At 37.7% G+C, this 72089-nt stretch overlaps 2 protein-coding genes across 2 annotated transcripts in view; one reads left to right on the top strand and one right to left on the bottom strand.

The window, feature by feature from the left end:
* Positions 1–15029: 15029 nt before the first annotated feature.
* Positions 15030–38551, bottom strand: TEX30 (testis expressed 30). The gene is made up of 5 exons (XM_053704910.1): positions 38441–38551; positions 35212–35448; positions 29301–29352; positions 28651–28853; positions 15030–15485 (listed from the first exon to the last, which is right to left on the bottom strand). Exons 1-5 carry the CDS (start codon positions 38456–38458, stop codon positions 15327–15329), a joined length of 669 nt encoding a protein of 222 aa, XP_053560885.1. The 5' UTR covers positions 38459–38551; the 3' UTR covers positions 15030–15326.
* Positions 38552–52997: 14446 nt separating this feature from the next.
* Positions 52998–72089, top strand: part of NEPRO (nucleolus and neural progenitor protein) — a 100472-nt gene continuing 81380 nt past the window's right edge. Inside the window, 1 exon segment of the mRNA XM_053707795.1 lies at positions 52998–53209. Within this exon segment, the coding sequence (XP_053563770.1) occupies positions 53125–53209 (85 nt within the window). The 5' untranslated portion in view covers positions 52998–53124.

The raw sequence follows: 72089 nt of genomic DNA, 5'->3' as shown, positions 1-72089 counted from the left end.
GCATATTCTTTAGGTAGGTGGCGGTGCTAATTATTACTGTATTATTTTTTACATGATAATAAATAAATATTATTTATTATCATGTAAAAAATAATACAGTAATAATTAGCACCGCCACCTACCTACCTAAAGAATATGCGCCATTAACCATAAGCAAGCATTAACAGTCATTCCTGTCTGAAGGCTCAGGCTGCCTGAAACAAGTTAGTTCCACGCAGGCTGAGGCTCAGCAGAGTAGTATATATATATTAGCACCGCCACCTACCTAAGAATGATATGGGCCAAAACTTCACCCGTCACGAACACGACCGACCCCACACTCACTCACTGACTGATCCGATCCTGGTGACGGCTGCACGTGACAGACGCTGACGCGCGCCGCTCGATTCCTTCCTGCACTCAGTCAGCACAACATAGACTCAGACAGTCAGACTTGCTGATTGGCTGAGAGGCGAGCCTCCGGTGGGAGCAGTATGGGCCGCAAGAGAGCACTGCAATGGCACTTATTCTCCTCCTGGTGGCAGTCTCTCAGCGGCCCATACACTTCCACAGTGAATACATTGCATTCATATTGCGCAATAGAAGGATAGCTGGCTGTACTCTAGTTGCGCAATATGAATGTCAATGTTATACTATTACGTTTTTTTTTAACAAGTCAAGTAATAACACATCAAAATAATAAAGTACTGATTTTGGTGGAGGGGTGGGGGGTAGGGGGGGTCACCTTTTTATTAAAAAAAAAAAATGGGAATTTTTTTTTTATTTTTTTATTTTTATATAAAAAAAAGGCTGCAATACCTAGATTGGCCAGGGGAGGCACTGCCTCACCTGCCTCCTATGAGTGCACGTCCCTGCTCAGCACCTAGCACACGCAGCACCTAGCACACATAGTACCTAGCACACGCAGCGCCTAGCACATGCAGCACCTACCACACAGAGTACCTAGCACACGCAGCACCTAGCACACAGAGTACCTAGCACACGCAGCACCTAGCACACATAGTACCTAGCACACGCAGCACCTAGCACACATAGTACCTAGCACACGCAGCACCTAGCACACATAGTACCTAGCACACGCAGCACCTAGCACACATAGTACCTAGCACACATAGTACCTAGCACACGCAGCACCTAGCACACATAGTACCTAGCACACATAGTACCTAGCACACGCAGCACCTAGCACACATAGTACCTAGCACACGCAGCACCTAGCACACATTGTACCTAGCACACGCAGCACCTAGCACACATAGCACCTAGCACACATAGCACCTAGCACACATAGTACCTAGCACACGCAGCACCTAGCACACATAGTACCTAGCACACATAGTACCTAGCACACGCAGCACCTAGCACACATAGTACCTAGCACACGCAGCATCTAGCACACATTGTACCTAGCACACGCAGCACCTAGCACACATAGCACCTAGCACACATAGTACCTAGCACACGCAGCACCTAGCACACATAGCACCTAGCACACATAGTACCTAGCACACGCAGCACCTAGCACACATAGTACCTAGCACACGCAGCACCTAGCACACATAGTACCTAGCACACAGAGTACCTAGCACACGCAGCACCTAGCACACATAGTACCTAGCACACGCAGCACCTAGCACACGCAGCACCTAGCACACGCAGCACCTAGCACACATAGTACCTTGCACACACAGCACCTAGCACCCATAGTACCTAGCACCCATAGTACCTAGCACACGCAGCACCTAGCACACATGGTACCTAGCACACGCAGCACCTAGCACACAGAGTACCTAGCACACGAAGCACCTAGCACACAGAGTACCTAGCACACGCAGCACCTAGCACACATAGTACCTAGCACACGCAGCACCTAGCACACATAGTACCTAGCACACGCAGCACCTAGCCCACATAGAACCTAGCACACGCAGCACCTAGCACATATAGTACCTAGCACACGCAGCACCTAGCACACATAGTACCTAGCACACGCAGCACCTAGCACACATAGTACCTAGCACACGCAGCACCTAGCCCACATAGTACCTAGCACATGCAGCACCTAGCCCCCATAGAACCGAGCACACATAGTACCTAGCACACACAGCACCTAGCACACATAGTACCTAGCACACGCAGCACCTAGCACACATAGTACCTAGCACACGCCGCACCTAGCACACATAGTACCTAGCACACGCGGCACCTAGCACACATAGTACCTAGCACACGCGGCACCTAGCACACATAGTACCTAGCACATGCAGCACCTAGCACACATAGTACCTAGCACACGCATAGTACCTAGCACACACATAGTACCTAGCATACGCAGCACCTAGCACACACATAGTACCTAGCACACGCAGCACCTACCACACATAGTACCTAGCACACGCAGCACCTAGCACACAAAGTACCTAGCACACACAGCACCTAGCACACACATAGTACCTAGCACACACAACACCTAGCACACACAGTACCTAGCACACGCAGCACCTAGTACACGCAGCACCTAGCACAAGCAGCACCTAGCACACGCAGCACCTAGCACACGCAGCACCTACAGTACCCAACACACCCAATACCTAGCACAAACAAAGCCCAGCATATATAGCACCTAGCACACACTGCACCTATCATTTTACTCTATAGACTAGTCTATGTAGGATTCTTTAAAGTATGTTGAATATCTTAACAGACATTCAAACAATAAATATCTTAACAATAGGTTCGAGACTGAAGCCATCAATCCTAACTAGTAAGTGGTGTATCAGACTAAATACATCAGCAAACATATATATAATATAAATGTAGCTAGAAAAACTCAAATTTAAATAGCGTATATCATGTCTAAGCTATGTTGAGTGCGAAAGGCACTGGTGTCGGCAATATATGGGAGCTAGCATTTAAGGGACAGTATACCTAAAAGCCTCACATGTTGTCAGATACAATATCGTCATAGTATGAGACTGTATAGAACTCCCTAAAAATATCATGACATACTAGCACATTGATACATGTGTTGTTGTAAACACAACCTGGGCAGTTAGACAGAAATATTTTACCATGTGAAGTCCTGCACAGCTACGTACCACAGGATATGAGTACAAGAACATGCCCCCAATAAGGATTAAGCTGTGGAGTAGACATCATACACAAGTTTATAGTAGGCAACAACAGTGTATTTTATATATAAGGTCCCCAGTTTTTAAGCCATGGGCGAACATCAGGGTATATTAGTCCTTCTGTGGAAGTCATATTTAAGCAGGTAGCGACATAAACCAAAAATAAAAGTATAAGTCCGCTGTTATCAGGGGTGAGTAGTGAGCCCCCATGAAAGTAGATGTAGGTTGAACAGTTCACGAATGTGGAAAACTAAGTGAGGCTTCTGTACCAGTGAGGGCAAGATAGTAAAAGCAAAAATTCCTTACAGCAGAACTGACTGTGGTTTGCAGTTACCCAAGCTTAAGACAACTATTGTTATTACTAGATAATATAATAAACAACCAGAAATAAGCGAAAGAACAAGCCTAATAGGTATTAAATGCAACAAAAATAAGTTGAAAATGTTCAGCATGACCTCTTGTAAGGACAATGTACGCAAGCATAGTCTTAAGTATGCAGTGCCATATTACCCTATTCCCATCTTGCAGGCAGACATCTGCAAACTCAGTGACCCATGCTGCTGCAAAGATTGAGCAGGCTGAAGAAGCGTCTAAACAGAGGGACAACTCAAAGGTGCTGTGCTAAGTTTTCTACAGTCCCAAAAGTAGATTCTAAGTTCTAGAATTGTAGCAGTAGTCCGTCTCATTACTCGTGGTAGGAGTAAACACAAATTTTACATTGGAGTCAAGATAACCCCTCTCTACTCCGGAACATTCTCCCATCGCCACTACCAGTAGAAGATCCACTAATGGCACCCTCTGCAGTAGATGATGTGGGTTTTATGGTCTCTGTGTTGGTGCAGCGGTGTTGCTTTCCTGTATCCGTAGTGATCTGTCGCTATAAAATCAGTGCAGGTGTTGTTGCACTATGGCGATACGACCTTGTCCCCTCCTATGGCTGTAATATCTTACCCACTCCTGCTGTTATGATGTTGTGGTTAATAACAGCAGATGGTGTATTTGTGTGTGGGGGGGGGGTTTCCCCTGTAAGATTTAGCGCTGTTTTTAAACACCTTTCAAAGATGTTATTCCTTGGGGCGGATACTATGATAATGGCCCTGTGATGTGTACAGTCTGTTTCAATGGGGTGGCCAGAGGTATTGGGCAATGTGGAGTGTTATACGCTTACCCTGTCAGCAGCATTAGATCCTCGTAGTATGTTTATGCGGGCCTTACCGCTACAGTGTCTCCTTCCAGAGGTCTCAAAATGGCCGCCGTTCGCGCCAAGATTGTAAAAGAAGTGCGGTCTCTGTCACTGGTTTCAATCCTTGAATCTCATGTCTCTTCAGTCAGCACCACCACTCACTACTGCAGCACGGCTCCCTACTCAGTCAGTCCTTCAGGTTTCCACTGGGGTGAGGTGGACGTATCGGGAATGGGTAGCCGGTAGTCGGGTTAATTCACTGTGCTCAGCCAGCTGCCTCCGATGTAGGGGTGTCCCTTAAGTCACCTCCTTAAACTCTGTTGCTCCGGAGCGGATCCCCGACCCTCCGGAGCATTGCCGACAACAGCTTTATAGCTAAGAGAGATATGGTTCCTAAAAATGCCTGCAATGAAGCCGCATCTTCACCCTAGTTTCAAAACAGGGCAGGAGTGTAGGCAAAAGATGAAGTGTTCTTCAGGCAGATGAATTTGCCCATAAAATGAATAAGCCTGGGCTCAAAATAGGGCATGAGTGTAGGCAATAGATGGAGTGCTCTTTAGGCTGGTGAATTTGCCCATCAAATTATATAAAATAAGCTTTTATCAAATATTTGGTCGGGAGCTCCATGTCTGCACGTCTGATCTGTGCTGCGTCTCGGGACTTATTATTTTTTTAATGTAAAAGAGCTGTTTAGCTTAGGGCAATGCCCTACAAAAGGCACTTTTAAGGACTATTAGTATCTTAATTTAGATTAGGGGGCGTTTTTATTTTAGGGTATTAGATTAGGTTTAATTTTTTATTTTACATTTTTGGTTTATTTTTTTTCTGTAATTTTAGAATTTTTGTATTTTTTGTAATATTAGATTTATTTATTTTGATTTCATTTTAGGTTTTTTTTTAAGTACTGTTAGGATTTTTTTATTTTAATATTAACATAGCATTTTATTATTTTATGTAATTGGGGTTAATTTAGGGGTTATTAGGTTAGGGGGCTTAGTGAGTAAATTAGTTATTTGCGTTGTAGGGGGTTGGTGGTTCAGGGGTTAATATGTTAATTAGGTTTATTGCGTTGTGGGGGGTTGGCAGTTTAGGGGTTAATTAGGTTTATTGCGTTGTGGGGGTTGGCAGTTTAGGGGTTAATAGGTTAATTAGGTAGATTGCGATGTGGGGGATGGCACATTAGGGGTTAATAAATTTATTAGATTGCAATGTGGGTGAATAGCAGATTAGGGGTTAATAGTTTGGGTATATTGCGTTGTGGGGGGTTGGCAGTTTAGGGGTTAATACTTTTATTATTAGTTGCGATGTGGGGTGATGGCGGATATAGGGGTTTTGATGTGTCAGGTTTATTTTTGGGAGGCGGGTTGGACTTTTATGGGCGATTTAATTTTTTTTTTTTTCTTATGCGCTGTAAATCACTGGCAACTCCAGAAATGTGTTTACTCACATTTCTGGATATCGCCAGTTTATCCAATTTACGGCAGTATATGAATTGCCGGCTCGGTTTATGTGATTCCCCGATGTGCAAGGTGAAATTACGGGCGATGCGGGTTTCAGCAGTTGTGGTGAAGCCTGTGCCGAATATGTAATCTCGCCCCTGGATTGTTGGGGAGGCTTGAGGATAGGTCTGAAAACCAGTGGTTTAAGCAAATTAGGAACAGATATGTAGCAGGGTTATAGCATTTAGAGGTTTTCAATACTTTCCTCCGAATGTAGAAAAAAACGGCCTTTATACATGTGAAACAGCAACACACTAACATCTGTGCAAATCCAGATTTTAGTGTGTTGCTGTTCCACAAGTATAAAAGTGTAACCATGAAATCTGATAACAGTTTAGGCAGCATACACATTCATGTGACTTAACAGCAGAACACTATAACTTTATTACACTGTACAACAGCAACATAGGGTTTGGTTCAACAGATATTGAACAAAGAGTACAGAGTCCAAAGTAAAGCCTACTGGTTATAATTGACATTTTATATGCTGTTCTGTTAATAACTCTGATAAAGTGTGTAAGATTCAAATTAAGAAGCATTACCTTTTCACAGTTGATATAGATTTACAGAATTTACTACACTATGGGCCAGATTACAAGTGGAGCACAAAAGTTGTACAAAGCACTTCAAAAATACATTACAAACTATAGTTACACTCATAATAACACTATATAATAAAAATTATTAAGAAAAAAATATTGCACACAAAAGTCATAAAGGCTCAAATATATGAGATCTCAGGTGTAAGAAGATAAAAAGGCAGGCAAATGGCTTTAACATAGAGATACATACATATACATGTCTAAAGACGAATATATATGTGTGTGTATACATGTATTAATATGTATTTGTGTGTATATATGTATTTACAGACATGTATATATAAATATATATAAAAGTGCATTGGAGCCCTTTGCAGTTTAGTAGACGAAAACATGAAAAAACATGCAATATTCATATTTCATATGTCATGTATTTCTAAATAGCTATTCTTATATATATATATATATATATATATATATATATATATATATATATATATATATATATATATAAAACAGAAAGAGGGGAGAGGAACCAACAAGTTATTTTTAATCAATTGTTTAGTATGGTGAAAAACACATGTATAAACTCAAAAGAAAAAAGGAAGAAAAAAAGGGGTTACACTTACGTAGCCTCTTAATAAAGCCAGGGATTTCAGCACTCAAAATTTCTAATTATTTATGTATAATAAATAATACAGTCGTACAAATTTATTTCAAGCAATCAAATAATTTATTTTGGTTGCTTCCACTCAGGTGCAAAAACTCAACAGCTGGGTCCCCTAAACGAAACCACATCCATAATAGTTACAAAGTGTGTTTATTTTCATATGCAGTTTGCAATCAAGTTTTGTATAGTGTATTAGATTCATACATTTTAAATGTAAAAAAGCTGGCCAGCTCACACTCAGTTTACAAAGGACAGACACCAAATGAACGCTAAATTGCAACACCCCTGTCAGAGAGTAGCCCTGTACTCCCACAGGAATCTGCTACCATGGTATAAAAATGGGGACCCATGCAAAAGCGTTGTAACAATAAATCAATGGCAACACCTCTCTCAGAGGATAACCCAATATAAGTAATTGGAAATCTGTTATCATGAGATAAACCACCTGAGGATCTATGCCAGAGATCAAATTAGCAATATTGCAGAAACAATATAACTTGACGATAATAAATCGACACAATTTACACACTATACTAAATGAACAACACCCCAATCAGACGGTAGCACCACTCAAAAAAGAAGGTACTTGCTACCATGGTAGTCATATAGGATCTATGTTCAGATTGTAAGGTGCGTAATTACAGCCAAACATATGCAGGATTTGTTGTAACAAAATTGCAGTTTACATACTAGAGCCAGAACTTTGTATCAAAAACAAGTTTCCCACAAGACTCCACACAGTGCTGGTAAATATATCAGTTCAGTTTCGAATTCAGCACTTAATTTTAACTTACAGTGCGTATTGGAGTGAAGCACTCGTTTCCAGAAAATAAATCTTGTGGTAAAAAGTTACGAACACGTTAGTCCGTTGATACGTTACTGTAAACTTTTATCATTGAGGGAGTCCTCCACTTCAGGAACCATCCGCAAGAATTATCTGGCAAAAGCATGTCGCTCCTGTTGGCTGCACAAAACAAACGTCCATGTAAACTGGAGAGCCGGTTCTCAGCTTGAGATACTGACGTCACACGTCAACGGCTGTTTCACCCCCCACGTGACCAAACGTCATAGGGGCTTCCTCAGGGCCTACATTACGGATCTCCATGTGTGGTCCTTTTAAACTCTTCCCATATTTCGGATTGGTGAAATACTTATTGTGTGATTACTTAAAAAGCAGTACTAAGAAAACCTGCTAACCAAAAGTAATACATTTATTTACACATTCAAATTAAAAAGTGACAACCTTTATTGCCAATGTTTTAGATTATTATTTTATACATCGATGCTAGCCTAATGAGGATAGGATAAGCAGTGGGATTAATTTATAGGTACGATACCAAACTGAACAGGAAAAAATACAGATACTTTAAACTTTAACAGCATCTTAAAGAAGTAATGCTACAAAAAAGGGGCAAAATCTAGTTTCTCATTTAATCACCTTGGAGAAAGTGTTTTTGGTCTGTATATCCACGCTACCTCCTTTCTAAGTAGCATATTATCGATATCTCCACCTCTACCATATGGGGAGCATTTTTCAATCCCAATTACTTTTAAACCTTCAGTGGAACAATTATGGTACATTTTGAAATGTAGTGCTCTTTGTTTTACATGTGTAAAACAGTGGACATGGACAGTACAAAAGGTAAATAACATTATCAGATTTACAATTAATAAATTGTCTAATTTCATATGTTTTGTAGCCTGTATTAAATTGTTTTGTTTTTACAATAAATTTACAAAATACACAGTTGCCACATTGAAAACAGCCTTGTAGTTTTTGGCGTTTTTCTAACCAATTCTGTTCTTTAGGGTTACGTGTGAAATCACTCTTGACCAATTTATCTTTCAAATTGGGAGCCCTACGTGCAACCAGTGATGGAGACTCACCCACCACACTTTTTACATTATCATCTGAAAGCAGAAATTGTCATTTATTTTTTAGTATATTTCGAACCTGATTCCAATGTCCATTGTATTCAGTAACAAATCTGACTCTGTTATCTATTTTAATCTCTTTTCTATCAAACAATAGAGAGTCCCTATTAGTCTTAAGCGCACGGTTCATAGCATAATTGACATTTCTTTTTGAATAACCTTTTGCTTTAAATCTATTAGACATCTCTTTAGCATGGGCATTAAATTTAATTTTACTGGAACAGTTTCTTTGTAACCTTAGAAACTGTCCAATAGGGATACCTTTGATTAATGAAGGTGGGTGATAGCTTGAAGCAAGCAACAGCATATTAGTAGCTGTGTCTTTTCGGGAAATCTCAGTAGTGATTCTTTTACCCTCTTTCTTGATTTTTATATCCAGAAAGGATAATTCAGTAGCACTATAGTCATATGTAAGGAAAATATTTAAATTATTCTTATTTAAATGATCCACAAATTCTTTTAACAGGTCTGGTGACCCTTTCCAAAGTATGAATATGTCGTCCACATACCGACGCCACAGTAATACTGAGGAAGTTATCCATTGGTTGAATTCCTCGAATACAATCAGGAACTTCCATAGACCTAAATGTAGGCAGGCATAGGAATGGGCACAAGTGGCACCCATTGCCGTGCCTCTTATTTGTTTGTAAAATGTATTATCAAATTTGAACACATTATTTTCCAAAATAAATTTTAACAGTTCCACTAGAAAATCTGTATGCTTCTCAAAATGACTACCCCTAGTTTCAAGAAAATGTCTTACAGCTATAATCCCCAATTTGTGTGGGATAGAGGAATATAGTGCCTCAACATCAAGAGACACTAAAATAGTTTCTTCCTCCACCTCTATACCATCCAATTGTCGTAATAGGTTGGTAGTATCTTGAACAAATGTGGGTAGTGACGATACAAATGGTTTAAAAAAACTATCGACATAGTTACCAATATGTTCAGTAATGCTACCTATCCCCGAAATTATGGGGCGACCCAGAGGATCCTGCATAATTTTTATGTAATTTAGGGATGCAGTAAAACACTGGAATTTTTGGAAATTTTACATAAAAATAGTCAAATTCTTTCTTACTAATTATACCATTTTTTCTAGCTTTATTTAATATATGGAGCAATTCTCCCTGTACTCTGGGAATTGGATTTTGATGAAGGAGCTGATATGTTCTTTATTGGTAAGTTGCCTCCTGACCTCCAAAACATAATTAGACTCATTCATTATAACCAGATTATCGCCTTTATCCGCCTGCTTAAAGGGCCACTAAACCCAAAATCTTTCTTTCATGATTCAGATAGAGAATAGAAATTTAAACAACATTACAATTTACTTCTATTATTTATTTTGCTTCATTTTTTAGATATCCTTAGTTGAAGAAAAAGCAATGCACATGGTGAGCCAATCACACAAGGCTTCTATGTGCAGCAACCAATCAGCAGCTACTGAGCATATCTATATATGCTTTTCAACAAAGAATATCAAGAGAATAAATCAAATTAGATAATATAAGTAAATTAAAAAGATGTTTAAAATTACATTCTCTTTCTAAATCATGAAAGAAAAAATGTGGGTTTCATGGCCCTTTAATGATAATGCCCGGAGTATTCATAAGCTCTTGTAGAGCTGCTCTTTCTTTCCTAGATAAATTGTCATCAATAATTTTATTAATCAGTCTATCAATTTCTGTTTCTACTTCATTCACAAAAAGATTTACTGCCAGTACTAGAGGCGGCATATAGCTTGATTTTGGTCTAAAGTTAGAAATAGAAGTGGAAGTGTTAATATTAGTGTTTTCAATAGGTGTTTGGGGAGTACCAGAAATATCTTCTCTCTCTCCTTCACTAATTAGACTTTCAAGAGCATTTAAGGTATCTTCATCCTCCTCTGTGATTTTGGATTTTCTTTTTAGCCATTACCTGAGATAGGACCACTTTTCTTGCGAAAAGATGAAGGTCCTTCACTATTGTGAACTTGTCCAGGCCTCTAGCAGGACATAATGAAAGGCCCTTTTTAAGTAGACTGATATGTGCTTGATTTAATGGAAATATGAAAGGGTTCACAATTTGTAACTCATCCTCAGGGTGGGATATATCTAATATCCCCCCCCCCCCCCCCCGATAGTCTCTCCTTGTTTTTGATACAAAGTTCTGGCTCTAGTATGTAAACTGCAATTTTGCTACAACAAATCCTGCATATGTTTGGCTGTAATTACGAACCTTACAATCTGAACATAGATCCTATATGACTACCATGGTAGCAAGTACCTTCTTTTTTGAGTGGTGCTACCGTCTGATTGGGGTGTTGTTCATTTAGTATAGTGTGTAAATTGTGTCGATTTATTATCGTCAAGTTATATTGTTTCTGCAATATTGCTAATTTGATCTCTGGCATAGATCCTCAGGTGGTTTATCTCATGATAACAGATTTCCAATTACTTATATTGGGTTATCCTCTGAGAGAGGTGTTGCCATTGATTTATTGTTACAACGCTTTTGCATGGATCCCCATTTTTATACCATGGTAGCAGATTCCTGTGGGAGTACAGGGCTACTCTCTGACAGGGGTGTTGCAATTTAGCGTTCATTTGGTGTCTGTCCTTTGTAAACTGAGTGTGAGCTGGCCAGCTTTTTTATTTTTAAAATGTATGAATCTAATACACTTTACAAAAGTTGATTGCAAACTGTATATGAAAATAAACACACTATTATGGATGTGGTTTCGTTTAGGGGACCCATCTGTTGAGTTTTTGCACCTGAGTGGAAGCAACCAAAATAAATTATTTGATTGCTTGAAATAAATTTGTACGACTGTATTATTTACTATACATAAATAATTAGAATTTTTGAGTGCTGAAATCCCTACGTAAGTGTAACCCCTTTTTTTCTTCCTTTTTTCTTTTGAGTTTATATATATCAGTGCTTTCCAAACTATGTGTCGTGACACATTTGTGTGTCGGCGGCAGTGTGTAAGTGTGTCCCTGCTTCAGCAAAAAAAAAATTTTTATTTAAAATTCTTTCAATTTTTTTTTGGTTTCCAACTTTCCGTCTGTCTGCTACGCATATCACGTATTTGACACCTGATTGATTACCTAGTGGGTCACAGATCATCTTAACCTATTGGCGTAGTTTAGCGGGAACTGAAACTATTCCCATTGGCGGCACATTGGCTCCTGACTGCATGTGTAGTCTCCTCAATCCACTCGTGACTGCATGTGTAGTCAGTGAGTGGGACAGCAGTGTGTTTGCAGCACAGGCAGTAGTCAGATGGTCTCACAAAGCTCTGAGGGCAGCAGCTTAAACGCCAAGCTGAAGTCGAAAGTCAAAGTGTTGGTTTTTTTGCAGCTAGCTCCCAGTAGTGCATTGCTGTTCCCGTTCTTGATATAAGGATAGGAAGTGGAAGCTTTAAAATGCTTGATGATGAAATGTGAGTGTCTTTAGCTAATATTCCACTAAATATTCAGAAACTGTTTTCATACCATCAAATACATACATCCCATTAAAATAGTAAGTCGCTATTGGTGGTATTAAACTTTTTTTTAATTCTTGCACATACATATTGTTACTTGTAAATACATTTCGTTATTATATCATTTATGTATGTGTCCGTAGCTCTTAAAACAAGTTAGTTTAACCTCCTGTTTGCTAGTACAACTGAATTACTGTATCGTGAAATGACGTAGGTCTAAAAAGTGTTTCACCAAAGAGAGGAGGGCACTCACCAGGTTTAACAAAGGGAATTATTCATTCCTTTACCGTAACGCTTCGGGGTGTTACCCCCGTTCTCAATCAGACCTGGTCTAATTGTATCTTGCTTAGGGTTTATTTTTATTTTACAGGCAACTTTGTATTTATTTTAACTAGGTAGAATAGTTATTAAATAGTTATTAACTATTTAATAGCTACCTAGTAAAAATAAATACAAATTTAACTGTAAAATAAAACCTAACCTAAGTTACAATTACACCTAACACTACACTATAATTAAATTAATTACCTAAATTAAACTACAATTAACTGCAATTAAATAAAACTAAATAAAATTAACTAAAGTACAAAAAACCCCACTAAATTACAGAAAATAATAAAATAATTACAAGAAGTTTAAACTAATTACACCTAATCTAATCCCCCTAATAAAATAAAAAAGCCCCCCCAAAATAAAAAAGCCCTACCCTATACTATATTACAAATAGCCCTTAAAAGGGTTTTTTGCGGGGCATTGCCCCAAAGTGATCAGCTCTTTTACCTTGAAAAAAAAAGTACAATACCCCCCCAACATTAAAACCCACCACCCAACCCTATTCTAAAACCCACCAAATTGTTACGTCACTGAATTCTACTTTTGCCGGTCTCTAGGGTTTGATAACTAAGGCGAATCAGGCTCGCCACAAATACGCTGCGGAATTCCAGCGCATTTGCGGTTGACAGCTTGATAAATAGAGGCCAAAATGTTAAATGTTCACTCTTCCATATACAAACTGAAATAGTTTCTCTTGTGAGCGCATTTCAAATTCAAAGGGAAGGCTTTTATATACAATTGCACAGTGAAAAAAACTATACAAAGTTGCATACACACTTCTTAGATTATTGTTCCATCTTCTATTCCTCCAAGAACTAGAGGATGTTTGGGGAAATTCAACAATTCAGTTGCTAGTTGTGCTACTGGACTAGGATTACAGAGGAGCAGATTTATTATTATCTGGACAGACAATATTCACATGCAGGCAACCTGTCCGCCATGCAATGCTACCTTCTGCACATGTGCAATTATCCTCCAATCACCCCAGTCGGATTAGTCGCTCTGAGTTGGCTCTTAAAGGGACAGTGTACCCAAATATCTTCTTCCCTTTAATGTGTTCCCAATGATCCAATTTACCAAGTAGAGTGTATTGAATTGTTTACAAATATTTATTTTACCTTCATTTTCTCATTTGAAATAGGTGATGTTGCCTGTTGTATCCCTGGCTATACTGAAAATGTCTGTACTGAAGTACGATGTACTATGTAAACAAGGTTTAGATTAAATAATGCTCCTTGTGGGGGGCTGTGACAGAGGTACTAAAATGTCAATTTCCAATTATTCTTTGAGTAGACAGTGATAAATTAGACAAATAATACTTTGTGTAAATAATAAGACAGATACGTTAGAAGTCTGTTTCCCTACAAAGTCAATTCATTGTACTGGGTTGTGGTTTAAATGATAAAAAACAGTTATTTCATATATAAAAATAAACAAAAATAAACAATTGCTTATGCATTTTAAACTCTGCAGCTGGTATAACAAGTAATTGGACAACACTTCAAGGTGAAACCAATTTACTGTACACTGTTCCTTTAAACTGCATTGCAAGGCCCATTTAGAGCTACATAAAATTTCCCCCCTAAGAATGAACAAAATCTTTCCGATCCTATCTATTTCATGATTTACACACAATCATAAATGCCAGAAAATGACAAGTTTTCGCTGGAATGTGCTGCTTGCAACTTGTGTAACTTTACTTTTCAGCTTATGGCCATGGGAGCTATTTTTGTGGTCAGATGAATCAGTCTGATTGAGGCAATTAATCCTTATGCAGAGAGATTTGCAGACCAGGAGTTGTTTAATTTTATTTAATATGGAAACACTGGAAAAAAAGCATACATCATTAAATAACTATTGCAGTCAGTTATCAAATTTAATTCATTGTAAAATGATGTGGACATTTTATTAATACATGATGTCATCTTTATTATTCCTGGGTCATTTCATGTTGTAAAAACATAGTTGTCTTTTCCTGTGAATTTCATCACCTACCAAGATGGTTAAAATTAACAGCATACACATTTGTGATGAAAGTGACGAATATTTATTTACAAAATTTTGTACAGAAATTGCAAAATGTTTCTACCAAATATTTTAACAGTGACAACCATGATACCGACTTAAAAATTAGTTACTATTAGTACTATTATAAAACACTATTGCAAATAGTTTTTAACATTTAAAGTGAAAGTAAACTTATCAATTAGTGCCCGGTTTTTAAAAATACTATTAAAAACAGGGGCACTTTCACTGATGAAAGTTTACATTGCACCATATTTTTACAAATACTTACCTTTTCTTCCAATCATAGCTTCCCCCACAAAGCGTCCATCTCATGAGGCCCTGCCGTGATTGGAGGAAGCCGGTTTCGTCATTGGTGACGTATTTACAGAGGACCTGAAGGCGGGGATGCTGATCCGGCTTTGAAGAAGTAAAAGGTAAGTATTTGTAAAATACGGTGCAATGTAAACTTTCATCAATGAAAGTGCCCCTGTTTTTAATAGTATATTTAAAAACCGGGCACTAATTGATGGAAGTTTACATTCACTTTAAGCCCATTAAATGGTTTCCTGAATCCATAAAAAAACTTGCTTATTTATTTCTGTCATTACATCCTCGGTTGTTTTGCCCTTGACAGCCATTCCATGATTTGCATTTTCAACCCAATGCATCTTTACAGGAGCTTTCATTCTTCTAATTAAATCTTCCATAAGACTCTGTAAAGTGTATAAAATAAAAAAAAAGTTATATAACAGGGGTCAATACTTAGCAGCTTTTGCAATCAATCAGGCATTTTTTTAGTTGTATAATGAAACAAGGAAATGCAAAACTTTTTTTGGAATCTCGAAAGAGGGCATTTTAAAATGTATACACCGATATGTTTTTGTAACACAGATGTTCCTGTACTGTTCAAAATAAAAATAGTTTTAACTTCAGTTTTTTTTTCCAAAGCAACTTTTCATTTTACTTTTTTATATATATATATATATATATATATATATATATATATATATATATATATATATATATATATATATATATATATATATAATTATTTTTATTAAGGAAAATAGTAAAAAGTACATTAATAGCAAAATCACAATCATTACATAAATCCTTATTTTTTCTTGAAGTTAACAAAATAGCATTTAATCCAGTAATAACAAAGTAATGTGGAGATAGCTTTACAAAACAGCTATCTCCTCTGGTGAGCAATTCCAGACTTTCAAGTGTATAGATAAGAGAGAAGGGGAGGGTTTTACCCTCACCTTGAGGTATTGTCCGAGTCCATTATTGCGGAGTTCTAATATATGTGCTATTACAGAATGTAAATAAAATGAGGTAGGACAAACTGCCCCACCTCATATGAGTAGAACTTCTAGAACTAAAAGTTAAAGGAAAACAAAAATTTCAAAAAGTTTGCAAAGGAATGTTCATGAGACAATTGAAGATGAGATAACAAGACCCAATTAGGCAACACCACCAGAGTCAAGAATGCAAAAGGAGAATGCCTTTTTGACAATCCAAATGATGTGCCTAGGAAGAGGGGGAGGAGGAAGGGAGAGCAAGAGGGTGGGATGAAAAATAAAAAAGGGGACACTGAGGTTATCAGAATAGTGTAAATTATTGTTATAAGTCTAAGTTTGGTCTCTAAAGTGGTACCATGGTACCCATATAGCCCAGTAGCGATCCATGCAATCTATTGCATTATAGAAGCCCTTTTCCATACTGGCCAGGTAGTCAATCAATTGGATCACTTGGGAAATGGTAGGGGCATCTATCTTTTTCCAGAATTTTGCTACACAGACTTTTACTGATGTTAAAATGACAGACACACGGGTCTGTTTGGGTTTTGTGATGTTTTTAAGTCCTATATGTAGTAGAGCTAGGGCTGGAGTTGAGGTTACTGTCAATCCCTTTTCTGGAAACAAGCAGAAGATCTGCTTCCATAGGTGGGAAATATTTGGGCAACATTACCATATATGTACATCAGTACCAAGCTGCCCACACTGTCTCCAACATAGTGATGAAGAGATGGGATAGATTTTAGCTAGTTTGTGAGGGGTAAGATACCACTTTAACAGAACTTTGAAGTAAGTTTCAAGATTTGAAACACAATGCTAGAGCGTTTAGTTAGTGTAGATGCCCGTTCTACATCTTAGATTGTGAATTGTTCATTTAGTTCTCTTCCCCAGGCCTTAATTTGCCAAGATATATCCTCACTGTAGACGCTGAGTAAGAGGAGGTGGTGACTGTAAGTGGTTTAATCAGTTTGCTTACCATTTTCCAGCGTTTTTCCCAATTAGTACATTCTCTAAGATTCATCTTTGGGAATTCCCAAGCTTGACAAAAACCTAACATTCTATAGCTTTCGAACAGGACCCATTTAGGAGTCTCAACTGTCTGATCTATAATCTGCTTGGAGGTGAGAATTGTGTTGTGTCTGTAGAAGACTCATAATTCTACAAAATTCCAGGCTGCCCATTCAGAGTTATGTATGTTTGGAAGACAAGTCAATAAGCCTTTCAGGCCATGAATAGGTGAGGCGTGTGGAGCAATACCCTTATGATGTCTAAGCATATGCCAGGTATGACAATTTCCCAAGATTATATAATTTGTTAGCGAAAGATCTGCCAGTCTATGTTTAGGTATCCATATAAGATTGCCCAATTTTATACCTCTAGGAAGAAGAGCAAGATGAAACTAAGCTGGTTTTTCCACTGAATTACTCCAACACGCAATATGAATCAATCTCGTGGCATTGTGATAAAGATAAACGTTAGGGAAAGAAATGCCTCCTTGTAAGGTATGCAACGATTTAGGTTAGAGTACCTAAGGGAGGAGGATCGCAACTGCAGTCTTAAGGTGAAGATGTGGTTAAAGTTAGGAAGCAGGTATCTTGTTCCTGTGATAATTGGTTACAGGAGAGTGAGATGTATCACCTGAATTGGAGGTTGAAGGCAGAATCCTGTATTACTTCAGAGTGTCAATCAATGTTCATTTGTCTGTACTATAACGCAGAAGCCTGTTTTACTTCAAAGAGTCTTTCAATGTTCATCTGTCTGTACAATATCGGCAAATAAATCACTTGCTGAGGAGAGATCCGCTCTGCTGTTATTCTCTAAGGAGTTGGTTACTTTGAGCTACGTATTGTATAGCTGAACGCAGCGTGTGTGAGTATTGCAGAGAGGAGTTGGAAGTGGGTGTGTATATTTCAACCAATTGGGTGCCTGGAAATGCTGATAGGCTAAGTTCTGTGTGTCTGAGCCAGATCGGCAAATATAGCAGACAGAGGAAAGCTTGTAATTAATCCTCGTTTGGTTGTTTTAGTTTACCCACCAAGTCCAGTGTACACCAAGGAGGCGATAAGGTGAGAGTGGTGTAGCTGTGTGCCGGAATGAATTTAGTTGCGAAGGGAATCAGGCAGTCAGGTGGAGAAACTGTCCGTATCTGTTAACAGTGATAGTGTTAGTGTGACAGAGCAGATGAGAAGGATCCGGTTTGGTCAGAAGAAAGATATTGAGGTTTGTAATCCAAATAGCCAAAGCGTAGCGTAGGAGAGAAGTTCAGTTGCACTGCTTACTACACTTAACACTACATTAACTGGCAGTTAGGATAAGAACTATTTAATAGCTACCTAGTTAAAATAATTACAAAATTATCTGTAAAATAAATCCTAACCTAAGTTACAATTAAACCTAACACTACACTATCAATAAATTAATTAAATAAACTACCTACAATTATCTACAATTAAATCAACTAAACTAAATTACAAAAAAAAAAACCCCACTAAATTACAAAAAATAAAAAAAAGATTACAAGAATTCTAAACTAATTACACCTACTCTAAGCCCCCCAAAATAAAAAAATGCCCTACCCTATTCTAAAATAAAAATTTAACAGCTCTTTTACCTTACCAGCCCTTAAAAGGGATTTTTGCGGGGCATGCCCCAAAGAAAACAGCTCTTTCGCATTTAAATAAACATACAATACCCCCCCTCCAACATTACAACTCACCACCCAAACCCCCCTTAAAAAACCTAACACTAAGCCCCTGAAGATCTTCCTACCTTGTCTTCACCACGCCGGGTATCACCGATCCGTCCAGAAGAGGGTCCGAAGTCTTCCTCCTATCCGGCAAGAAGAGGTTCAGAAGAGGCTCCGAAGTCTTCATCCTATCCGGCAAGAAGAGGAGATCCGGACCGGCAAACATCTTCATCCAAGCGGCATCTTCTATCTTCTTCCATCCGGCACGGAGCGGAACCATCTTGAAGCAGCCGACGCAGATCCATCCTCTTCTTCCGACGTCCTAAGTCCGAATGAAGGTTCCTTTAAATGACGTCATCCAAGATGGCGTCCCTCGAATTCCAATTGGCTGATAGGATTCTATCAGCCAATCGGAATTAAGGTAGGAAAAATCTGATTGGCTGATTGAATCAGCTAATCAGATTCAAGTTCAATCCGATTGGCTGATCCAATCAGCCAATCAGATTGAGCTCGCATTCTATTGGCTGTTCGGAACAGGAGTATCCTTGAAAAAGGGCGGAGTCCCAAAACGTGCGTTGGAGTGTGAGGGCTGTGCATCAAACTGTTTCCAGATACAAGGACTCTGACACCAAAAGACAAGTAACACAAGAAAGAGCTGCTGCTATATCAGGATACACTGACGAAGTAGATGATGACTCATCTCCCTTCCGCATGAGTGGATAAAAGTTGGGAGCATTACATCTGATCGAGAGAGCACGGAACCGCAAGTATCGAATGAACTAACTAACATGCATGTTATAAACTGGCCAGTTTTTACATTAACACTGGAAACAAGACGATACTAGAGATAATATATGACGGGACAGTGCCGGTATGAGTCATACAACTTGTGCATATGTTTAGCCTGATATGAACTGTGAAACTCTGTGTGTAGCTGAACTCAGGCTTATCTCTGCCCTACCGCAAGTGTGGTTTGAAAGTGGGTAATTCAATAAGTCTCTGAGTGTGCCGAGTGAAAATACAGATGAACCGCTATACATATGCTGAACCAGGTCAAAGTTTTCACTTTTTTTTTCTTTAGAAACTCACATGATTTTGTCAGTGTTCTTTGGATCATTATAATGCTGGAATATTCCTCTTCTACCAAGCTTCTTGAGACTGGGAGTCATCTTGTCAGCCAGTATGTTGGTATACCCACAGGCATTCATGATGCCATCTATAAATGTCATCTCCTCAACACCTTCTGCACTCATGCAGCCCCATATCATCACACTCCCACCTCTGTGCTTCACTGTTGTGACTATGCATTCACTGTAATAATCCTATCCAAGTTCACACCAAACATGCTGGACACCATCTGAGCTGAAAAAAAATGTATCTTGGTCTCATCTGACCAAAGAATGTGCTCACAATATTCATTATACTTCTTTTCATGCTGCTTAGCATGAATAATCTTGCAGTTTTGTGACGAAGAGCAAGCAAGGTTTTTTTTCTTGGACGCAGTCCATTGAGGTTGACATTATGCAATGACCTTTGCACTGTCTGAGCTGTCGCAAATACTCCAATTTCTATTGATAACCCTAGTCAAGACTGAAGTACATGTCTATCTGTTTTTCAGAGCTAGAATGTGCAAGTAGTGCACTAACTGTGGCGTCATTTTAGCAGGACGGCCACTGCGGCTCTAGCTGGTGCTACTATGGCTCATTCTATACCTCCTGATTACTGCTGCAACTGTGTTTCGACTGATTTTTAGTTGACCACCGATCTTCCTGTTTCTTTTTCCATCTTTGTAAAATCTCAATCAGATTTCAATTTCTCTGGCAATTATTTTCCATGTAGAGCCATGATGCAGACATGCAGATAGACACAGCCCATAAGTCCAAAATTTAGAAAGTTCTGGTGTTCACAAGTCATTTTATAACAATGTTTATACAATTAGGCTAATTTGAGATTACAGGTGTACTCAATTTTGTTTCAATTATCTAACTTGTGTGTCAGTTAACACAGGTGTGTTAAATTTTCTTGCATTGAGTTTCTACTTTGGGGCCGGTATTTTCAATATAGGCTTTTTTAAAGTATTTGTTTTCGATTGTTCATAAGAGAAAACACTCTACTTGTCAACTTAGAAACAATGCAATTATTAAAAGGTGATACAATTTCAAATAATTTGACATTTAAAGGAACATTGTACACTAGATTTTTCTTTGCATAAATGTTCTGTAGATGATCCATTTATATGACCCATCTAGTATTATTTGTATAAAAATGTTTTGCTTATTTTTTGAAAGCATTGTGCTGATTTTCAGACTCCTAACCAAGCCCCACAGTGTCAGATGTATACACGCGTTTACAGACTCCTGCAGGCTCCTGTTATCTTTCTTTTCGTATGCGGGGGAGGGGGGGGGGGTGTCTGCTATTTTTGTTTACCCAGCCCCTTTCAGTGGGTGTCTCAGACTACCTCATCAACAGTGCTAAACTAGGAGCTTCTAAGTACGTTTTTAAAAGGTTTTATACTGGTTTTATAGCAGTGTCTATTACATGCAGTTATATAAAAAAAATGGTGTATACTGTCCCTTTAAGTGATATTACACGGGGTGTACTCCTGTTGTATACTGTATATGTATATAAGTTTTGAACAATTCTTGTTCCATTGACTTAGAACTTAAGCTCTAATTTAATGATCAAGATCACTGAAATGTCCTGCTTTTAGGATCAAGTTATAATGGGTAGGATTTGGGTTTTTTAGGGGATACCAAGTTAAAGGGACATAATACTCATATGCTAAATCACTTGAAACTGATGCAGTATAACTGTAAAAAGCTGACAGGAAAATATCACCTGAGCATCTCTATGTAAAAAAGGAAGATATTTTACCTCACAATCTCCTCAGCTCAGCAGAGTAAGTTCTGTGTAAAAAGTTATACTTCACCTGCTCCCAGCTGCAGGTAAAAATAAAAAAAAAAAGAAGAAATGAACAGCAGCCAATCAGCATCAGCAGTGCTGAGGTCATGAACTCTTACTGTGATCTCATGAGATTTGACTTAACTCTCATGAGATTTCATAGTAAGCTTCCTTTACCTGATTGGTGAAATAATATGAGAGTGCACGATGCTCATCCTTTCAGATGTCCCAGAACAGACACACTAAAATGCTGCTTAGAAATCCTTTACAATGGGAGGTGGCGACTGAGGAATTTTTGAGGTAAAATATCTTTCTTTTTTACATAGAGTTGTTCAGGAGATATTTTCTAGTCAGCTTTTTACAGCTATGCTGCATCACTTTCAAGTGTTTAAACATTTGGGTATTATGGCCCTTTAAAGGGACACTGTACCCAAAAAATTTCTTTCGTGATTCAGATTGAGCATGAAATTTTAAGCAACTTTCTAATTTACTCCTATTATCAAATTTTCTTCATTCTCTTGGTATCTTTATTTGAAATGCAAGAATGTAAGTTTAGATGCCGGCCCATTTTTGGTGAACAACCTGGGTTGTCCTTGCTCATTGGTGGATAAATTCATCCACCAATAAAAAAGTTCTGTCCAGAGTACTGAAACCAAAAAAAAGCTTAGATGCCTTCTTTTTCAAATAATGATAGCAAGAGAACAAATTAAAATTGATAATAGGAGTAAATTAGAAAGTTGCTTAAAATTGCCTGCTCTTTCTGAATTACAAAAGCAAAAAATTGGGTTCAGTGTCCCTTTAAGTATAGTATGCATACAGAAAATTTCAGGGTTGAGACTTTTTTCTTATGGAAGCACGTGCAATTTTTTATCATTGCCCCTCAGATTAAGGTTGATTATCTCTGGTGGGGGACCAGATAGGAACCTGAAATTTCTACAGCTATAAGTACTCTATGGTAGCATTCTGCTATTTAAGTTTGAGATTCCACTGGTTACAGAGAGGTCTTGTAGAATTCTGGGAAAAAGCCTACTTTATTCAAGCATTTTGAGAAATTAACAGATGTAACATAATCATAACACATAATTAAAAACATATTTTTTAATTATGCTTACCTGATAATTTTATTTTCTTCAGATGGAAAGAGTCCACAGCTGCATTCATTACTTTTTGGAATTAAGAACCTGGCCACCTGAAAGAGGCAAAGACACCCCAGCCAAAGGCTTAAATACTCCTCCCACTTCCCTCATCCCCCAGTCATTCTGCCGAGGAACAAGGAACAGTAGAAGAAATACCAGGGTGAAAAGGTGCCAGAAGAAATAACAGACACCCCCCCAGAAAAACCGGGCAGGGAGCTGTATACTCTTTCCATCTGAAGAAAATAAAATTATCAGGTAAGCATAATTTATGTTTTTCTTCATAAATGGAAAGAGTCCACAGCTGCATTCATTACTTTTGGGAAAACAATACAGCTATAGAGGACACTGAATGCACAAACGGGAGGGTACAAAAGGCGGCCCATTCTGAGGGTACCAGTCTGTAAAACCCTTACACATAAAAAAAAACGCTTTGTACGAAGCCGAGAAAATTTGGAAAAGAAAAAAAAAGGCCCCCAAGGACACTGACCCACAGATAGTCCACAAACCTTGCTAGAGACCGCAGCAAGAACACAGCTAAGCCAGCACGCCTCCAGGAGACACCGTCGCTCAGAAAGCGGTTCTCAACAACACACCCCTTACCAGAGAAGGGGATCAGCAAACACAAACTCCCCAAAAGGGAAATAGATGGGGGAATACACAAGGATTCCCCAAAAAAGGGTATAACAATTTCCAAAAAAGGAAACACGCCAAACTCGCATAGCCCGAAGCCCGAATGCGAGATCAGGGGGAGGTAACACCCAGATGTACAGAAACCACAAGGTTAAAACCCAGAATCCGACACAGAGAAGAACTTCTCCACAAGATAGTGTAACCGCACCCTAAAGAAAATTGAAGACAAAATCCTCAAGGAACTCAAAATATTGAAGTCTGCAGAAACCGATATACATGCAGCAAACCCAGAAGGCAAGCCCCTGGGTCAACACCAGACACTACAGTCATACCAGGATGACTTCAGTAGTAAACTACTTGCAGTCAAGTAAGAGCAGCAGAGGATAGGCCACAAACCCTACCACCAACTGAAGTACATCCACTAAGCAGTGGACCCAGCTAAGGAGTAACCAAAAGTCCGCCAGCCCTACTCCATATCTTGAACATGGAGAAGAACATAAACCTCAAAAAGGCTCACAGTACCACAAGGGCCCAAGGCGAACATAGAGTCTTGGTAAAAAGTCGCCAACACACTGATAAAGTGCAAACGGTTGCGACTGATTTCAAACTGCAACCTTCCGCTTGCTATGCAGCAAAGTAACCCACAGACCTCTACAGCTGGCTGTCAGGTCGGAAGGACAGGGGAACAGAAAACCCCCAAATACCAGACCCCAAAAGATGGACTCAGACACCCAACGGAACTCAGGTGCCAACCCAAGAACTCGAACCATAGGAAGTCCAAGAGAATCCATAGGGGAGGAACAGAGAAAATGCAAGAGCCTCAAAAGCCCCAGCACAACACTTCATAACAGTCACAAACATGGAGACATCCTCACCCCAGAGGAAACAGAACCCCAGAGAACGGAGGATCTCCTCTCTAGAGGATAAAAAAACATCCACTCCAACAACCTGCACACAGGACAGGACAATCAACCTACAGATAGAGGAAATCCTACCCCCATAAGGAGGACAAACTGATGTTTTTGTAAAATTTTCCACCCCCTGGACCAAGAACATCATTCACGATATCTGCTGAAGACAAAGCGTGGTTCCCCTGAACAATGTTCTCAGAAAACTGCCACCAGATGCTCCCACAACATTTATGACTGAGCCTGAGAGAACATTAAAAAAAAATTTTTAGGACTGAGACCCAAATCCCATTTAAAAATTGACCCTAAAAGTGGAACTTTCAGTGATCTTGAATATTACATTAGGACGTAAATTTTAAGTCTATGGAACAAGAATGTGCAAAATGCTTATATATGTACATGTACCTTGTAAAGTGCTCTAGACATCAGTTTTTGTTGCAAGGAGCTATAACAAACCTGAGCTGAGATAGAGGTTTTCGTAAACATAGTGCACCATGACACAAAGATAGCTGCTTTGGTAAACCAAGTAAAATAAAAATACTAGTGGTTTTGTAATACCAATACATAGAGGTAATGGCTCAAAATTAAGAAAATTAATAATGATCAAGCAACCTATGTTGGACCACTTGAGATGGACTGACCCATAGCAAAATGAGCTTTGTTCTCTTGGTATCCTTTTTCAAAGAGTAAACATAGGTATGCTAATTGGAGTTTAGGAACCTACACTTGTCTTTAGCAACAATGTTTCTAGCAATCTTTTACATAGTTGTAAACTGCTGCCAGATGGCTAAAGACATGTGCAGTCCTGAGCTTGCCTATGATTACTCTTTAAAAAAGGATACCAAGAGAACTAAGCAAAATTGGGAGCATTTAAGTACGTTTTTAAAAGGTTTTGGTAATGCTCATGGGATATTTCCCTATCAGACCAAGCTTGGCCAGTAGTCTTCTTATCCTGGCGTCAAGTGAAAGGATAAGGAAATATCCCAGAACAAAGTGAGTTTATGAAATGAGGTAAGCAGTACTCACGGTAGACAAGGTAGTCCTTCACGGTAATAAGATGAAGGCAGAGAATGCTCAGAGACAGGCAGAGTCCAGCAACAGAAAGGTAATCCAGCAGTATAACAGTTCAGGGGTAAACCAATAGAATGGTCAGGAACAGGCAGAGGTCAGCAACAAAAAGGTAATCCAGCAGTTTAGCAGTTCAGGTGTAAATCAGTAGAATATTCAGACAGGCAGATTTCGGTAATGATAAGGCAATCCAGCAATACAAGGGTTAAACAGGCAGAGTTCAATAACGATATGGCAATCCAGCAATACAAAGTAATACAGCACCCAGGAGCACACACGGTAACACCTATGCATACAAATTGCTCCTGGGTGGTAAATCACCATATAACTAGCTGATGAGCTATCGTTCGTCCCTGGTAGAGCGCTTCTCTCTTCGTATACAGTAACACCTATACTTGGGCATAGATGAGAGCAACGGAGGTACTTACATAGGTGCAGGATTCGCACCAAGAGAGCACAAGAAGATCCGGACTGGCATCAGGATTACAGGGCGTGGGATGATTACGTCATCGCCGGCGTCTGAAGCAACCGCCGCGTCCATGGATCAGAGCAGCAGATGAAACCCGGAGAGCAGCGTGACAGTTTTATACTGGATTTTTAGATTAGTATTTGTGCATATTCTTCTTTATAGTAATGTCTTATGTCTATTACATGCAGTTATATGAAAATTGGTGTACAATGTAAAAAAAAAAAAAAAATGCAGCATACCTTCATTCATTTATTTTGGCCACTTTTTCTGTAATTTAGCTCTTGATTTTTTTTTGTCCACTAGAGAAGCTAGAGTACATATACCAGATGTGTCCAAAAGATAGATCAGGCAATACCAGTAGATCTTTAGATGCTAACAAGTAGATAACAGGATTGTTGAGTTGTTCCCCATTTCTCTCTATGCTTGTACTGACAGTATAAAGCAGGGGTGCCCAGACTTGATCTACTTTTTGTAAAAAATATATATGTCACTGAGATTTACTTATGCCGGGCATAAGAACATTGTGCATGTAGCATGCTCCAAATGTTAAGAAAAATCAGGGTGTTCTTGTGTTTTTTTATATAAATAGTACACAGGGTTAAAAGGGACAGTCAACACCAGAATTTTTGTTGTTTTTAAAGATAGATAATCCCTTAATTACCCATTCCCCAGTTTTGCATAACCAACACAGTTATAATAATACACATTTTACCTCTGTGATTACTTTATATCTAAGCCTCTGCAGACTGCCCCCTTATTTCATTTTTTTTTTGACAGACTTGCATTTTAGCCAATTAGTGCTCACTCCTCTGTAAATTCACGTGCATGAGCTCAATGTTATCTATATGAAACACATGAACTAATGCCCTCTAGTAGTGAAAAATTGTCAAATGCAGAGGCAGCCTTCGAGTTCTAAAAAATTAGCATATGAACCTCTTAGGTTTAGCTTTCAACTAAGAATACCAAGACAACAAAGCAAAATTGGTGATAAAAGTAAATTGGAAAGTTGTTTAAAATTGCACACCCTATTTGAATCATGAAAACTTTTAACTGTCCCTTTAATGATTTCCCACATTAGCAATTACAAAGTCCAAAGCTATCAAAGTGGGGCTTTTAACTCACTTTTGCCTTATGTTTACCAACACTTTTTTATTTGAATTTTTCATTAATAAAAAGGGTGCTGGTTGATACTTCACAACTAACTGTACTTACTTTGTGCATCTGCTGACCAACATTAAATAATATTTTAGCTGCAGCACAGATCAATAAATGGCATTTTGCACAAGAACAGAGACAGAGAGAGTATATTTAGGATCAAGGGTGTGTGTATTGGAAGTAGCAATTCAAGGACGAAGTCAGACAGGCTGGGTCAGCACCAATCAAGCAGCAGAAGTACCAAGTCATAATCCAAACATCAATAACAGGAGTGAGCCAAAAAAAGTAAAAAAACAGATCAGGCAATGCAATACAAAATCAGCAAACAGTAGGGAGGTCAAAAGGAAAGCCAAAGTCAAATCCAGTAGTTCAGAGATATAGTTTTCAGATAACAAGCTGAAGTGAAGGAGGATGCAAGGCACTGAGCCTTATATAGCTGTATCAACTGTGCGGGAAATTGAAGTGAGGCCTGGAGAGCAATGTTCCCATGAAGGACAGCCGTAATAATTTTTATTTGAAATAATTCACAAACTAAACTAGCCCATGCTATGAATAGCCGAAATAATAAAAGTGACAGTACTTGTCAGGCGTGATATTAAAACGTTCACCACTGTGCCCAGGCACACTATTAATCCCAGACAGTCAGCCTTAAGGTATTGTAGACCACCAGCCGATGCGTGCTATAATTCCATGTGGGTTGCGCTCTATTGTAACAAAAATTGTTTTAATAACGCGGCTAATAGGGAACTGGGAACAATAGCGCAAACTGGCTGTCATCGATACCGCAGTCTACCTTAGGGGGCAAGGTAGTCGACAGGTAGACCACGGTTGACATTTTGCGCACCACTGGCATTTGGTGAGATTAAAAGAAATGTAAAAATGTGTTTTTCACAAGTATATTCTGTACCACTAAATTAAACAAGGTGATGATTCAGTAAGAAAATATTTGTCCCTGTGTTAAACAAAGATCAATTTTTCATGTAAGCTCATATCTCTTTATGCTTAGCACATATTGTGCAATGTTAAACAACTTTCTAATTTACTTCTATTATCTAATTTGTTCTCTTGGTATCCTTTGTTGAAAAGGAAACCTAGGTATGCTCAGGAGATGCCAATTGGTGGCTGCACATATATGCCTCATGTTATTTGCGGTTTCTTCAACATATATAAAGAGAATTAAAAAATAGGTAATAGATGTAAATTGGAAAGTTGTTTAAAATTGTATGCTCTATCTGAATCATGAAAGACTTGGGGTTTCATGTCCCTTTTAATATGGTGCCATTTGCCTGGCACAGGCACACGTTACACAGTGATTACTTAAATTAGCGCAGGAACTGATTTATTCTTAACTCTAATTGGACAAAGCAGAAGAGAAAAGTGCCTCTTCATGGTGTGTATTTCCAGAATGCTTAATAGAAAAAGATTTGATCCCTTATAAAACACTTTTATATCAATGTAATTACATAACGGCTAATAAATATTATAGGTATATAAAAAGCTTATATTCAATTTTAATTCTTTATTCTTTAAAACTAGGTTAAAAAAAAACTTTTAGTTGTATCAAAAGCATCAGAAATGTTCCCAAGGCTTTATAACCTATATCACCACCAATATGGAAACTCACCTTTTCACACATTTCATCAGCGGATCCGGATACAAACAACACTGGGCGTCTAATCAGCAGAATATCTTCATCTCGCAACTTGCCCTTTGCATTTGGAGGATGCAGTGGATATGAAAGGGTAATAAGACCTAGAATAAACTCATCCTCATTTTCAGAAACCCCCCTAACTATAGAAGCAGCAGCACGAGACCCCATGGATCGACCTTAGTAAAGAAAGCAGAATATACTCACTATGTTATAATAATATTGTTATTTTTGTATTTATGCTGCATTAAACTACAAACATATAAAACCTTTTAAAAAGTTTTTTTTTTACTTTTATGCATCTAAAGAAATTAGATTGTTGGTAAGGTCCATGAAATAGCCAGTGAAAATCAATAAATAAACAAGATCTTAACTAAGATAAATAAGATTTAAATGCTTAAATTCCAATAGTCCTAGAACACAGACTCCACACAGGCTAAAAAACAAATTAGAATAAAATGAACTACACAACATTAAGTATTTGTATAGAGGGCATATCACTAGCATGACCGCCATTTTATTTTGAAATAAAATTATTTATAAAGCATCTGAATGCAGGCATTTTATACAGAAAGTAAAAAAAAAAAATCAAAACCTAACTTTCACTATATGTTATTAGAACTAACCTGCAAGAAACACACCGTAGAGTTTATATTCTTCAGAAGACTTTAAATATGCCTAGAAAAGTAGACATTTTAGCAAATTAAAAATCTTTATTGTGTGCAATATTTAATAAAATGGTCTAGTCGAAAATTATTGGATTATACAACTTAAATGGATTGTTATTTGTTTTGGAGAAGGAATATGAGTGCTAGAGTACCAGGTGAATATTCCATGCCCACTCTAGGTTGAAAAATCCAAGATGCTAGCATACCTTGAAAATGGGCCTTGGCAGATAGTAGGGGTGTCAGTCTCACAGCCACACCTCTCCCCTCTATGTTTTGCATTATTTTTGCCCAGAGATGTAGTTAGTACCATGCTGGAGTCAGCAGTTATCAAGCAAGAACACAGCAGAATCAGATCAAAGATAGAAGTTGGGCACAGGCAGAGGTCATCACCAAGCAGGCAAAGGCAAAGCAGAATCAAAACCAGGAGGCAGGTCATGAACAAGCAGAAGTCAGCAACTCACAATCAATCTCAGGCAAGGGCAAGTTGAAAAGCAAGCAGTGTCAAACCACAATCAGTAACAAAACAGGCAATAGCACACCCAGGAAAAACTCCTTTTAAAAGGTAAAGATGGGTGCCATAACAGAGGACTACTACACCATAGTATTGGTCATAGTATTGTCATTTTAATAGCATAACACTACATTAACAAAGCACCTGAAGCTTCAGGCATAGAAAAATATATACCAGTGGTGCACATGAACTTAAAGGGACAGTCTACTCAAGAATGTGTATTGTTTAAAAATATAGATAATACCTTTATTACCCACTCCCCAGTTTTGCATAACCAACACTGTTATATTAATACACGTTTTACCTCTGCAGACTGCCCCCAGTTATTTTGATAGACTTCCAGTTTAGCCAATCAGTGCCCTTTCATAAGTAACTCCACGGGAGTGAGCACAATGTTATCTATATTGAACACATGAACTAACACCCTCTAGCTGTGAAAAACTGTCAACTGCATTGAGATATGCTAATTTCTAAGCCTTCAAAGGCTTATAAATTATTAGCATATGAGCCTACCTAGGTTTAGTTTTCAACTAACAATACCAAGAGAACAAAGCAAATTTGATGATAAGTGACTTGGAAAGTGGTTTAAAATTGTATGCCCTATCTAAATCATGAAAGTTTAATTTTGACTAGACTCTCCATTTAAAGTATGTTAAAGGGACATGAAATCCATTATGTTTCTTTCATGATTCAAATACAGCATACTTTTTAAAATAACATTCCAGTTTATTTCTATTATCATATTTGCTTCATTCTAATGGTATCCTTTATTGAAGGAGCAGCAATCGGTAAGCCAATGACAAGAGGCATATATTTGCAGCCACCAATCAACAAATGATTTCAAGAGAATCAAGCAAATTAGATAATAGAATTAAATTGGAAAGTTGTTTAAAACGGTATGCTCTATTTAAAAACATGAAAAAAACCATTTGATTTTCATGTACCTTTGGGTGTTCAAAAGAAAAAACTGTTGTGATCACTGCTTCACTGTCTTAAGGGGATGGGAAACCCCAAAATTTTATTTCATGATTTGGATAGAACATACAATTTTAAACAACTTTCCAATTTACCTATTATCAAATTTGCTTCATTCTCTTTTTATTGTTTGCTGAAGGAACAGCATTGCACTACTGGCAGCTAGATGAACACATCTAGTTAGCCAATCACTAGAGACAAATGTGTGTAGGCACCAATCAGCAGCTAGCTCCCACTAGTGTAGGATATGTGCATATTTGTTTTCAACAAGGGATACCCAGAGAACAAAGCACATTTAAAAAAAAAAAAGAGAATTTAAAAAGTATCTTAAAATTACATGCTCTATCTGAATCATGCATTTTTATTTTTTAATTTCCTATCCATTTAAAGGTTAGCCACTAAAATTATGTAATTGCCATCACCTTCTGAGCTTTCTTTTCAGAAAGGTAATAATGTTAAGGCTATCATTCATTGTATAAAACCTTACAACAAGCAAAGTCAATGTCAACCTTTTCTGCATAATGAGTTCTTGTTTTAAAGTTTTGGATATCAAAATCCTAAAGCATTTTCTGGTAATAAAATTATAATTATTATAAAATCTATAAATATAAGTAGTGAGTGGAGCTATAGAAGTTGTTATTTAATCTTATATATAGTTATATATCTTTACTTTCGTGCTTGTGTATGTATTAGAAACTGTACTCTTTGAGAAAGATTTATTATTGAACCTCCTATATTTGCACCTAAAAATGTGCAGGCAAATTAATCCCCTTATTTATCATTTAAAAATGCACCTAAAATTGGGCAAGTTCTACTGTAAATTTCTCCTACTCAGTTTGCGTTTGCCTAGGCGCGCCAAAAAAAGGGTTAAATTAAATTGTTGCAGTCGTATTTCCTATGGCCTGCCTTATCAATTTGAATAGTTACTTATCATTTTTTTGCACCTATGGAGAACACAAAGTTCTCCTACAAATATGTGTTCTGTGGAGAACAGCATTAGAAATTATTTCTTTTTTAGCTTGTGTTGTGAGTGCCTTCTGACGTTGGCAGGAATATCTGTTGCAAGGCGTCTGGAAAGCCCAGAGGAGGAAGATTTTGTGTAATTTGTGAAAATACTAATTTGTGAACTGCACTGAGATAAGTGGCCATCTGCAGAGGCTTAGATAAAAGGTAATCACAGAGGTATAAAGCATATTCACATAACAGTGTTCCTTATGCAAAACTGAGGAATGGTTAATAAAGGGATTAGCTATTATTATCATCATCATCATCATCAATTTGGATAAACTGAAAGGAAACTGAAAACGAGCTGTTTGAGAGAGATATGAGGCAAACCAGGAGACGGCTGTGTCTCGGATGCCAAATTAATGTAGTATTTTTAGGAGGAGAGGATGGTCAACTGTGTCAAAAGCAGCAGACAGGTCAAGAAGAATTAGTAAGGAGTAGTGGCCCTTTGCTTTAGCTGATAACAGGCCATTTGTTACTTTAGTAAGAGTGGTTTCTGTTGAGTGTTTAGGTCAGAAACCAGATTGTAGTGGATCAAGTAAGGAGTTAGTTGTGGGAAATTGAGTTAGCCGATTATAGACCAGTTGTTCCAATCATTTTGAAGCAAAGGGAAGTAAGGAGACTGGTCGATAGTTAGAAGGGGTGGAGCAAAGGCTTTTTAAAGATTGGTATGATTGATGCATGCTTGCAGGTATTAGGAAATGTGCCAGCGGTGAGAGATTGGTTAAAAAGATGAGTTAGGGTAGGGGTTAGTGAATCAGAGGGAAGAAGTTGTGAAGGAAGAGGGTCAAGTGGGCAGGTTGTGAGATGAACCAAAGATAGGAGTACAGAGACTTCTTCCTCTGTTACAGGAGGGAAGTAGCATAGAGTTTTGTTTATAGAAGAGGTGGGTAGGCGTGCTGGGCTTGAGGGGTGTGAAGTGTAGATATATTTTCTAATGGTAGTTAAAGAAAGGAAACCAATGGCACTACTGAGGGAAACTTAGGACTACTGCTTGTTTAATGAATTCCACAGTATTATCACTGTGGGTTCAGGGAACGGTGCGGTGTATAATAGAAACTAGAAAAAGAGGTGAGGAATGAGATCCTCTTGAGTATACACTTATAGCACTCCAGAGTCCATAGAAGATTAATTAGATTTGTAGATTTTGTTCAAAAGGACACTGTCTCCAGGACATATGATGAGGTACTAAGACATGAGTTTTAAAATATAACTTTTATTAAAGTATAACTAAAAAAGCAGGGTGAAACTTTAAAATTACGACCTGGGGTTGGGTTAGCATCATAATAATAGAATGTGCTACTAATATAGTAATATAATGTGATCTCTTGCAATGCTATATTAAATTGTTCACTTCTGTATTGTATTGGAGGATAACATCCACAGCTATAATAGCTATAGATGAAGTAATTCCTTCAGTACGAGTGAGATATAATCTTATGGGCTTGTGTGTTAATTATACCTGCTCAATAATGCTTGAACATATAATCACATATAGGGTTATGTTGAAGAGAGTTGATCTTGGGTAAATGTGGATATATACCTTTCACTGATATACAACATAGAATAATAGCTATCCACTAATTGCCGCCTTCAAAAATGAAGTCAAAATATGATTGGGCTCTCATATCACACAAGCTCTCTATCTTAGTCACAGTGCTGGTTGAAATACTGAGTTTTAAATCCCATAACAGCTGAATATGTGCAAAATATATGTGTGATATCAAAAGTAGCACATACTATTACAGCAGTATACAGTTTGATTATATGTTGCAATACTTAGCAACTAGTAACAAAATGTCTACACAGAGTAATTACCTTGGGTTGTATTAGGTGAAATTCGATATAGGTTTGACACCCAGGTAGCGGCTATGATATTCTCTAATATTTGGCTGAGGGTCTATTGTGATTTATGTTATCGTGACCCAATTAAAAGTAATTGAGAGCATATCAGCATGATACCTTAAGATATGGGAATAAACTGAATTCACCTAAAATCGCAATGGTTTACAGTAGTAACTATGTAGTAGATTTCAAATAGTATGACACTATATGTGATATATAACTGGATTAAGGAGACAAAAAACAAAATATTCAGCACTGGTCCTATTAAAAACAGGACATAGATAGTTAAAGCCTATGAGCGTTATAGCTGTATATTTGTAATCCCCCATCTAACACAATTCCTGTGTTGTATTGCATAAATCTGGTTGTGTGAGGGTACATTGCTGGCCATATACATAATTATATAGGCATTGTGTATATTAGTGAAGGTAATGCGGCCAAAGTTGCCTAAGTCAGCTGAGACAATTGAGTCGGGATCCGGGCATACAAAACCGCCAGCGTTAAGCAACAGAAAGTACGGCTAAAATAAAGAAAGCAGCCATTTATATGAAGGGCTTGTTTTACACTGCAATCTTGTAAGTGTGAAATTTTTATTTTATGTGATTGAATAAATTGTTCATAAGCTACTTTGAATCGGTGGGCGCTGTGTGTTTTCATATTTTCTAGATATTATTCTATGTTATCTATGGCGAGAGAGAGAGAGATCAGTGAAAGGTATATATCCACATTTACCCAAGACCAACTCTCTTCAACATAACCCTATATGTGATTATATGTTCAAGCATTATTGAGCAGGTATAATTAACACACAAGCCCATAAGATTATATCTCACTCGTACTGAAGGAATTACTTCATCTATAGCTATTATAGCTGTGGATGTTATCCTCCAATACAATACAGAAGTGAACAGTTTAATATAGCATTGCAAGAGATCACATTATATTACTATATTAGTACACTAATATTGAAAAACATGTGCCCAAAAAAGGCGCAAAAATAAGCTAAAAAAAGAATGCGAAAATGATTGCTATTGCTTTATTTGTATGGGCGTTTCTCTAGCTATTTAAACTTATTTCAATGATAAATTAGGCTCATTTTATGCTTCAACAGGAGAGATGTATCATTAATTCGCCTCAGCTTGCCATTGGAAAAGCATGATGAAAATACTACAATTTTTATGATAAATTTGAGTGCACTAGTGCGTCTCTCCAAAGGCGAGCCGAGGAGAACGCATAGGAAAATATAAAGGAGAATTCTCCATGCGCTTGATAAATCTTGCTCTATGTATCTAACCACAGACTGTTGTTCTCTCGCCCAATAGTTTGTGTACTAAAACCCTACATAAGAATGTGCAGAGTGACTCTTATGCCCATTAAAAGGCTTTTCTCAGTAAATATGAATAGGCTTAGGTAGGATGTGCAGTCTGGTTGCTATGCAGTGCATAACCAAGGTTATAATTTCACTATCTGCCAATATTGTATCCAAAGTGTTATCTCTTCCATTGAAGTTTACAAACCTAGCGTGATTCTTACCAGCACAGCATTGTAAGCTTTTGTTCTGTAGACAAGATTAAGTCCTTTACATGTAAATCTGAGGCAAAGTAGCCCATTTGATGCAAGGTAGCTTGCTAAAGAAACCAAGTGTATAAAATTCATGTCTCCTCCAGCTCCATGTGTCAGAATGACTCCATGCCTTTTAGGACTAAATTCAGCAGGGACTGAGAAGACAGCATCAAGATTCTTCTTGCCAAAAGGTATTTTAACAGTCACCTAGAAATGTAAAAAACGCAAATTTAAATGTTCTGGCTCTAGTTTAAACTCTTACTGCATTTGCTATGGGAGTGACCATGTACCATAAACCACCTTGTTTCCACATAAGTATATTGCCTAATCAAGAAGGCAGACATTAAATGAACATTTAAAGGGACATTGCATAGTTTTCTGAAGTCTTGCAATCTGTGTGGCTTTTTTTAATGCATTAACACCTTGTTTGCTGCAATTAGTTTTTCATAACCAAACTCCATCCACTACTTCCCTAATTTGGAGGTCTGAATCTTGACAAGGCTACTCACTATGACTTTATTAGCAAAACATGACTTGTTTTGCAGTTCCTTATATTATCTCTGCATATATGTGTAACAGAGTTAGACTTATGAAGTATGCAGTGTACACTATTCATAAACCATAATTGGGGGGAGGGCATTCTTCAGATTTAAAATTACAGGAAAAGAGGCAAATTAATAATTAAAATATTTTGCAATGTTTTGGTTTTTTTTACTACAATTAAACATTTTATTTTACAATGTTAATGTTTTTACTTTCCCTATAAAGGGTATGTTGCTGGTCCTTAAGAGCTAAATGACACTGTGTGTGTCATCATCTGTAATGATCAACTGCTGGCGCCGGTGGAAGGTGTGGAAGGGAAACCAGGAGGCGGGTGGGTGGTCCAGCAGCTGAGGAGGGAGGGAGTGGGATGGCCCAACACTACAGAAAATTAATGGAGAGTGAGGGATGGGGAGCTAAACTACAAAAGAAAATGAAAAAATAAATAAATGTATGTATAGGTACTGGCAGACAGCTGCCAATACTAAAGATGGCAGAAATTAGTGTGAGGGGGAGGGTTAAAGAGCTATTTAGGGGATCAAGGAGGTGGGAGGGTTGAGGAGAATCATTACACTGCAGAAAAAAACAAATATATATTTAAAACAAAAAAAAACTGCATACCGGCAGACTGCCTTCCAGTATCTACGATGGTGGTGACCAGTAGGGGGATGAGGGAGGGATCAGGGGGTAGGAGGTGTCAGGTGTGAGGGTAATCTCTATACTGCATTTAAAATTAATCTTACAAGCTACCTGATTAACCCCTTTACTGTTGGGGATTATACTGTGGTGTGCAGCTGCAATTAGCGGCATTCTTCTAATTACCAAAAACCAATGGCAAAGCCATGTATGTCTGTTATGTTACAAAGGGGATTCCAGAGAAGCTTTTACAATCATTATATAAATAATTTAGTTGAGAAACCCAAAATTTGGGGAAAAGTATATATATATATAATCACATTTGGCAGTTAGATGGACGGCATGATATATACTAAAATGGGCCTAGATCAATACCTTGGGCTGTCTACTTAAAAATATATATAGTTTTGACAGGTAAATAAAAAAAAAAACAAGACTCTATTTCTGTTTAAATGAAGTGATAGCAAAAATGCTAAAAAAACTTCTGGTATTTTTGGCCAAGTTCTTCTCTGAAATTCCTGGTAGTGAAGGGGTTAATTAATTTTATATGCACTTTCTGAGGCTCTAGTGCGCAGCATATATATATATATATATATGCACATTTTGTGATTGGCTGATGGTTGTCACATGATACATGGGGAGGGAAAATTGAATTAACCACTTGGATGCCAGCAGCCCATGCCATCAAACCCAGAAATTGGAATTTACACAGGGGCATTTCACTTTTGAATAGAAGCATTTTTGTAATATACATGTTTTAGCAAAAATGTTTCTAATAAAAGCTATAGCCGTTTCAAAAGTGTATTTAAGCATGCACCGTGCACCAGCATTTTAAATACAACACTTGCTTAGAGAAGGTTCTTGTATTATCTGATAATTACATAATTTATTTGCTGACAAAATACAAGCCCCACTGACAATCTGAGCAGCTGCAATATTTAAAATGCTTCTGCACTGAGACTAGCTATGCTTCAAATGCATGTGCAGAGTAAAATGTTAACACTAAAACAGTAATAACTTTCACTAGAAGCATTTTTGCCAATATATGTATATTGCAAATATGTTTCTGTGCAAATATATAATTTATCTATGTGCATTTAAATTTTAACCAGAATGTCCCTTTAAATGAATCAGCAACATTAAATATTGTGATATTTTTGTTTTTTGCTTGAAAAAATGTGCCGTAAAGTTTAAATTTAGGACTTAAAGGATTACTAAATATAATGCAATGGCGCTTACTTTGAATTTGAAATAAGCAGTAGAATATTTTCTGGCAAATGTCAAAATAAATGACGTCTTTCTGCTACTAGCATTCATCTGTGTGTCACTGGCATCCAATGATTAATAAAACATATTGTAATTGTACAATCTGCTTGGGATGGAGACTTGCTAACTCCCTAATAAAATCAAGTTACAGACAAATACTCATTATACTAAATATTTGAAACACTTTATTTTATATAGAAATTTGGGAGAAATGTAAGTAATTCAGATGCTTTAAATAAAAATAAAAAAGATTGTGGGTATGTATGAGGGTATTATTACAGGTATCAGTGATTACTGGTATCTAAGGTGTTAATTACTGTTTTTAGTTTCTGGAATCTAACAGGTTAATAATACTTTTGCTGAAATTAGTGGTGTAAAAATATTAATAACCAATCTGCAACCAGGCTTTATTTAATTAGACTACATGTGATGCAATTTGTTTTTACCTTCAAATTCTTATTAAAAACATGCTGTACTTAGTCATTTAGTTCCACTGATACATTTAGAACACTGGTAGTAAATACCCCACGCCTGCAAATCATTTGTGTCCTACCCACCCCCTTTCAGGAAATGATACACTGTAGTGTAGATGAAACACAAAATATAAACATTATGGATGTACTGTCTACTAAAGGCACAGACATGTACAACTGCAACATAGTAAAGAAATCACCATGTGTGATGGGTACCTTGCCTGTTTATCAACACAGCTGCATGTAAATTTAACACCAGTGTACAGAAAATGAAACTTCCATACCTCAGTATATTCACACATCTTAGCCACAGATCCTATTTTTCAGGGTAGGATAAAAAGTGAGTGAGGGAAGTTTTGAGAAGGGTCTAGCTGCAGACTGGAGCTCCACTCTAGACAGGAAACATGTGACCTCCACTCAAACCTTTTTTCTTTGCTTTTTTTTTTAAAATCAACTTTAATGTAACAAACAACCTAGACAATCATTCTGGAAACTAAACATTTTGCAGCTTTCTTGCTCTTAATGTTCATTCACAGTGGTTTATCATACCTCCCAACATTTCAAAATTCAAAAGAGGGACACCCCCCCCCTGCAAAAAATTTAAATGTGGTGGGCGGGGCTTAAAAAAATCATAAGACCAAAGTAATAAAAATAAAATTCTAAATAAAGTCATATATTTTAATACACAGGCAGCAAATAAAACACAAGCTCAAACCACTGGTATGGCTATGTGAGCGCTGTATTTAATTAGCCTTTGCAAAGACATTGCTAAATATTTTTATCTTAATTGCACATTTATTAATAAATTCTTTAAAACTACTCTCTGCATTCCCCATTAATATTCTAGATTCTGGCCTTTAAAGTCAGCAAAAATGCACAGAAGCACGCTACATAGCATACACTTACATATGCAGATACACCCACACACACTACATAGCATACACTTATACATGCAGATACACACACTACATAGCATACACTTATACATGCAGATACACACACACTACATAGCATACACTTATACATGCAGATACACACACTACATAGCATACACTTATACATGCAGATACACACACACTATATAGTATACACTTATACATGCAGATACACACACACTACATAGCATACACTTATACATGCAGATACACACACACTACATAGCATACACTTATACATGCAGATACACACACACTATATAGTATACACTTATACATGCAGATACACACACACTACATAGCATACACTTATACATGCAGATACACACACACACTACATAGCATACACTTATACATGCAGATACACGCACACTACATAGCATACACTTATACATGCAGATACACACACACTACATAGCATACACTTATACATGCAGATACACACACACTACATAGCATACACTTATACATGCAGATACACACACTACATAGCATACACTTATACATGCAGATACACACACTACATAGCATACACTTACACATGCAGATACACACACACTACATAGCATACACTTATACATGCAGATACACACACACTATATAGTATACACTTATACATGCAGATACACACACACTACATAGCATACACTTATACATGCAGATACACACACACTACATAGCATACACTTATACATGCAGATACACACACACTACATAGCATACACTTATACATGCAGATACACACACACTACATAGCATACACTTATACATGCAGATACACACACACTACATAGCATACACTTATACATGCAGATACACACACTACATAGCATACACTTATACATGCAGATACACACACTACATAGCATACACTTACACATGCAGATACACACACACTACATAGCATTACACTTATACATGCAGCATACACTTATACATGCAGATACACACTTATACATGCAGATACACACACTACATAGCATACACTTATACATGCAGATACACACACTACATAGCATACACTTATACATGCAGATACACACACACAACATAGCATACACTTATACATGCAGATACACACACACTACATAGCATACACTTATACATGCAGATACACACACACTACATAGCATACACTTATACATGCAGATACACACACTACATAGCATACACTTATGCATGCAGATACACACACTACATAGCATACACTTACACATGCAGATACACACACACTACATAGCATACACTTATACATGCAGCATACACTTATACATGCAGATACACACTTATACATGCAGATACACATACACACACTACATAGCATAAACTTATACATACAGATACACACACACAGTTATGGATACAGATAGACACACACACTACATCATAAATGGGTATCTGTAATTCATTGTATGGGGCCCTGGGGTTGGCAAGCACATTAGCTGGCAGTCTGCGGCTGCCACTGTTCGTTACCCTGGTATTAGCACTGCTTATTGTATAAAACTGAAGGCATGCTAGTATTATCGCCAGGGGTTAAACATCATCACTACCAGAGGTAGGTTAGAGAGGTCACCATTACCCGTGGTCAGAGTGTATACAGCCTTCTTACTCCTGCTTAACCCACACACCATTCCTTTTCCACAGGGAATATAACAGGTATCTAACCCTGTGGGAGCAAAGCCAGCTGCTTCTGAGTATGTGCCCAATAGAATTAAAAAAAAAAAATATATATATATATTTTTTTTAAATGCCTGGGGCAAATCGGGACAGATGGCTAGCAACTCAGGACAGTTGGGGGGTATGCCTCATTCATTGGTGTCAGTGTGGATAATGCGCGCACACGCGCACAGTGCATGCGCCCATCCACGTTTACGTGCACACTCACCCCTCGTGCACGCGCATCATGCACGTGCGCACGCACCCTCACACCCGGACACTGGCACCATCGCTACCGGTGCAGAGAGGGTCACAGAGTGGCTCTCTCTGCATCGGAGGCTTGTAAAGTGGTATTGCAGGATGCCTCCATATCGAAGGCATCACTGCAATACCCTCAGAGCTGCTGGAAGCATTTGTGATCGCTTCCAGCACTCTGTTAGACAACTGAGGTACCAGGTACGCCCATTGTCATTAACTGTTAGTTTTTGCATGACGTACCTGGTACGTCAGTTGTCATTAACGGGTTAATAAGAACAAGTTATTTAGTATCCCTGCACCATGGTGACCATTTGTATAAGGCACAAAACTTTCTCTGGCTCCTCAGATTCCTTTATGGATTCAGAGTCAGTTTCCTTTACTATTCACCATTATGCTTGTAGAGTCCAGTTTTCCTTTTTGTTTTGTAAAAAGGTTGGAAGTAAATACTGTGTATCCACATCATAGAATCATGTAAAAAAAATTGTTTAAGGTACAGGTAGCCCTCAGTTTACGCCGGGGTTAGGTTCCAGAAGGAATGGTTGTAAATCGAATCCATTGTAAATTGAAACCCAGTTTATAATGCAAGTCAATGGGAAGTGAGGGAGATAGGTTCCAGGCCCCTCTCAAAATTGTCATAACACCTAATACATTATTTTTAAAGCTTTGAAATGAAGACTTTGCATGCTAAACAGCATTATAAACCTTATAAAATAATCACACAACACAGAATATATAATTAAACTAAGTTAAATGAACAAAAACATTTGCTAAACTGCATTATAAACCGAATACAATAATCACAACATAGACTTCACTTGCATTTTTCAGCAAACAGTTCTTTCTATGCATTCCTATCTGGACTGATTTATAGACAGGAAGATCTTGTTCCTTTGAAATCTGCTCGATAGCTCAAGTCTGGTTAAACTGATAATTTCAGCTTGCTTGGCTTTGCTGCAACACAAGCGGACAGCTCCACCTACTGGCTATTTTAATAAATGCACTGCTTCTCAATAGAAGTCACATGACTGGAAAAAAGGGTTGTTATTCTGAAACGGTGTAAATTGAACCGTTGTAAAACGAGGGCAACCTGTATTTTGTCTTTTCTTAAAGGGATAGTAAACAGCAAAAATGTTATTGTTTAAAAAGATAGATAATCCCTTTATTTACCATTCCCCAGTTTTGCATAACCAACACTGTTATAGAAATATATTTTTTTACCTCTGTAATTACCTTGCATCTAAGCTTCTGCAGACTGCCTTCTTATCTTAGATCTTTTGACAGACTTGCATTTCAGGCAATTAGTGCGGACTCTTAAATAACTCCATATGCATGAGCACAATGTTAGTTATATGAACCACATGAACTAATGCCCTCTAGCTGTGAAAACTGTCAAATGCCTTCAGATAAGAGGTGGCCTTCAAGGGCTTAGAAATTAGCATATGAGCCTACCTAGGTTTAGCTTTCCACTAAGAATATCAAGAGAACAAAGCAAATGTGATGCTAAAAGTAAATTACAAAGTTGTTTAAAATGACATACCCTATCTGAATCATGAGACTAATTTAGACTTTATTATCCCTTTAAAACTTGTGCTATGTATTGTTGCAGTCTCACCAATATCTATTCTAGGTTTGAATCTAATTTGCTTTCCCCCACTGTATTTTCTTGTAAAGTAGATGCTCATTTCTCTATTGAAGTAAGATAGTAAGAGTGAAATCCATGAAAGATCTTGCGAGGGATTTCCGGTCTGAGGGCGGAGCTTAACAGCAGCATGCTCCATGTCGGCGTTCCGACCTAGTGACTACAATCACTGCCCCTACTCATTGCCTCATAGCCCCGACTCAAGAGGGGTTCAGTAGGGCTGAAATTTGGCTGTATGACAGCCTGAGGAGGAAATCTTAGAAGCCGCTTAGGCTGGCGGTAGAACCGCCACTTCACACTTCTGTTATAAGTCCAGGAGTTTCCAGCGTGCCCTGGTGCACAATTGCTTCGAAAGCATACAGAGGGGATTGTATCCGTAACCCACCTTCATACGCTAGCCGCCTGCTTGCCGGGGATAGAGGAGCCTGTCCACATAACCCGGAACCCAGAGAAGCTGCAGGGGGAGGTGCTGAAGGCGTGCGGAGGGATTCGGATGCTAAGCACCCCCACCACAGTAGCAAACTCAGTGGAGCTCCCACGACGTGGGGAGCACTGTTGATCCGGAGCAGACGGTGAATTCTCGGATGAGAGATAAGGAGGCATCCCAATCCTACCCGGCAACTGCACACTGGTAAGCCCTGATGGGTACTATTTAAAGAACTGTGCTGTCTTGTCCCTGCAGAGATTGTATGCATACTACACAGGCTGAACTGTTTGGCTGTAAGGTGTTGCCAGGCGAAATAGTCCAGGCCTGAGCTGTGGACGGCTTAACAGGAGTACACGGGATATTTAGGACTGGGTCCCTAATCATTTGTTCCACTCTCTTGGGGATTGCTGTGTTAGCCCTGTGTTTGTTATCGTGAGGAGGGAGAGAGCAGAGAAGAGAAAAGAGAGAAGGACTTGTGTTGGAGCTAAAGGCTTACATGGGACCATTTCTTTTCCAGAGATTGTATATCCAGTAAACAGTGATCATGTTAAGCCTGTCTGTGTTACCGTAAGGAAAGAAGGGAAAAAAGGGCTTATGCTGAAGCTATAGGCATATTTGTGATCCTTTTTCTCCCCAGAAACTAAACATCTAGCAAGCAGTGAGCATGTCAAGTCTGACTGTGTTACCATAAGGAGGAGAAGAAAGGAAAAAGAAAAAAAAGGGCTTGTGCTAAAGTTATAGGCATATGTGTGACTTTTTTTTTCATTTTTTCTGTTTCCAGAGACTTTCAGCAAACAGTGATTAACATTGTGGTCCCCAGGGCTTGTTGGCAAGAGGTTTAGAGCCCAAAAGAATTGTGGTAGTTGCATGAGTTTTGTCATTCTGCCAAGTACCCACATATAGCAATATTATAAGAAAAGTTACCTGAGAGTTTTTTTTTTTTTTCTTTTTCTCCTGCATTGATGTTTGTTCTTTGTTCATAAGTTTTAAAAAAACAGAGAAAAAGGGAGGGAGGGAAAGAAAGAGAAAAAAAGGGAACTTAATGTAAAGTGGGTCATTACTGTGTTTGAAGGCTAAATATTGTTTTCTACCCCAACACTCTGATAAATGTGTTTCTCGCTCTTAATTTCAACTTAGACCAGTATATGGTTAGATCATGGTCAGATTTAACAGTAATTATGTTTTTGAGCGAGCAAAAGTACCAGGTTATTGATAATAGAATTGGAGGAGCTGAGCTGGTATCCTGACCGTTTTTTTTCTTTCTGAGTTTAGTGAATGTTAAATTGGGCATAGGCCCTCAGCACTTTTTCACCAGTGGGTCCTTGACCCCCTGATTATTATTTTGTGTATTTATTGTTTTTTCCCTTTTTGATATAGAGGCAGCTATCTGCCACCAATTGCACAGACAAATCTCCTACTTATATAATCACATTCTTTTGATTTTGTTTGCACTCACATAGGAGAAAGGTTTTTCCTCGCTGGATCTAGGGGTCCTCTACCCCAGTGTTTTGATTATTCACAATTATTTTCACATCAAAAGCCAGACCCTAGCTTAGCAGTGCGGGGTACTGGCCAGACATATTTTCTTTTTTTTGTATTGCACTTAATGGATAAGTTTGTGTCACAGGTGAGAGCTCATTCACCTAAGATGCTTGTGAAGCCCTAGGATAAAAAAGCCAAAACGGCAGATACCAGTATCGATGGGGTGCCGGACATTGCGCCGACGGTCATCGATACTCAGGTATTGATTGGACAGCTTTCAGCTATGTTTTCCCCCCAATTTGAGGTAATCAAAAAGGAATTAGGTACTATAGTTACAGAAATAGGGGTACTCTCTTCAGAGGTTAAACAATTCTCAGCGAGAATGGTCGAAGCTGAGAATAGAATCTCTTTTTAGGAAGATCAGGCAAATAGCTTTAAAGTAGCCTCCCAGAAACAACAGGCCAAAATAGATAGTATGCAATTGTGCCTGGAGGATCTCGAAGATCGCTCCAGACGCAATAACATTAGGATTATAGGCCTGCCTGAATTATCTGAATTTGATGATATAAGTAAATTCATGTCTGTTACGTTACCACAGGCCCTGGGTATGCCAACCCAATCCTTACCTCTAATAATTGAAAGGGCGCACAGGGTGGGCCCGAAGAGAGTGGCAGAGAATGGGTTTGCAAGACCTAGAATGGCTATATGCAAGTTTTTAAAATTTCAGGATAAAGTGGACATACTAAAATGGTTCAAAAAAACTGACCCTCCAATATTCGGCAACAGTAAAATCCTCTTGTTTCAGGATTTCTCTTCTGAGACTTCCGCCAGGAGGAAAGGGATGGCCCCATATTGCACCCAGCTCATAAATAAAGGTTTAAAAGCGAGACTACTTTATCCAGCTAGAATTGTAGTGGAGGATAAGGGAACAAGACACTCGTTCAGTGAAATTAACATGGTTAAAGATTTTATTAAGGCATACGAAGGCACACCAGATCAAACTCATAATTCGACCAGCAGAGCTCTGGCGGATTAGTGGGCTCTATATTACAGTTTAGGTACCCAGCTGGGTTAGAGTATGCATGAAGGATAATGGAAAAAAAGCTTATTTTGTCAATTATGATTATTGATAAGTCTGGACTTATTTATTTTAGAATCTTTCTTGTTTTTGTTGTGTGTTTTTTTTTTTTTTTTTTTTTTTTTCTTTCTTCCCTCTCTCTTCTCTATTTTCCCCTGGTTTTTTATAGGGTGTATAGCAAAGGATGATGGCAGAAGGAGTTAAGATACTATCCTGGAATGTGGGGGGAATCTCTTCCCCGGTTAAACGTAAATTAATCATTAAAACTTTGGCTAAACACAAACCGGACCTAGTCTTTTTACAGGAAACGCACCTTAACGAGCTAGAGGCTGTCAAGTTTAAGATTAAATGGGTAGGAGAGGTTATCACCTCTTCAGGTCTTAGTAAAAAAGCGGGAGTGGTAGTTTTAATCCATAAAGAGCTTGAATACAAGATTATTAAAACTGAAATCGATCCCTCTGCTAGATATATTTTACTCCAAATCAGTATTATGAATACAAGATTCATATTTTGTAATATATATGCCCCTAACCAATTCTCGGCAGAATTTTGGAGGAAAATCCAAAGTAAGTTATACCCGTTTAAAGGGGAAAATCTGGTGTTGTGTGGAGATTTTAATACGACCCTACACCCAGAATTAGACCGATTCTCCAAGAAAAATATGTCTCTATATAAAAAAAATGCCAAATTTTTTAGAAATTTCTGCTTTAAATTAAATCTGGTTGATATATGGCGCATCCAAAACCCGGATCTTCAGGTTTTTACGTGCGAGTCCAAAGCCCATAGGACCTTTTCTAGGATAGATCTGTTCTTAGTCTCGGAACCTCTATCTGTTTGGAAACTGGAGACGGAGATTGCAGAAATTCTGGTCTCGGACCACGCAATTATTTCACTCTATTTTCCCCCGAATGGTAGGAGTAAATCCAGTAAAGCTGTTTTTTGCTTCCCTAGGTTCCTTTATTCTGATTCCAGATTTTGTTCCTGGATGAAACAGAAATGGTTAGAATATGGTAGGTTTAATGTTGATTATAGGCATAAAGTAGAAATATTTTGGGAGGCGGCAAAAGCCGTTTTACGGGGGGAGATCACGGCATACACAAAACGACGAGACAAGAAGATTAAGGATAGAGAAGTCCAAATCTCCAATAAGGTAAAGAATGCTTTTAGGAGAGTTCAGAATGATCCTTCCTCGACTAATTGGGAAATATACTTGGGATTTAGAAAGGAGAGAGACCTTTTTCTAAAGCAAAAATCTCAGGTAGAGGAATTAAAAATAAATCGATATTATAGAGGGTTTCATGGGTCCTCTGCAAAACATCTAGCGAGGCTCACTAAAAGCAGGAAAAAAAAAATCTTATTCCAGCTATTAAATATCGGGACTCTAGATATACTAATTCCAAAGAAATTGAGGGAGTATTTTTTAATTACTATCAGCAGCTATATGCATCTGTTAATATAAATCATGCGGAGCAAGAGACTTTTTGGTCTAAGATTCAATTACCAATAATACAATCTGAAGATTTGGCTGCATTGAATGACCCCATTTCTCGTACAGAGATTGGTAATGTAATTGACCAATTGAAATTCAATAAGGCTGCAGGCCCAGACGGGTTTCCTGCAGAATTTTATAAGTGTCTAAAGGAAGAGCTGCTCTCGATACTGGAGGATCTATTTAATAGCTATTATGCTTCTGATAATCCAATCTCTTCATATTTTTCTGCTGCAAACATTTCATTGATTCTGAAAAAAGGTAAAGATTCGGAAGATTTAGCCTCTTACAGGCCAATTTCGGTGTTAAACACTGACTATAAGATCCTAGCCGCTATCATAGCGGCAAGATTATCTCGTTGTCTACAGAATCTCATACATCCTGACCAGTCGGGGTTTATGACTGCTAGGAACCCAATTAAGAACTTCCGCAAAGTCACTTCCTTTTTGGATTATGCTTGGAATATTGACCAAGGTCATAAAAATTTGTCTTTACAAAATAGTGCGCTACTCACGTTAGATGCTACTAAAGCATTCGATTCTATTATATGGGAGCACCTATTTCGATCACTTGAAAGGTTTGGGTTTAAGGGAAACTTTGTCCAGTTTGTAAATAGAATTTATACTAAACCTATGTCCTACCTATTGATAAATGGGGAGCGCTCTTCTCAGATAATGTTGCAACGAGGCACTAGACAAGGTTGTCCGTTATCCCCATTATTGTTTAACCTGGCGTTGGAACCATTCGCAATCAGATTAAGGGATAGTTTACAGGGGATTCCACTTGGCTCTCAACGGCTAAAAGTGTTGTTATATGCTGATGATATACTGGTTTTTCTGGAGGATATCTACCAATCTATCCCAATCTTACTGCAACTTCTTGAAGAATTTAGTGCATTTTCAGGATACCAGGTCAACTTGGAAAAAAGTGAATTGATGTGCCTAGGTAAATTGACTGGTCCCACTGTCAAAACTCCATTCAAAATGGTGAATGCCATTAAATATCTTGGCCTGGTTCTGCATAAGAACCCCACATTTTGGTATTCGGCAAATTATTTGCCCCTGTTTCAAAAAATTAAATTAGATCTTCATTTATGGGCCTCATTTCCTTTGGCTTTAACGGCAAGGGTGAACCTGATTAAAACAATTATCTTTCCTCGTCTTCTCTATCCACTCCAAAATCTTCCTATATTTATCTTGAATAAGGACATTAGGAAATTGTACGGATTTATTTCGAAATTTGTATGGAAGGACAAAAAAACCTGTATCGCTCTGGCTAGATTAATGCAGAAGTCATCTACAGGGGGCTTATCTCTCCCTGATGTCAAGCTATACAATATAGCTACATTAATCAAGTTTGCTTGTGATTGGATCACAGAGGCCAATATAGTTTCCTCTATTGAGGAAGAGACTTCGTTAATATATCCTTTTGCCTTAAAGGCTATTCTTCACTGTAAACCACAACAGTTACCATCTAACGTCGCCTCTCTCATATCATTTAAGAATATAGTAATAGCCTGGCACAAGTTTTGTAGTATGTTAAGCATTGACCCAACATATTCAGACTTCCTTCCTATCAGAGGTAATCCTCATTTTATCCCTGGTATCTATCAAAAAGTCTTTAAAGAATGGGCTGAAAGAGGGTTAAACCTGATAAAACAACTACTAGAGGGAAATTACCAGATGTGTACAGCGGAATCTCTTTTTCAGCTATATGATCTTCCTAGATCTAATTTGTATGCATATTTCCAGGTCAGACACTATATCTCTGCTCAAAATTGGCTTTTTCCTTTATCATCTGCCTGGTCGGAGGTTAGAGTACTCTTACAGAAATTCTCTGTAGGTGATACATCGATCTCATTAATGTATGATATTATGCTGTCTAAACAGAGTCAAGTATTTCTGGATAAGATCTGCAACTTCTGGTCTCCTTATATCCCTGAGGTTAATCAGGAGAGTATTATACAGAGCTTTTCTATCTCTAAGAAATGTAAGGTCTCTATGGGCTGGAAAGAATCCCACATGAAGCTTATAAATAATTTCTACTTATATCCTCTGAAAATCGCTAAATTTTATCCAAACAGGTCAAGTAGCTGCCCTAGATGTTCATATGCTAGAGCTGACATGCTACACATGTTTTGGTTTTGTCCCAAAATCAATCAACTCTGGTCAAAAATCACCTTTTGGATTAACCAACATTTCAAAATATCTTTATCTCTGACGTTACGAGATATTATCTTGTTGATATCTCCATTAAATACTAGCGATAGCCACTGGACAGTGGTTGTCAATACCATTATATTAACGGTTAGACATCTGATATTAAAATATTGGATAGTTAAGAGAGTGCCAGGGTTTGTAGAGTTTATTAGGTCAATACAGGAGCAAATTGTGTTTGAATCTTACCATTTGCAGGATGCTTCAGATAAGAGAATCAAGAACTTTTTATTAGGATGGTGTCCAGCCATTAAGTCATTCCCCCTGCCCATACAAAAACAAATACTCTTTCCATTTTTATTATCTATCAGCTTCGCAGAACTAGTATTAGGAGGCATGTTTCCTTCTTCCTGGATAATTAATGAGGGGGGAGTAATTTAGTCTAACCCAAGGGTTTCTCTTTTTCCCTTTCCCTTTTTTTTTTTTTTTTTTGTACTGTTGTTTCTTTTTTATCTGCTGTATCACACAGGTTAGTGTGATTCAAAGGGGGGGGGGGGTAAAATTAGAAAAAAATTTTGTGGAAATCACAGTGAAGAGGATGTCATGTTATATTTAGTCCTATTCCAATTTTGGTACAAGAGATTTCTTGTTCGTTTTTTTTTTATATTATTGTTTAAATGCTCAATTTCTGATGGATAGTGTCTATGTATTATGATCATGTTTGTGATTTCCAAATAAACATTATATTCAAAAAAAAAAAAAAAAAAAAAAAAGAGTGAAATCCAGTATGCTCTTTCATCTAAGATAACACATGATGAGTTAGACTTTTTTAGGATTTGATACTTCAGTCTATTCCAGTTTTTAATATCAATGTTACCTTTTGTTATTGTATCAGAAAGTGTTAATTCAGATTGCAAGACATGCGAGAAAAATGACCACACACTATTCTAGGTGTAACATAATTGCTTTATTGAAATATAATACATGATATATTGACAATTAATAGATGTCAGTTTAGTTTACATAACAGTGGATCATCATCATAAAGGTGGTCAGGAGACCCAAATATCTGGCCTTGAAACTCTAAAATATTACCCACAGTGCTAGGCACAAACAAGCCATGGCAAGAAGTCCATCAGGAGATATTCAGTAGTTTTTTAACATAAGCAATTCAAAAGCACGCACATGGGTAACAGAATACAGTACACAGTTTCTAGATACTACTTGTACTGCAAGTATAATACATTGTTGCTGAGCATATCTGTAAGAGTTGGCTGTAATTCCAGTGAAATTAACTGTTTTGGTTCTACATGTGTAGTTCCATACTGTTTTGCATAGGTGCATTTAAAGTTAATTTTCAGGTGTTCCACAGCTAGGGTCCTCTTTGATTGTGCATCACAATGGGGTTGTTTTATTTACATAAGACTGTTCAGATTTTACAGGTTCTTTCTTCAGTTGGGCATATCAATTTCTCCAAAGAAGTCCTAGCTTGGTTATATGTGAAATGAAGATGGCAAGAGGCAATTAGGTATATATCAATCTCCACAATATACTCTATATGTTCTACCTATGAATTAATTCGTTTATTTAAAGTATAAATCTGTTTAATGGTACCTGAATTAGGTGTTTCTAATCAAAGGAACATAAAATTGGAATTTTAAATGCATAGCTCTACATTGCAGATGTCATGATTAACATGATTGCAATATACTATGGGGTATTTTTTTTTATTAATTGGCATAGGAGGTGACTTGTTGAATATTGATGTATCTCTCACTTATAACCCAATATCTTAGCTAACATGTTTGTAATGTTTCTGTCTCATTGTCAGTGGCCGGGATGGTGATACAGATTCTAAAACTCCCTAGGACAGTGTGTAGATATTTAGCAGATTTGGTTAGCTATTAAAAGAACATAATAGTATCATATTTCCCTACTTAATGGGTACTTTAATTTGTATAGGATGTGTATATCAGGAGAGTTGCTTTTTACTCTTTTCTCCTTCTTATTCTTAGTCTGCTCTTATCTGTAAGGCCCAATACTGCATATGTTGTACATTATTTTGTGAAGCTGAGCGTCTGATATTACTGACTATAGTGAAGAGACGAGTTACATGTGCATTATTTTTTTTTCTTCTTCTTCTTTGTAATTTGGTCATTAACATACATGCTGTTGAATCGCTAGAGAATGGTACAAGTTTGGTAAAAGATTGTGTTCAAAATTTGGACAAATGCATTGTATCTGGTCACTGTGATTTAGTTTTATTCATATGCATTACTTATCTTAGTACATATTAAACAGATTAATAATATATACACATAGCTGATTCTGATCTCAGGCAACTATCTTACCAACAGTGCATGGTAAGGTCTTTGTTGTAATCTACTATTAGACGTGACATAGTATTCATTGTTATGATACTGATGTGCATTAGGAGTCATGTGTTCTTATACAGTTACTGTTATATTTTTAGTTATAGATTCTCTAAATACATCTGTTGTGCTCTTTTCTTGGGTCCAAAAGTGAACCCCTGACCAGTTTGAATTCCTCCAATAGGTTTAGAACACACAATTTATACAGCCCCATGAGTGATCTTATATGTACTGGGATGTTATTCTATTGATATGAAAAGAGGTTTTGCATTCTAAAGAGTTTACTTATTAAAGGCACAGTCAACACATTTTTATTGTTTAAAAAGATAGATAATCCCTTTTATTACCCATTCCCCAGTTTGCATAACCAACACTGTTTCATTAATATACTTTTTACCTCATTCTGACAGCCCCCTGATCACATGACTATCTATTGACTTGCGTTTAAGCCAATTAGTGCTGTGTTGTTAAAATCCACGGGCGTGAGCGCAGTTATCTATATGGCTAACATGAACTAGCACTCCCCTGTTGTGAAAAGCTAATACAAAACATATGATCAAGGGGCTGTCTTTATTGACTTAGAAATAGACAGAAATTTAGAGGCTTTAAGATTATAAAGTATAATAATATAACCACGTTTTTTGTGCAAATCTGGGGAATGTGTAGTAAAAGCATTATCTATCTTTTTTAAATAATAACAATGTTTGTGTTGACTGTCCCTTTAAATGAAGGAACTTTTCCAGTATTGCCCATTATATTGTATTACACTTTTAAATATCATATTGTGTGTGTTACATTGCTCAATGGCTGTATTTATGTTGAAATCTTAATAAAAAAATATATTAATTTTAAAAATTCTTCTTTTAGATTTTATCAGTTTTAAAGATAACTTTTCTTTAGAATGTGAAGTGTACTGCAACCGCATGTAAACTGCACCGACTGTCGTCGTCACAGATCTTTGTCCCGAGCTAAAATCTGTAGTTGCAAAACAATTAACTAGTATTTTTAAGAGTCGTTTTTAAGTATCGTAACTTCATCTCAGCAGAGAGTAAATATATACACTAAAAGCAATAGTTTATGGTTTACAAATTTTAATTGTAGGTATAACGTGTACGATATCAGCAAGCAAGATGAATGTCACAACAATACATGTTACAATAAAGTTTGCAATTTAAAAAAAAAAAAAAAATACAAAAAAATCGTGCAATTCATGGAATCGATGATTGGTTAGTCATCTTCTCTTCCGGTTGTTATTTGGCGTGACGACCCCATTTCCTTTCATCTTATTGGTCATTTTAGTTTCTGTTAGAGGATTGGACTAAAGTTTGAGGTCGAGGGTTATGAGCCTTAATAAGCAGGAAGTTTCCACTAACACGTGGAGTCGTGCTGTAGGGACAATTTATACATACAGAGTGATTACATGGTGTTTCAATACAAGACTTGTTATATACTCCGTGTGATCTCGGTGATAGTATCATGGCGACAGAGCCGTGGAACCGGCTGCACATCCCTCGCCCTGCTATTCAGAGCCTGATAAAAGTTCCGCTTAAAGCTGACACAGGTGTGTGTTGATCTCTGATTCAATCTACAATATCCCTTCCCTTATTATTTTACCAACATGATCTGCTTTGAACAGTTCCACAGAACAACTAGACAACGTATTGGTTACTGGGAGTGGAACGTACTTGTTAACTAACGTGACACAATTCAACATTTTGGCAGACCTATTTCGCTAACACTTTCATAGTGAGTTTACAAAGTTTATTCTGTAGGTTAAAGGGACATTAAAGTCAAAACTAAAGTTAGAGACATTCAAGACAAAATTAAACTTTTAGGATTCGGATAGAGTATGCAATTTTAAACAACTTTCCAATTTACTTCCATTAACAAAATGTGCACAATCTTTTTATATTTACACATTTTGAGTCACCAGCTCCTGAGCATGTGGAATGATTCACAGAATATATGTATATATGCATTTGTGATTCTGATGCTGTCCCATAATGCAGTGGGAGTGGAAATACACATAACTGAAATTTGTCAGAAAAAAATTACTCATTTGAAGTTTAGACTTAAGTGCTATTGTATTGTCTTGTTAAACTGTAGAAAGCCTTGTTAGCCTGTATTTGTTGATATGCAAATTACTGTAATTACTGGTAATTTAAAGTCAATGGATAATGAACCCAATTAAAAAAAAAAAACTTTTCCATTTACTTCTATTATCACTTTTGCTTAGTTCTCTTGGTATCCTTAAAAATCCTAGGTGAGCTCAGGAGTGTGCACGTGTCTCTAGCCATCTGGCAGTGGCAGCAGTGTTTGCAACAATGTTTATAGCAATGTTATACATAGTTAGAAACACTGCTGCTATAGTCATGTGCATGCTCCTAAATTCATATCATCATCCTACCTAGGTTTAGTCTTCAATAAAGGATATGAAGAGAACAAATCAAATTTGATATTAGAAGCAAATTGAAAAGTTGTTTAACCCCTTAATGACCACAGCACTTTTCCATTTTCTGTCCGTTTGGGACCAAGGCTATTTTTACATTTTTGCGGTGTTTGTGTTTAGCTGTAATTTTCATCTTACTCATTTACTGTACCCACACATATTATATACCATTTTTCTCGCCATTATATGGACTTTCTAAAGATACCATTATTTTCATCATATCTTATAATTTACTATAATTTTTTTTATAAAATATGAGGAAAAAATTGAAAAAAACACACTTTTTCTAACTATGACCCCCAAAATCTGTTACACATCTACAACCACCAAAAAACACCCGTGCTAAATAGTTTCTAAATTTTGTCCTGAGTTTAGAAATACCCAATGTTTACATGTTCTTTGCTTTTTTTGTAAGTTATAGGGCCATAAATACAAGTAGCACTTTGCTATTTCCAAACCATTATTTTTCAAAATTAGCGCTAGTTACATTAGAACACTAATATCTTTCAGGAATCTCTGAATATCCATTGACATGTATATATTTTTTTTTAGTAGACATCCCAAAGTATTCATCTAGGCCCATTTTGGTATATTTCATGCCACCATTTCACCGCCAAATGCGATTAAATACAAAAAATCGTTCACTTTTTTTTACAAATTTTTTCACAAACTTTTGGTTTCTCACTGAAATTATTTACAAACAGCTTGTGCAATTATGGCTTAAATGGTTGTAAATTCTTCTCTGGGATCCCCCTTTGTTCAGAAATAGCAGACATATATGGCTTTGGCGTTGCTTTTTAGTAATTAGAAGGCTGCTAAATGCCACTGCGCACTACACGTGTATTATGCCCAGCAGTGAAGGGGTTAATTATGGAGCATGTAGGGAGCTTTTAGGGATAATTTTAGCTTTAGTGTAGTGTAGTAGACAACCCCAAGTATTGATCTAGGCCAATTTTGGTATATTTCATGCCACCATTTCACCGCCAAATGCGATCAAATTAAAAAAAACGTTAAATTTTTCACAATTTTAGGTTTCTCACTGAAATCATTTACAAACAGTTTGTGCAATTATGGCACAAATGGTTGTAAATGCTTCTCTGGGATCCCCTTTGTTCAGAAATAGCAGACATATATGGCTTTGGCGTTGCTTTTTGGTAATTAGAAGGCCGCCAAATGCCGCTGCATTTCACACGTGTATTATGGCTAGCAGTGAAGGGGTTAATTATGTAGCTTGTAGGGAGCTTGCCGGGTTAATTTTAGCTTTAGTGTAGAGCTCAGCCTCCCACCTGAAACATGAGACCCCCTGATCCCTCCCAAACAGCTCTCTTCCCTCCCCCACCCCACAATTGTCCCCGCCATCTTAAGTACTGGCAGAAACTCTGCCAGTACTAAAATAAAAGCTATATTTGGGCTTTTGTGTGTGTTTTTTTTTTTAGCATATTTACATATGCTGCTGTGTAGGATCCCCCCTTAGCCCCCAGCCTCACTGATCCCCCCCACCAAAGAGCTCTCTAACCCTCCCCCTCTGCCTTAATGGGCGCCATCTTGGGTACTGGCAGCTGTCTGCCAGTACCCAGTTTAGTGAAAAAAGTGCCTTTTTAAAAAAAAAAAACAAAAACCTTTTCTGTAGTGTAGCTTCCCCCCCCCCCCAAGATCAACCCCCCACCCCTTCCAGATCTCTTAGCTGTTTATTTACAGCTTTCAAAAATGTTTTATTTTTTTACTTTTGCAAGTTTATTTTTCTGTAGTGTAGCGGGTTCCCTCCCGCTCCCGCCGCCCCCCCGTGCACGTGCGCCCTCCCGTGCGCGCTCCCGCCCCTCCCACCCCCGATCCCGCCCCCCTCCAGTCCACTCGGCACATCGATGGCCGCCCACCCGCCTCCCAGACTTGCTCCCACCCACCAACGATACCGGCCACCGATGTCCGGTACAGAGTGGCTCTCTCTGCATCGGATGGCCAAGGGGGGTTATTGCAGGATGCCTCAATATCGAGGCATCACTGCAATAACCGGAAAGCAGCTGGAAGTGAGCAGGATCGCTTCAGCTGCTTTCCAGACCAAGGACGTACGCCACACGTCCTCGGTCATTAACTGTCTTTTTTTTGAGGACATGTGGCGTATGTCCTTGGTCGTTAAGGGGTTAAAGGGATACTAAACCCAATTTTTTTCTTTCATGATTCAGATAGAACATGCAACTTTAGGCATCTTTCTAATTTACTTCTATTATCAAATTTTCTTTGTTCTCTTTATATCTTTATTTAAAAAGCAGGAATGTACGTTTAGGAGCTGCCCCATTTTTTGCTTCCGCACCTGGGTAGTGCTTGCTGATTGGTGGCTAAATATCTGCTGAACGGACAGTTATATCTTCTGAACAAACAGTTATAATTTTTGCGGAGTATATGACCTCTGAGCCTGAATCTGGACAGTTGGGACTCAAGGCTGCGGCCTTCTAGGAGACTTAACCCCCCCCCCCCCCCCGGGGTATACAGTTTTTTCAAGACTATAACTTTAGTCCTTCTTTATCATCTAGCAATGATAACCACTCCATTCAATCCCAATGTGTGCACTGAATTTTGAAATAACCTCCGGAAAGAGTTTCGACATAATGGATGTGCCATAGAGCGCTGGGAACAGCACACTCCCATCAATCACTCAGCATTTTTGAGATCTCAGGAAACGCCTTACTGTTGTGCTGACTACACTGCAACTGGAGTTGAAACAACCATCAGAGATTTCCTTTGCACCTCCTGACATTGATAGTATGTCTTGCACTTATAGTACATCAGCACATATAGATGAAGTCTCTCCACAGGCAGCAATCCCATTTCTTTCTGTAAAGATATCCGGCAAAGTCTCACAGGATGTACATTGTATTTCACTATGCAGTGACCTATGCCAGAAGACCGATGTGAACTTTGCGGACCTTGAGAGAGACATTCATTTGGGGACAGTTCCACAGCTGGGTCTATTAGATAGGGAGACATCCCATGACCTAAGGGAGGCAATCCTAGATGGGAGAGATCTGCTGCCTCCTGAAAAACACACTCTCTGAAAAGAAATGCTAGCTCGGTGCTTCCCTATAGAAGAAACACGATGAACGGACAGCTTTCACTAACAGTGAAGAGGAGTAGTATTGAAGATAGCAGACCCTTAACAATCAAAGAGTCGCACTGAATACAGTAAATAAAACCGGACTACTTTGCTTTGTATAACCTCAAAGGTGAATTGTTTTGGCTGGGCCTCATGCATAGGCTAAAACATCATGTGGACTATTGTTTCTTGCCTGCAGTGTTGCAAAGGCTATGAATTATATTTTGTTTAGTTTCTAAACCTTTTCATATGGTTGGTAGTATTTAGCAGAAACTGTTAAAGGGACACTGAACCCAAATGTTTTCTTTTTCGTGATTCAGAGCATGCAATTTTAAACAACTTTCTAATTTACTCCTATTATCAATTTTTCTTCGTTCTCTTTCTTTATTTGAAAAAGAAGGCATCTAAGCAATTTTTTGGTTCAGAACCATGGAAAACACTTGTTTATTGGTAGGTGAATTTACCCACCAATCAGCAAGAACAACAGAGTGTGTTCACCAGAAATGGGCCGGCATCTAAACTTACATTCTTGCATTTCAAATAAAGATACCAAGAGAATGATAAGTATTTGATAATAGGAGTAAATTAGAAAGTTTCTAAAAATTGCCTGCTCTATCTGAATCACGATAGAAAAAAATTGGGTTGTGTCCCTTTAATAAGTATATGTACCTATCATGCTTATTAGTCAGTAATTGCTCCCTTTAGGATTAGTATAAACAGCCCTACTTCTTTAGTTCAGCACAATATAGATATTAACATATTCCTGTTTATCTAGCTAGCTAATTATTAGTGATATTGTCTGATGAGGGTTGTTATACTTATGTTATGTCATAGAAAAAATTGAAAGTTTATTATTAGGCAACACCTTGCACCCACCTTATTATACAATTATTGAAAATATTTCCTAATTATAAGTGGGTTCTTCAGTCAATTTACTCCTCCTTAATTTATTGTTTCTCTTCATCAGAGCCACAAATATATTCCCAAAGTGCACACTACTATAACTCACTATGCCTCCAATACTATAGTCTCTGATACAGTGACTAAAGGTATATTGTTTGGCTGTACTAATTCACTATAAGCTGTCTGCAGCTGGGACAGCATGTTGTGACTATAGTAAAAAAAAAAAAACAGCCGAAATTACCTAACAGGTTTGCAATAACTAATATTATAGACCTAGGTTTTAGGAGTAAACATATTAATGTGCTTTTCACTTTTAGCATACAAAAATAGTATAGATCTAATGGTCCATAAATAGCTCATAGCAGAGGATCCACTATATTTTTGGGGGGCTGTCAAAATCTATATACTCTTATTCTTAGTATTGGTAGTATATGGGCATAAACTGTGTTTTTAATTTTTTTTTTTTTTTTTTTTACGTGTGACATAGCTATTATCCATCAGTATATTTTTATAAGCCGCATCTCATTTAAGGCCGAAGAGTGGCCACTAACGTTGCTAGACCTTCTCTTAGTTTTGAACGTAGTATGACCCAAGAGTGACCCATATTTATTAGTAGGAGGATCTTAATTTAAAAATAGGTTCCAATTCTCTAGGTCACAATAGATCATTGACTCTGGTTGTTTGTTTCTCCAACATTGTTATGCTTAATTTGAATACTGTTAAATGTGTGTTTTGACCTTACATACCTGTTTTCTCATAGTTTTAACCTCAATAAAAGAAAATTATTTAAAAAAACAATTTGGGACAGCTGCTAAGCTTACATTCCTTTTTTTTTTTTCAAATAAAGATAGCAAGATAACTAAGAAAAATTGATAATAGGAGTAAATTAGAAAGTTGATTAAAATTCCATGCTCTTTCTGATTCATAAAAGGAAAAAAATGGGTTTTGTATCAATTTCACTCAAAGGGACACTCAGGTCAAATTAAATTATCATGATTCAGATACAGCATGTAATTTTAAACAACTTTCCAATTTACTTCCATTAAAAAAAAAAAATGTGCACAGTCTCTTTTTTTTATATTTAAACTTTGAGTCACCAGCTCCTACTGAGCATGTGCAAGAATTCAGACTATACATATATGCATTTGTGATTGGCTGATGGCTATCACATGGTACAGGGGGAGTGGAAATAGACATAACTTTGACATTTGTTAGAAAAAAATCTGCTACTCATTTGAAATTTAGAGTAATTGCTATTGTATTGTTATCTTGCATTTGTTGATTATGCAAATCTACTGTGTTTACTGGTCCTTTACGTTGCATGCTCTATCTGCATCCCGCCCTTAGGATGTTTTATGCCGTCCTAACTGCACTTGGCTTTAACGCCCTTAGGATGGCATAGAACGTCCTAGTTTTTTTGGCTGTACTTAAGCCAAAGGCGCTCCCTGAATGGGATCGCATGCTGGAGGGCGTGCCTAGCGTCATAGGCACTTCCCCCAGACAAGATCCCATTATTGAAATTACGTGATCGCATGAACGATTGCGTGATTTCACTTTTTAACTTATTTGTTTACATCGGAACTTTGTTCCGATGTAGACAATTCCGGGTGGGAAGGGGTTAAATAAAGTCAAGCGCCTAAAATATAATCCCTTTGGTTTATGTGTTGTGAATGTTATTTGTTAAAATTTGAGAAACAAGTAAACCTTTATATATAGACTGCATAGTGAATTATATATATTTAGCTGATTTTTATTCAGTTGTAATTACCAACACCTTTGTTATGTTCATGATAATGTTAAACATTTGATAGGTTAAAGGGACATTCTAATATCATTTTGATTGCATGTAAGGTTGCATTACTTACTCAAGCTTACTACAAGGTTGATATAAATCTATCATTTGATAACTATCATCAAGTTAATGGTTGCCTGTAAACTGTTTTTGATGCCAAAGTGCTCACAATCAACCATTTTCATTGTTTATCAGCAGCTCTTTTTACATAATGTTTTCAGTTCAAAGTTGCTCTATATTTAAAGGGACAGTCTAGGTCAAAATAAACTTTCATGATTCAGATAGAGCATGTAATTTTAAACAATTTTCCAATTTACTTTTATCACCAATTTTGCTTTGTTCTCTTGGTATTCTTAGTTGAAAGCTTAACCTAGGAGGTTCATATGCTAATTTCTTAGACCAGTGTTTTTCAACCAGTGTGCCGTGGCACACTAGTGTGCCATGAGAGATCCTCAGGTGTGCCACGGCAGACTGACAACAGTGTGACATATTTTTTAAACTTTGCTTGTTTTTTACTCCCAGTGCAGGGGTAGTTTGTAGGAGGCATGGCATAACAGCACAATACATACAGTATGTGTGTGTTTGCGTGTATGTGTATATATATATATATATATATATATATATATATATGCTGTATTAGGCTACAATGTGTGATTTTTTTTAAAAATTTTCGGATGGTGGTGTGCCACAGGATTTTTTAATGTAAAAAAGTGTGCCACGGCAAAAAAAAGGTTAAAAATCACTGTCTTAGACCTTGAAGGCCACCTCTTTTCAGAATGCATTTTAACAGTTTTTCACCACTATATGGTGTTAGTTCATGTGTTTCATATAGATTACACTGTGCTTGTGCACGTGAAGTTATCTGGGAGCAGGCACTGATTGACTAAACTGCAAGTCTGTCAAAAGAACTAAAATAAAGGGGCAGTTTGCAGAGGCTTAGATACAAGATAATCACAGAGGTTAAAAGTATATTAATATAACTGTGTTGGTTATGCAAAACTGGGGAATGGGTAATAAAGGGATTATCTTTTAAAACAATAAAAATTCTGGTGTAGACTGTCCTTTAAGTGCTAGTCTTGAACTTAATTAGAAATGTAACATTGGTTTTGCGTCTGGGCAAAACAGACTCAAATTACCTCTGCTATCCCGGATGACATTAGGAAGCAACGCCACCAAATAAAACTTAACATTATCTGCTCAATCAATTCATGTTAAAAAAAATAATAATAATGGGTACTCTAAAACTTAAAGGGACAGTCTACACCAGAATTGTTATTGTTTTAAAAGATAGATTATATGATCCCTTTATTACCCATTCCCAAGTTTTGCGTAGCCAACACAGTTATGTTGATACACTTTTTACCTCTGTGATTCTTTGATTACCTTGTATCTAAACTTCTTCTGACAGCCCTCTGATCACATGACTTTTTATCTATTGACTTGCATTTTAGCCGGTTAGTGCTGTCTCTTAAAGGGACAGTCAACACAAGAATTTTTGTTTTTTAAAAAGGTAGATAATCCCTTTATTACCCATTCCCCAGTTTTGCATAACCAACACAGTTATAATAATACGTTTTATCTCTGTAATTACATTGTATCCAAGCTTCTTCATTTTAGCCAATCAGCGCTCGCTCCTAGGAGCTTCACGTGCGTGATTTCAATGTAATCTATATGAAACACATGAACTAACACCCTCTAGTGGTGAAAAACTGTCAATGCTTTCATATTAGAGGGGGCCTTCAAGGTCTAAGAAATTAGTTTATGACAGTGACGTGCAGTGAGGTCAGAGGCTGGTGAGGCACTAGATATGATACGCCGGAGAAACACATGTACAGAGGGCCGCAAGTACCCCCAACAGGACAGGTTTAAATGATATCTGAACAAGTGCACAGGTGACATAATCAGTTGATGGGTGAGAGTAAGTTAGTAACCACTGAGTTACTGATCAGCTGATTACTTCCCCTGTGCACTGATTCAGCTATAATGAAAACCTGGCCTGTTGGGGGTACTTGAGGACCATTGTTAAGAAACACTGCACTAAAGCACCAGCTCATCGGAAATGTATTGATTACCTGGAGAATAAAGCACACATACTCTGCTCACTGACACCCACACACACTGACACAATTCTGTGGCACAGTGCCAGTTACTAAGCAATTAGAATGATACACAATCTCTTTTCTATACTCACTACTGTATTGTAAACATAGAAATAATTTACCATACAAGTTTTACACAAAGCACAATACTGCCAAAACAACTGCTGCAATAGGGTGTTCAAGAAACGCACGTGCACATCCCACTTAGGTATGCTCTTCAACAAAGGACACCAAAGGATACCAAAAGAATGAAGTACATAATAATAAAAGTAAAATAGAAAGTTTATTTATTTATTTTTTTGTGTGCAAATTCTATCTGAATGATGGAAATGTAATTATGACTTTCATGTTCCTTTCAAAAACTAATTTGATTTGCTGACATTGGGCCAGTAACCGTTGATGCTAATTCTCAAAATATAAATAACTTGAAAAGTCTATTAAAATAACATGCTCTACCTCAATCATGAAAGTTTAATTTTCAATGTCTCCCTTTGACTATGTGTTTAACCAGTTAATATATTGTGGCATTATTTCTAAAAACATTTAACTGCAATAATTACATATATTTTTTAAATCACTCATTATCTCCTTTTTATTAATGTAAACGTGTATAAAAGCAGCACATATTAAAAACACAATGCAACAGCTTTCAATTGATTTGTGAATTACAAGTTAACAGCAGTCTTTAAATAAATGGGGAGAAAGAGAAAAATAAAAATAGATACTGCATCCTCTGACTGAACAGACATAGCATATATGGAGTTTGTACCTAATTAAATCAAATAACCATGAAAAAGGGAGGCTTAGCAATATTCAATGTCAAAAACTTTAATTTAAATAATGTGGACACTGCACACTTAACTTCAAACTCTGGGTTTTAAATTATGGATTTAAATTTGAATTGACCCTTTGACTTCCTGTCAGTATTGGTTATGCTCAATTACTGTCCCCCCCTGTTTAATGAGCTGTATCTGAACACAATTTGTGAATCACAATAGATGTAGAAGAATACTACTTTACTCTTCTGCTTGATGTCATCTGTTCTTAGGTTACCTCAGCTTCCAGTTGTGTCACATGACCCTGCTCACTGCATCCTCCTTCTGATTAATCTATATATCCTTCACTTGCTAGGAGGCATCAAGAGGGGTGCCTCCTATTGGTCCCAATGTTTGCTGCTAATATATTGACAGAATACAGGTGGCGCTGCAGTACAGCTTTTCCTTTGACCCAAGTACTGCAATGGAGAGAAGCGTTCCTCTACCTGCCTCTCCATAGCATTACATGGGGGAAAATATTTTTTTTGGTACTTTTATTTTTGTTTTAATTAAAATTTAATTAAGCTTTGGCCACATATGGCAGGGTAGGCACTGCCTCCCCTGCCTCCTATGAGTGCACGTCCCTGGTTTATGAACCTCTTAGGTTTAGCTTTCAACTAAGAATACCAAAAAAACAAAGCAAAATTGGTGATAAAAGTACATTGGAAAGTTTTAAAATTCACTCATTCACTTATCCTCTGTATTTTGATTATATGTATATACAGGTATGTTTAGATATAGTCTATGTATGTGCATGCATTGATATGCATGGCTACATAGCTAATAGGATAGTTTTAGATATAAATTAATAGGATATATCTTTATGTTCTTAATTAGGCCAAATCCGTATAGGAAATATTAGATTTTGTTGATAAATAATACATGGGAAGGATATTTCATCCACAAAATTTCTTTTTTTTTTTCTTCCCTTTTTGCCTTATCTATGATTTATAATTGGGCCAAGAAGAACCTGCTGTTCTATATTGTTTTATTATATGATTCACCCTGCGAGGTGCGAAGATGCATTATTTTTGCCCAATTATGTTCGGTACTTTGTGTGGATAATAAATAAAGATTAAAAAAAAAAAAAAAAAAAAAATAAGTTGTTTTAAATTTCATGCCTTATTTAAATCATAAAAGTTTTTTGGGACTTTACTGTCCCTTTAACTCCCCGGGCGTGAACACAATGTTATCTATATGACCCACATTAACTAGAAGTCTACTGTTGTGAAAAGCAAATAAAAAAGCATGTGATAAGAGGCTGTCTGTAGTGGCTTAGAAACAGGCAGATATTTAGAAGTTTAAATGTTATAAAGTATATTAATATAACAATGTTGGTTGTGCAAAGTTGGGGAAAAACAATAACAATTTTAGTGTTAACTGTCCCTTTAAAAATTGTCACAATAATAGCTCCACAAACACACATGTCCACTATACCAACAATTTCCGGTTCAAATCTCTTGAAGGAATTTAGATAGAGCATGCGATTTTAAGCAACTTTCAAATTTACTCCTATTATTAATTTCTTTGTTCTCTTGGTATCTTTATTTGAAAAAGCAAGAATGTAAGCATAGGAGCCGGCTCATTTTTAGTTCAGCACCTGAGTAGTGCTTGCTGATTGATGGCTACATTTAGACTCCACTCATCAAGCGCTACCCAGGTTCTGAACCAAAAATGGTCTGGCTCCTTAGCTTACATTCAAATAAAGATACCAAGAGAACAAAGAAAAATTGATGATAGGATTAAATTAGAAAGTTTATTAAATTTGGTATGCTTTATCTGAATCAGGAAAGTTTAATTTGACTAGACTATCCCTTTATAAAGATATATATATCTACACAAATCTGTATAGTGTTGGAGCACAAACAGGTTAAACTACTGGATAAAACACACTGACAACACCGCCTGAAGTTCTGAAATGGTTATCTATTAAAGACAAACACATTATTGTGATTAACTAAAGGGGCTTGAAAGCCAAAATATTTTCCATGATTCAGATAGAGCATACTTTGTTAATCAACTTTCCAATTTACTTCTATCTAATGTGCCTTATTTTCTTGGTATCCTTTGCTGAAATATTACCCTAGGTACGGCTCAAGAGCATCAATGCACTGCAAGGAACTAGCTGCTGATTGGTAAGCTGCAAATGCAGTGTGATGCCATTAGTGCATTGCGTGCTCCTTCAGCAAAGGATACTAAGAGAATGAAACACATTTAATAATAGAGGTAATTTAAAAATTGTTCGAAATGCATAGTATTTCTGAATCCTGACAGTAAAGGGTTTGGGTGTTATATCCCTTTAAATCTTTAACCTCTGCAGATGTGAAAAAACACACAGGTAAAGTCCTACTTGAGCTGTTAGCAAATCAGCAGAGGCAGTGGTATATGCCCACCAATCACTGTTGGTTTTTCTGCTTGGGAACTGCAATAATGCGGGCTCCTGAGTGGGGACTTTATATGTATGTTTTAACCCCTTAATGACGAGGACGTACGCCATACGTCCTCAGAAAAAAGGCAGTTAACACACTAGGACGTATGGCGTACGTCCTCGGTTTGGAAAGCAGCTGGAAGCGATCCTCATCGCTTCCAGCTGCTTTCCGGTTATTGCAGGATGCCTCAATATCGAGGCATCCTGCAAAACAATTTGTACCCCTCCGGTGCAGAGAGAGCCACTCTGTGGCCCTCTCTACACCGGACATCCGATGGCCGCAATCGTTGTGGGTGGGAGCTGCAGTGGGAGGCGGGGTGGGCGGCCATCGATGGCTTCAGATACACAGAGGGGGGCGGGAGAGTCAGGGGCGCGCACACACGCGGGCGCGTGCACGGGGATCGGCGGGGGCGGGCGCGTGCACGGGAGGGAGCGGGTGGGAACCGCTTACACTACAGAAATAATCATGTAGTAAGTGGGAGGAAGATGGGGGAATAAATGCCCCCAAAAAGTAATCTAAGGGATCTGGGAGGGAGTGGGGGTAGGGGTTGGTCGTGGGGGAAACTACACTACAGAAAAATGTAAAAAAAAATAAATAAAAAAAAGGAAAAAAATATTGATAACTGGGTACTGGCAGACAGCTGCCAGTACCCAAGATGGCCCCCAATAAGGCAGGGGGGGGGTTATAGAGCTGTTTTTTGGGGGGATCAGGGAGGTTGGGGGCAAAGGGGTGATCCTACAAAGTAGCATAGGTAAATATGCTAAAGATGTATTTTTTAAAAAAAAAAAAAAAAAAAACTTTTATTTTAGTACTGGCAGACTTTCTGCCAGTACTTAAGTTGGCGGGGACAATTGTGGGGTGGGGGAGGGAAGGGAGCTGGTTTGGGGAGATATCAGGGGGGCTGATCTCTACACTAACGCTAAAATTAACCCCGCAAGCTCCCTACAAACTACCTAAATTAAACCCCTTGACTGCTAGCCATAATACATGTGTGATGCGCAGCAGCACTTTTGCGGCCTTTCTAATTACCAAAAAGCAACGCCCAAAGTCATATATGTCTGCTATTTTCTGAACAAGAGGTGATCCCAGAGAAGGCATTTAACAACTATTTGTGCCATAATTGCACATGCTGTTTGTAAATAATTTCAGTGAGAAAACCTAAAATTGTGAAAAATGTAGCGTTTTTTTTTTAATTTGATTGCATTTGGCGGTGAAATGGTGGCATGAAATATACCAAAATGGGCCTAGATCAATACTTGGGGTTGTCTACTACACTACAACTGAAGCTAAAATTAACCCTAGAAGCTCCCTAATTAACCCCTTCACTGGCTGGACATAATACACGTGTGGTGCGCAGTCGCATTTAGCAGCCTTCTAATTAGTAAAAAGCAAAACCAAAGCCATATTATGTCTGCTATTTATGAATAAAGGAGATCCCAGAGAAGTATTTACAACCACGTATGTTTTTTGTAAATAATTTCAGTGAGAAACCTAAAGTTTGTGAAAAAAATTGTGAAAAAGTGAACATTTTTTTTTTATTTGATCGCATTTGGCGGTGAAATGGTGGCAATGAAATATACCAAAATGGGCCTAGATCAATACTTTGGGTTGTCTTCTAAAAAAAATATATACTTGTCAAGGGATATTCAGGGATTCCCTGGACAGATATCAGGGTCTAATGTAACTAGCGCTAATTATGAAAAAAAGTGGTTTGGAAATAGCAAAGTGCTACTTGTATTTATGGCCCTATAACTTGCAAAAAAAAAGCAAGAACATGTAAACAATTGGGGTATTTCTAAACTCAGGAGATAATTTAGAAACTATTTAGCATGGTTTTTGTTGGGTGGTTGTAGATGTATAACAAGATTTTGGGGGTCATAGTTAGAAAAAGTGTGTTTTTTTTTTCTATTTTTTTCCTCATATTTTATACAAATTTTTATAGTAAATTATAAGATATGAGGAAAATAATGGTATATTTTGAAAGTCCATTAATGGCGAGAAAAACGGTATATAATATGTGTGGGGTACAGTAACTGAGTAAGGGGAAAATTACAGCTAAACACAAACACCGCAAAAATGTAAAAATAGCCTTGGTCCCAAACGGACAGAAAATGGGAAAAGTGCTGTGGTCAATTAAGGGGGTTAATTTAGTCACGTTTAGTCACCTAAGGTAAAATACTTAATTGGGAAAATACATGAATTAATTATAGCATATAACCCAGTTTTATTCCTTTCACGGTTCAGATAGGCACATGCAATTTTAAACACCTTTGTAATTTACTTCTATTAGCAAATTTTCTTTGTTCCCCTTTGTATTTTTTGTTTGAAAAAAAGCTCAGGGTGCACGTGTCTGAAGCACTATATGGGCGAGCAGTCTTGCAAGAATGTTATCCATTTGCAAGAACACTAGTTGACAGCACGCTATTTCCTACCATGTAGTGCTCCATAGGCTAGGGTATCTCTTCAGCAAGAGAATACATGGGAATGAAGCAAATTTTAATAAAAGTAAAACCTTTTAAAAATGGTATGCTCAGTCTGCATTACAAATTGGCCTTTCTTTCATGTAATTAGCAAGAGTCCATGAGGCTAGTGACGTATGGGAGTATACATTCCTACCAGGAGGGCAAAGTTTCCCAAACCTCAAAATGCCTATAAATACACCCCTCACCCACACACCACAATCAGTTTTACAAACTTTGCCTCCTATGGAGGTGCGTGAAGTAAGTTTGTGCTAGATTCTACGTTGATATGCGCTCCGCAGCAAGTTGGAGCCCGGTTTTCCTCTCAGCGTGCAGTGAATGTCAGAGGGATGTGAGGAGAGTATTGCCTATTTGAATGCAGTGATCTCCTTCTACGGGGTCTATTTCATAGGTTCTCTGTTATCGGTCGTAGAGATTCATCTCTTACCTCCCTTTTCAGATCGACGATATACTCTTATTTATATACCATTACCTCTGCTGATTTTCGTTTCAGTACTGGTTTGGCTTTCTACAAACATGTAGATGGGTGTCCTGGGGTAAGTAAATCTTATTTTCTGTGACACTCTAAGCTATGGTTGGGCACTTTATTTATAAAGTTCTAAATATATGTATTCAAACATTTATTTGCCTTGACTCAGAATGTTCAACATTCCTTATTTTCAGACAGTCAGTTTCATATTTGGGATTATGCGTTTGAATCAATCATTTTTTCTTACCTTAAAAATTTGACTTTTTTTCCCTGTGGGCTGTTAGGCTCGCGGGGGCTGAAAATGCTTCATTTTATTACGTCATTCTTGGCGCTGACTTTTTTGGCGCAAAAAATCTTTTTCTGTTTCCGGCGTCATACGTGTCGCCGGAAGTTGCGTCATTTTTTGACGTCCTTTTGCGCGAAAAATGTCGGCGTTCCGGATGTGGCGTCATTTTTTGGCGCCAAAAAGCATTTGGGCGCCAAACAATGTGGGTGGCGCCAAAAAATATGGGCGTCGCTTTTGTCTCCACATTATTTCAGTCTCATTTTTTCTTTGCTTCTGGTTACTAGAAGCTTGTTTATTGGCATTTTCTCCAACATAGGTGTGTCCGGTCCACGGCGTCATCCTTACTTGTGGGATATTCTCTTCCCCAACAGGAAATGGCAAAGAGCCCAGCAAAGCTGGTCACATGATCCCTCCTAGGCTCCGCCTTCCCCAGTCATTCTCTTTGCCGTTGCACAGGCAACATCTCCACGGAGATGGCTCAGAGTTTTTTGGTGCTTAAAAGCATCATCAGATTGGCTTATGAGACTGCCGGACGGCAGCCTCCTGAAAGAATCACAGCTCATTCCACTAGGGCTGTGGCTTCCACATGGGCCTTCAAGAACGAGGCTTCTGTTGATCAGATATGTAAGGCAGCGACTTGGTCTTCACTGCACACTTTTACCAAATTTTACAAATTTGATACTTTTGCTTCTTCTGAGGCTATTTTTGGGAGAGAGGTTTTGCAAGCCGTGGTGCCTTCCATTTAGGTGACCTGATTTGCTCCCTCCCATCATCCGTGTCCTAAAGCTTTGGTATTGGTTCCCACAAGTAAGGATGACGCCGTGGACCGGACACACCTATGTTGGAGAAAACAGAATTTATGCTTACCTGATAAATTACTTTCTCCAACGGTGTGTCCGGTCCACGGCCCGCCCTGGTTTTTTAATCAGGTCTGATGATTTAATTTCTCTAACTACAGTCACCACGGTATCATATGATTTCTCCTATGCAAATATTCCTCCTTTACGTCGGTCGAATGACTGGGGAAGGCGGAGCCTAGGAGGGATCATGTGACCAGCTTTGCTGGGCTCTTTGCCATTTCCTGTTGGGGAAGAGAATATCCCACAAGTAAGGATGACGCCGTGGACCGGACACACCGTTGGAGAAAGTAATTTATCAGGTAAACATAAATTCTGTTTTTTCCCATTCCTGAAACTGTCATTTAAGGAATTTGATCAATTTTGCTTTATATGTTGTTTTTTCTCTTACATATTGCAAGATGTCTCACGTTGCATCTGAGTCAGAAGATACTTCCGGAAAATCGCTGTCTAGTGCTGGAACTACCAAAGCTAAGTGTATCTGCTGTAAACTTTTGGTAGCTATTCCTCCGGCTGTTGTTTGTATTGTCATGACAAACTTGTTAAAGCAGATAATATTTCCTTTAGTAATGTACCATTGCCTGTTGCAGTTCCCTCAACATCTAAGGTGCAGAATGTTCCTGATAACATAAGAGATTTTGTTTCTGAATCCATCAAGAAGGCTATGTCTGTTATTTCTCCTTCTAGTAAACATAAAAAATCTTTTAAAACTTCTCTCTCTACAGATGAATTTTTAAATGAACATCATCATTCTGATTCTGATGACTCTTCTGGTTCAGAGGATTCTGTCTCAGAGATTGATGCTGATAAATCTTCATATTTATTTAAAATGGAATTTATTCGTTCTTTACTTAAAGAAGTTCTAATTGCTTTAGAAATTGAGGATTCTGGTCCTCTTGATACTAATTCTAAACGTTTAGATAAGGTATTTAAATCTCCTGTGGTTATTCCAGAAGTTTTTCCTGTTCCTAATGCTATTTCTGAAGTAATTTCCAGAGAATGGGATAAATTGGGTAATTCATTTACTCCTTCTAAACGTTTTAAGCAATTATATCCTGTGCCGTCTGACAGATTAGAATTTTGGGACAAAATTCCTAAAGTTGATGGGGCTATTTCTACCCTTGCTAAACGTACTACTATTCCTACGTCAGATGGTACTTCGTTTAAAGATCCTTTAGATAGGAAAATTGAATCCTTTCTAAGAAAAGCTTATCTGTGTTCAGGTAATCTTCTTAGACCTGCTATATCTTTGGCTGATGTTGCTGCAGCTTCAACTTTTTGGTTGGAGACTTTAGCACAACAAGTAACAGATCATGATTCTCATAATATTATTATTCTTCTTCAGCATGCTAATAATTTTATCTGTGATGCCATTTTTGATATTATCAGAGTTGATGTCAGGTTTATGTCTCTAGCTATTTTAGCTAGAAGAGCTTTATGGCTTAAAACTTGGAATGCTGATATGGCTTCTAAATCAACTCTACTTTCCATTTCTTTCCAGGGTAACAAACATTTGGTTCTCAGTTGGATTCCATTATCTCAACTGTTACTGGTGGGAAAGGAACTTTTTTACCACAGGATAAAAAATCTAAGGGTAAAAATAGGGCTAATAATCGTTTTCGTTCCTTTCGTTTCAACAAAGAACAAAAGCCTGATCCTTCATCCTCAGGAGCAGTTTCAGTTTGGAAACCATCTCCAGTCTGTAATAAATCCAAGCCTTCTAGAAAGGCAAAGCCTGCTTCTAAGTCCACATGAAGGTGCGGCCCTCATTCCAGCTCAGCTGGTAGGGGGCAGGTTATGTTTTTTCAAAGAAATTTGGATCAATTCTGTTCACAATCTTTGGATTCAGAACATTGTTTCAGAAGGGTACAGAATTGGTTTCAAGATGAGACCTCCTGCAAAGAGATTTTTTCTTTCCCGTGTCCCAGTAAATCCAGTGAAAGCTCAAGCATTTCTGAATTGTGTTTCAGATCTAGAGTTGGCTGGAGTAATTATGCCAGTTCCAGTTCTGGAACAGGGGATGGGGTTTTATTCAAATCTCTTCATTGTACCAAAGAAGGAGAATTCCTTCAGACCAGTTCTGGATCTAAAAATATTGAATCGTTATGTAAGGATACCAACGTTCAAAATGGTAACTGTAAGGACTATCTTGCCTTTTGTTCAGCAAGGGCATTATATGTCCACAATAGATTTACAGGATGCTTATCTGCATATTCCAATTCATCCAGATCATTATCAGTTCCTGAGATTCTCTTTTCTGGACAAGCATTACCAGTTTGTGGCTCTGCCGTTTGGCCTAGCTACAGCTCCAAGAATTTTTACAAAGGTTATCGGTGCCCTTCTGTCTGTAATCAGAGAACAGGGTATTGTGGTATTTCCTTATTTGGACGATATCTTGGTACTTGCTCAGTCTTTACATTTAGCAGAATCTCATACGAATCGACTTGTGTTGTTTCTTCAAGATCATGGTTGGAGGATCAATTTACCAAAAAGTTCATTGATTCCTCAGACAAGGGTAACTTTTCTGGGTTTCCAGATAGATTCAGTGTCCATGACTCTGTCTTTAACAGACAAGAGACGTCTAAAATTGATTTCAGCTTGTCGAAACCTTCAGTCACAATCATTCCCTTCGGTAGCCTTATGCATGGAAATTCTAGGTCTTATGACTGCTGCATCGGACGCGATCCCCTTTGCTCGTTTTCACATGTGACCTCTTCAGCTCTGTATGCTGAATCAATGGTGCAGGGATTACACAAAGATATCTCAATTAATAT

Source organism: Bombina bombina, chromosome 3 (genome assembly GCF_027579735.1).
Source record: "Bombina bombina isolate aBomBom1 chromosome 3, aBomBom1.pri, whole genome shotgun sequence".
In the NCBI taxonomy this organism is placed as follows: Eukaryota; Metazoa; Chordata; class Amphibia; order Anura; family Bombinatoridae; genus Bombina; species Bombina bombina.
This window is presented reverse-complemented; position numbering and strand designations above follow the sequence as displayed.

Excerpts from the sequence above, each read along its gene's own strand:
- TEX30 (XM_053704910.1), bottom strand. Across the intron at positions 29,353-35,211 it reads AAGCTTACAATGCTGTGCTG|GCATATTTAAAGTCTTCTGA; the intron begins GTAAGAATCACG and ends CTACTTTTCTAG. Across the intron at positions 28,854-29,300 it reads CTACGGTGTGTTTCTTGCAG|GTCGATCCATGGGGTCTCGT; the intron begins GTTAGTTCTAAT and ends TTCTTTACTAAG.